The sequence below is a fragment of the Phaenicophaeus curvirostris genome, unplaced genomic scaffold (assembly GCF_032191515.1).
Source record: "Phaenicophaeus curvirostris isolate KB17595 unplaced genomic scaffold, BPBGC_Pcur_1.0 scaffold_83, whole genome shotgun sequence".
In the NCBI taxonomy this organism is placed as follows: domain Eukaryota; kingdom Metazoa; phylum Chordata; class Aves; order Cuculiformes; family Cuculidae; genus Phaenicophaeus; species Phaenicophaeus curvirostris.
The window spans coordinates 607,136-679,224 of NW_027206705.1; positions in this window are offsets into that span (position 1 = coordinate 607,136).

The following is a 72,089-nucleotide window of genomic DNA, read 5'->3' on the forward strand; positions in this document are numbered from 1 at the left end:
AATAATGCGATTTTGTCAAAGAGAGTATCTCCCGCAGGGAAGCTGCTACCATCAAATGTTTGCCCTCATTAGACTCCCTTCTGGAAGCGCTTTCACTGCAAGCTGCAGATTCCCTCCTAACAGCAAGCTTTAGGATAGGGTACTGAATTGTAACTTACTTTCGCCTATAAATGAGATTTTGGCAAAGAGACTATCTCCCGCAGGGAAGCTGCTACCATCAAATCTTTGCCCTCATTAGACTCCCCTCTGGAAGCGCTTTCACTGCAAGCTGCAGATTCCCTCCTAACAGCAAGCTTTAGGATAGGGTACTGAATTGTAACTTACTTTCGCCTAATAATGATATTTTGGCAAAGAGAGTATCTCCCGCAGGGAAGCTGCTACCATCAAATGTTTGCCCTCATTAGACTCCCCTCTGGAAGCGCTTTCACTGCAAGCTGCAGATTCCCTCCTAACAGCAAGCTTTAGGATAGGGTACTGAATTGTAACTTAACTGCGGCTAATAAGGCGATTTGGCAAAGAGAATATCTCCCGCAGGGAAGCTGCTACCATCAAATGTTTGCCCTCCTTAGACTCCCCTCTGGAAGCGCTTTCACTGCAAGCTGCAGATTCCCTCCTAACAGCAAGCTTTAGGATAGGGTACTGAATTGTAACTTACTTTCGCCTAATAATGCGATTTTGGCAAAGAGAGTATCTCCCGCAGGGAAGCTGCTACCATCAAATGTTTGCCCTCATTAGACTCCCCTCTGGAAGCGCTTTCACTGCAAGCTGCAGATTCCCTCCTAACAGCAAGCTTTAGGATAGGGTACTGAATTGTAACTTAACTGCGGCTAATAAGGCGAATATGGCAAAGAGAATATCTCCCGCAGGGAAGCTGCTACCATCAAATGTTTGCCCTCCTTAGACTCCCCTCTGGAAGCGCTTTCACTGCAAGCTGCAGATTCCCTCCTAACAGCAAGCTTTAGGATAGGGTACTGAATTGTAACTTACTTTCGCCTAATAATGCGATTTTGGCAAAGAGATTATCTCCCGCAGGGAAGCTGCTACCATCAAATGTTTGCCCTCATTAGACTCCCCTCTGGAAGCGCTTTCACTGCAAGCTGCAGATTCCCTCCTAACAGCAAGCTTTAGGATAGTGTACTGAATTGTAACTTACTTTCGCCTAATAATGCGATTTTGGCAAAGAGACTATCTCCCGCAGGGAAGATGTTACCATCAAACGTTTGCCCTCATTAGACTCCCCTCTGGAAGCGCTTTCACTGCAAGCTGCAGATTCCCTCCTAACAGCAAGCTTTAGGATAGGGTACTGAATTGTAACTTAACTGCGGCTAATAAGGCGATTTTGGCAAAGAGACTATCTCCCGCAGGGAAGCTGCTACCATCAAATATTTGCCATCATTAGACTCCCCTCTGGAAGCGCTTTCACTGCAAGCTGCAGATTCCTTCCTAACAGCAAGCTTTAGGATAGGGTACTGAATTGTAACTTACTTTCGCCTAATAAGGCGATTTTGGCAAAGAGAGTATCTCCCGCAGGGAAGCTGCTACCATCAAATGTTTGCCCTCATTAGACTCCCCTCTGGAAACGATTTCACTGCAAGCTGCAGATTCCCTCCTAACAGCAAGCTTTAGGATAGGGTACTGAATTGTATCTTACTTTCGCCTAATAATGCGATTTTGGAAAAGAGACTATAACTCGCAGGGAAGCTGCTGCCACCAAATGTTTGCCCTCATTAGACTCCCCTCTGGAAGCGCTTTCACTGCAAGCTGCAGATTCCCTCCTAACAGCAAGCTTTAGGATAGGGTACTGAATTGTAACTTACTTTCGCCTAATAATGCGATTTTGGCAAAGAGAGTATCTCCCGCAGGGAAGCTGCTACCATCAAATGTTTGCCCTCATTAGACTCCCCTCTGGAAGCGCTTTCACTGCAAGCTGCAGATTCCCTCCTAACAGCAAGCTTTAGGATAGGGTACTGAATTGTAACTTACTTTCGCCTAATAATGCGATTTTGGCAAAGAGAATATCTTCCGCAGGGAAGCTGCTACCATCAAATGTTTGCCCTCCTTAGACTCCCCTCTGGAAGCGCTTTCACTGCAAGCTGCAGATTCCCTCCTAACAGCAAGCTTTAGGATAGGGTACTGAATTGTAACTTACTTTCGCCTAAAAATGCGATTTTGGCAAAGAGAGTATCTCCCGCAGGGAAGCTGCTACCATCAAATCTTTGCCCTCATTAGACTCCCCTCTGGAAGCGCTTTCACTGCAAGCTGCAGATTCCCTCCTAACAGCAAGCTTTAGGATAGGGTACTGAATTGTAACTTAACTGCGGCTAATAAGGCGAATTTGGCAAAGAGAATATCTCCCGCAGGGAAGCTGCTACCATCAAATGTTTGCCCTCATTAGACTCCCCTCTGGAAGCGCTTTCACTGCAAGCTGCAGATTCCCTCCTAACAGCAAGCTTTAGGATAGGGTACTGAATTGTAACTTACTTTCGCCTAATAATGCGATTTTGGCAAAGAGAGTATCTCCCGCAGGGAAGCTGCTACCATCAAATGTTTGCCCTCATTAGACTCCCCTCTGGAAGCGCTTTCACTGCAAGCTGCAGATTCCCTCCTAACAGCAAGCTTTAGGATAGGGTACTGAATTGTAACTTACTTTCGCCTAATAATGCGATTTTGGCAAAGAGAGTATCTCCCGCAGGGAAGCTGCTACCATCAAATGTTTGCCCTCATTAGACTCCCCTCTGGAAGCGCTTTCACTGCAAGCTGCAGATTCCCTCCTAACAGCAAGCTTTAGGATAGGGTACTGAATTGTAACTTACTTTCGCCTAATAATGCGATTTTGGCAAAGAGACTATCTCCCGCAGGGAAGATGTTACCATCAAACGTTTGCCCTCATTAGACTCCCCTCTGGAAGCGCTTTCACTGCAAGCTGCAGATTCCCTCCTAACAGCAAGCTTTAGGATAGGGTACTGAATTGTAACTTAACTGCGGCTAATAAGGCGATTTTGGCAAAGAGACTATCTCCCGCAGGGAAGCTGCTACCATCAAATATTTGCCCTCATTAGACTCCCCTCTGGAAGCGCTTTCACTGCAAGCTGCAGATTCCTTCCTAACAGCAAGCTTTAGGATAGGGTACTGAATTGTAACTTACTTTCGCCTAATAATGCGATTTTGGCAAAGAGAGTATCTCCCGCAGGGAAGCTGCTACCATCAAATGTTTGCCCTCATTAGACTCCCTTCTGGAAGCGCTTTCACTGCAAGCTGCAGATTCCCTCCTAACAGCAAGCTTTAGGATAGGGTACTGAATTGTAACTTACTTTCGCCTATAAATGCGATTTTGGCAAAGAGAGTATCTCCCGCAGGGAAGCTGCTACCATCAAATCTTTGCCCTCATTAGACTCCCCTCTGGAAGCGCTTTCACTGCAAGCTGCAGATTCCCTCCTAACAGCAAGCTTTAGGATAGGGTACTGAATTGTAACTTAACTGCGGCTAATAAGGCGAATTTGGCAAAGAGAATATCTCCCGCAGGGAAGCTGCTACCATCAAATGTTTGCCCTCCTTAGACTCCCCTCTGGAAGCGCTTTCACTGCAAGCTGCAGATTCCCTCCTAACAGCAAGCTTTAGGATAGGGTCCTGAATTGTAACTTACTTTCGCCTAATAATGATATTTTGGCAAAGAGAGTATCTCCCGCAGGGAAGCTGCTACCATCAAATGTTTGCCCTCATTAGACTCCCCTCTGGAAGCGCTTTCACTGCAAGCTGCAGATTCCCTCCTAACAGCAAGCTTTAGGATAGGGTACTGAATTGTAACTTAACTGCGGCTAATAAGGCGATTTGGCAAAGAGAATATCTCCCGCAGGGAAGCTGCTACCATCAAATGTTTGCCCTCATTAGACTCCCCTCTGGAAGCGCTTTCACTGCAAGCTGCAGATTCCCTCCTAACAGCAAGCTTTAGGATAGTGTACTGAATTGTAACTTACTTTCGCCTAATAATGCGATTTTGGCAAAGAGAGTATCTCCCGCAGGGAAGCTGCTACCATCAAATGTTTGCCCTCATTAGACTCCCCTCTGGAAGCGCTTTCACTGCAAGCTGCAGATTCCCTCCTAACAGCAAGCTTTAGGATAGTGTACTGAATTGTAACTTACTTTCGCCTAATAATGCGATTTTGGCAAAGAGACTATCTCCCGCAGGGAAGATGTTACCATCAAATGTTTGCCCTCATTAGACTCCCCTCTGGAAGCGCTTTCACTGCAAGCTGCAGATTCCCTCCTAACAGCAAGCTTTAGGATAGGGTACTGAATTGTAACTTAACTGCGGCTAATAAGGCGATTTTAGCAAAGAGACTATCTCCCGCAGGGAAGCTGCTACCATCAAATATTTGCCCTCATTAGACTCCCCTCTGGAAGCGCTTTCACTGCAAGCTGCAGATTCCCTCCTAACAGCAAGCTTTAGGATAGGGTACTGAATTGTAACTTAACTGCGGCTAATAAGGCGAATTTGGCAAAGAGAATATCTCCCGCAGGGAAGCTGCTACCATCAAATGTTGCCCTCATTAGACTCCCCTCTGGAAGCGCTTTCACTGCAAGCTGCAGATTCCTTCCTAACAGCAAGCTTTAGGATAGGGTACTGAATTGTAACTTACTTTCGCCTAATAATGCGATTTTGGCAAAGAGAGTATCTCCCGCAGGGAAGCTGCTACCATCAAATGTTTGCCCTCATTAGACTCCCCTCTGGAAACGATTTCACTGCAAGCTGCAGATTCCCTCCTAACAGCAAGCTTTAGGATAGGGTACTGAATTGTATCTTACTTTCGCCTAATAATGCGATTTTGGAAAAGAGATTATAACTCGCAGGGAAGCTGCTGCCACCAAATGTTTGCCCTCCTTAGACTCCCCTCTGGAAGCGCTTTCACTGCAAGCTGCAGATTCCCTCCTAACAGCAAGCTTTAGGATAGGGTACTGAATTGTAACTTACTTTCGCCTAATAATGCGATTTTGGCAAAGAGAGTATCTCCCGCAGGGAAGCTGCTACCATCAAATGTTTGCCCTCATTAAACTCCCCTCTGGAAGCGCTTTCACTGCAAGCTGCAGATTCCCTCCTAACAGCAAGCTTTAGGATAGGGTACTGAATTGTATCTTAACTGCTGCTAATAAGGCGATTATGGCAAAGAGAATATCTCCCGCAGGGAAGCTGCTACCATCAAGTGTTTGCCCTCCTTAGACTCCCCTCTGGAAGCGCTTTCACTGCAAGCTGCAGATTCCCTCCTAACAGCAAGCTTTAGGATAGCGTACTGAATTGTAACTTACTTTCGCCTAATAATGCGATTTTGGCAAAGAGAGTATCTCCCGCAGGGAAGCTGCTACCATCAAATGTTTGCCCTCATTAGACTCCCCTCTGGAAGCGCTTTCACTGCAAGCTGCAGATTCCCTCCTAACAGCAAGCTTTAGGATAGGGTACTGAATTGTAACTTAACTGCGGCTAATAAGGCGAATTTGGCAAAGAGAATATCTCCCGCAGGGAAGCTGCTACCATCAAATGTTTGCCCTCCTTAGACTCCCCTCTGGAAGCGCTTTCACTGCAAGCTGCAGATTCCCTCCTAACAGCAAGCTTTAGGATAGGGTACTGAATTGTAACTTACTTTCGCCTAATAATGCGATTTTGGCAAAGAGAGTATCTCCCGCAGGGAAGCTGCTACCATCAAATCTTTGCCCTCATTAGACTCCCTTCTGGAAGCGCTTTCACTGCAAGCTGCAGATTCCCTCCTAACATCAAGCTTTAGGATAGTGTACTGAATTGTAACTTACTTTCGCCTAAAAATGCGATTTTGGCAAAGAGAGTATCTCCCGCAGGGAAGCTGCTACCATCAAATCTTTGCCCTCATTAGACTCCCCTCTGGAAGCGCTTTCACTGCAAGCTGCAGATTCCCTCCTAACAGCAAGCTTTAGGATAGGGTACTGAATTGTAACTTAACTGCGGCTAATAAGGCGAATTTGGCAAAGAGAATATCTCCCGCAGGGAAGCTGCTACCATCAAATGTTTGCCCTCATTAGACTCCCCTCTGGAAGCGCTTTCACTGCAAGCTGCAGATTCCCTCCTAACAGCAAGCTTTAGGATAGGGTACTGAATTGTAACTTACTTTCGCCTAATAATGCGATTTTGGCAAAGAGAGTATCTCCCGCAGGGAAGCTGCTACCATCAAATGTTTGCCCTCATTAGACTCCCCTCTGGAAGCGCTTTCACTGCAAGCTGCAGATTCCCTCCTAACAGCAAGCTTTAGGATACTGTACTGAATTGTAACTTACTTTCGCCTATAAATGCGATTTTGGCAAAGAGACTATCTCCCGCAGGGAAGCTGCTACCATCAAATCTTTGCCCTCATTAGACTCCCCTCTGGAAGCGCTTTCACTGCAAGCTGCAGATTCCCTCCTAACAGCAAGCTTTAGGATAGGGTACTGAATTGTAACTTAACTGCGGCTCATAAGGCGAATTTGGCAAAGAGAATATCTCCCGCAGGGAAGCTGCTACCATCAAATGTTTGCCCTCCTTAGACTCCCCTCTGGAAGCGCTTTCACTGCAAGCTGCAGATTCCCTCCTAACAGCAAGCTTTAGGATAGGGTACTGAATTGTAACTTACTTTCGCCTAATAATGCGATTTTGGCAAAGAGAGTATCTCCCGCAGGGAAGCTGCTACCATCAAATGTTTGCCCTCATTAGACTCCCCTCTGGAAGCGCTTTCACTGCAAGCTGCAGATTCCCTCCTAACAGCAAGCTTTAGGATAGGGTACTGAATTGTAACTTACTTTCGCCTAATAATGCGATTTTGGCAAAGAGACTATCTCCCGCAGGGAAGATGTTACCATCAAACGTTTGCCCTCATAAGACTCCCCTCTGGAAGCGCTTTCACTGCAAGCTGCAGATTCCCTCCTAACAGCAAGCTTTAGGATAGGGTACTGAATTGTAACTTAACTGCGGCTAATAAGGCGATTTTGGCAAAGAGACTATCTCCCGCAGGGAAGCTGCTACCATCAAATATTTGCCCTCATTAGACTCCCCTCTGGAAGCGCTTTCACTGCAAGCTGCAGATTCCCTCCTAACAGCAAGCTTTAGGATAGGGTACTGAATTGTAACTTAACTGCGGCTAATAAGGCGAATTTGGCAAAGAGAATATCTCCCGCAGGGAAGCTGCTACCATCAAATGTTTGCCCTCCTTAGACTCCCCTCTGGAAGCGCTTTCACTGCAAGCTGCAGATTCCCTCCTAACAGCAAGCTTTAGGATAGGGTACTGAATTGTAACTTACTTTCGCCTAATAATGCGATTTTGGCAAAGAGAGTATCTCCCGCAGGGAAGCTGCTACCATCAAATGTTTGCCCTCATTAGACTCCCCTCTGGAAGCGCTTTCACTGCAAGCTGCAGATTCCCTCCTAACAGCAAGCTTTAGGATAGGGTACTGAATTGTAACTTAACTGCGGCTAATAAGGCGAATTTGGCAAAGAGAATATCTCCCGCAGGGAAGCTGCTACCATCAAATATTTGCCCTCATTAGACTCCCCTCTGGAAGCGCTTTCACTGCAAGCTGCAGATTCCTTCCTAACAGCAAGCTTTAGGATAGGGTACTGAATTGTAACTTACTTTCGCCTAATAATGCGATTTTGGCAAAGAGAGTATCTCCCGCAGGGAAGCTGCTACCATCAAATGTTTGCCCTCATTAGACTCCCCTCTGGAAGCGCTTTCACTGCAAGCTGCAGATTCCCTCCTAACAGCAAGCTTTAGGATAGGGTACTGAATTGTAACTTACTTTCGCCTAATAATGCGATTTTGGCAAAGAGAGTATCTCCCGCAGGGAAGCTGCTACCATCAAATGTTTGCCCTCATTAGACTCCCCTCTGGAAGCGCTTTCACTGCAAGCTGCAGATTCCCTCCTAACAGCAAGCTTTAGGATAGTGTACTGAATTCTATCTTACTTTCGCCTAATAATGCGATTTTGGCAAAGAGACTACCTCCCGCAGGGAAGCTGCTACCATCAAATGTTTGCCCTCATTAGACTCCCTTCTGGAAGCGCTTTCACTGCAAGCTGCAGATTCCCTCCTAACAGCAAGCTTTAGGATAGGGTACTGAATTGTAACTTACTTTCGCCTAAAAATGCGATTTTGGCAAAGAGAGTATCTCCCGCAGGGAAGCTGCTACCATCAAATCTTTGCCCTCATTAGACTCCCCTCTGGAAGCGCTTTCACTGCAAGCTGCAGATTCCCTCCTAACAGCAAGCTTTAGGATAGGGTACTGAATTGTAACTTAACTGCGGCTAAAAAGGCGAATTTGGCAAAGAGAATATCTCCCGCAGGGAAGCTGCTACCATCAAATGTTTGCCCTCATTAGACTCCCCTCTGGAAGCGCTTTCACTGCAAGCTGCAGATTCCCTCCTAACAGCAAGCTTTAGGATAGGGTACTGAATTGTAACTTACTTTCGCCTAATAATGCGATTTTGGCAAAGAGAGTATCTCCCGCAGGGAAGCTGCTACCATCAAATGTTTGCCCTCATTAGACTCCCCTCTGGAAGCGCTTTCACTGCAAGCTGCAGATTCCCTCCTAACAGCAAGCTTTAGGATAGTGTACTGAATTGTAACTTACTTTCGCCTAATAATGCGATTTTGGCAAAGAGAGTATCTCCCGCAGGGAAGATGTTACCATCAAACGTTTGCCCTCATTAGACTCCCCTCTGGAAGCGCTTTCACTGCAAGCTGCAGATTCCCTCCTAACAGCAAGCTTTAGGATAGGGTACTGAATTGTAACTTAACTGCGGCTAATAAGGCGATTTTGGCAAAGAGACTATCTCCCGCAGGGAAGCTGCTACCATCAAATATTTGCCCTCATTAGACTCCCCTCTGGAAGCGCTTTCACTGCAAGCTGCAGATTCCTTCCTAACAGCACGCTTTAGGATAGGGTACTGAATTGTAAATTACTTTCGCCTAATAATGCGATTTTGGCAAAGAGAGTATCTCCCGCAGGGAAGCTGCTACCATCAAATGTTTGCCCTCATTAGACTCCCCTCTGGAAGCGCTTTCACTGCAAGCTGCAGATTCCCTCCTAACAGCAAGCTTTAGGATAGGGTACTGAATTCTATCTTACTTTCGCCTAATAATGCGATTTTGGAAAAGAGACTATCTCCCGCAGGGAAGCTGCTACCATCAAATGTTTGCCCTCATTAGACTCCCTTCTGGAAGCGCTTTCACTGCAAGCTGCAGATTCCCTCCTAACAGCAAGCTTTAGGATAGGGTACTGAATTATAACTTACTTTCGCCTAAAAATGCGATTTTGGCAAAGAGAGTATCTCCCGCAGGGAAGTTGCTACCATCAAATCTTTGCCCTCATTAGACTCCCCTCTGGAAGCGCTTTCACTGCAAGCTGCAGATTCCCTCCTAACAGCAAGCTTTAGGATAGGGTACTGAATTGTAACTTAACTGCGGCTAATAAGGCGAATTTGGCAAAGAGAATATCTCCCGCAGGGAAGCTGCTACCATCAAATGTTTGCCCTCATTAGACTCCCCTCTGGAAGCGCTTTCACTGCAAGCTGCAGATTCCCTCCTAAGAGCAAGCTTTAGGATAGGGTACTGAATTGTAACTTACTTTCGCCTAATAATGCGATTTTGGCAAAGAGAGTATCTCCCGCAGGGAAGCTGCTACCATCAAATGTTTGCCCTCATTAGACTCCCCTCTGGAAGCGCTTTCACTGCAATCTGCAGATTCCCTCCTAACAGCAACCTTTAGGATAGGGTACTGAATTGTAACTTAAATGCGGCTAATAAGGCGAATTTGGCAAAGAGAATATCTCCCGCAGGGAAGCTGCTACCATCAAATGTTTGCCCTCCTTAGACTCCCCTCTGGAAGCGCTTTCACTGCAAGCTGCAGATTCCCTCCTAACAGCAAGCTTTAGGATAGGGTACTGAATTGTAACTTACTTTCGCCTAATAATGCGATTTTGGCAAAGAGAGTATCTCCCGCAGGGAAGCTGCTACCATCAAATGTTTGCCCTCATTAGACTCCCCTCTGGAAGCGCTTTCACTGCAAGCTGCAGATTCCCTCCTAACAGCAAGCTTTAGGATAAGGTACTGAATTGTAACTTACTTTCGCCTAATAATGCGATTTTGGCAAAGAGACTATCTCCCGCAGGGAAGATGTTACCATCAAACGTTTGCCCTCATTAGACTCCCTTCTGGAAGCGCTTTCACTGCAAGCTGCAGATTCCCTCCTAACAGCAAGCTTTAGGATAGGGTACTGAATTGTAACTTACTTTCGCCTAATAATGCGATTTTGGCAAAGAGAGTATCTCCCGCAGGGAAGCTGCTACCATCAAATGTTTGCCCTCATTAGACTCCCCTCTGGAAACGATTTCACTGCAAGCTGCAGATTCCCTCCTAACAGCAAGCTTTAGGATAGGGTACTGAATTGTATCTTACTTTCGCCTAATAATGCGATTTTGGCAAAGAGACTATAACTCGCAGGGAAGCTGCTGCCACCAAATGTTTGCCCTCATTAGACTCCCCTCTGGAAGCGCTTTCACTGCAAGCTGCAGATTCCCTCCTAACAGCAAGCTTTAGGATAGGGTACTGAATTGTATCTTAACTGCTGCTAATAAGGCGATTATGGCAAAGAGACTATCTCCCGCAGGGAAGCTGCTAACATCAAATGTTTGCCCTCATTAGACTCCCCTCTGGAAGCGCTTTCACTGCAAGCTGCAGATTTCTTCCTAACAGCAAGCTTTAGGATAGGGTACTGAATTGTAACTTACTTTCGCCTAATAATGCGATTTTGGCAAAGAGAGTATCTCCCGCAGGGAAGCTGCTACCATCAAATGTTTGCCCTCGTTAGACTCCCCTCTGGAAGCGCTTTCACTGCAAGCTGCAGATTCCCTCCTAACAGCAAGCTTTAGGATAGGGTACTGAATTGTAACTTACTTTCGCCTAATAATGCGATTTTGGCAAAGAGAGTATCTCCCGCAGGGAAGCTTCTACCATGAAATGTTTGCCCTCATTAGACTCCCCTCTGGAAGCGCTTTCACTGCAAGCTGCAGATTCCCTCCTAACAGCAAGCTTTAGGATAGGGTACTGAATTGTAACTTACTTTCGCCTAATAATGCGATTTTGGCAAAGAGACTATCTCCCGCAGGGAAGCTGCTACCATCAAATGTTTGCCCTCATTAGACTCCCCTCTGGAAGCGCTTTCACTGCAAGCTGCAGATTCCCTCCTAACAGCAAGCTTTAGGATGGGGTACTGAATTGTAACTTACTTTCGCGTAATAATGCGATTTTGGCAAAGAGAGTATCTCCCGCAGGGAAGCTGCTACCATCAAATGTTTGCCCTGATTTGACTACCCTGTGGAAGGGCTTTCACTGCAAGCTGCAGATTCCCTCCTAACAGCAAGCTTTAGGATAGGGTCCTGAATTGTAACTTACTTTCGCCTAATAAAGCGATTTTGGCAAAGAGAATATCTCCCGCAGGAAAGCTGCTACCATCAAATGTTTGCCCTCATTAGACTCCCCTCTGGAAGCGCTTTCACTGCAAGCTGCAGATTCCCTCCTAACAGCAAGCTTTAGGATAGGGTACTGAATTGTAACTTACTTTTGCCTAATAATGCAATTTTGGCAAAGAGAGTATCACCCGCAGTGAAGCTGCTAACATCAAATGTTTGCCCTCATTAGACTCCCCTCTGGAAGCGCTTTCACTGCAAGCTGCAGATTCCCTCCTAACAGCAAGCTTTAGGATAGGGTACTGAATTGTATCTTACTTTCGCCTAATAATGCGATTTTGGCAAAGAGAGTATCTCCCGCAGGGAAGCTGCTACCATCAAATGCTTGCCCTCATTAGACTCCCCTCTGGAAGCGCTTTCACTGAAAGCTGCAGATTCCCTCCTAACAGCAAGCTTTAGGATAGGGTACTGAATTGTAACTTACTTTCGCCTAATAATGCGATTTTGGCAAAGAGAATATCTCCCGCAGGAAAGCTGCTACCATCAAATGTTTGCCCTCATTAGACTCCCCTCTGGAAGCGCTTTCACTGCAAGCTGCAGATTCCCTCCTAACAGCAAGCTTTAGGATAGGGTACTGAATTGTATCTTACTTTCGCCTAATAATGCGATTTTGGAAAAGAGACTATCTCCCGCAGGGAAGCTGCTACCATCAAATCTTTGCCCTCATTAGACTCCCTTCTGGAAGCGCTTTCACTGCAAGCTGCAGATTCCCTCCTAACAGCAAGCTTTAGGATAGGGTACTGAATTGTAACTTAACTGCGGCTAATAAGGCGATTTTGGCAAAGAGAATATCTCCCGCAGGGAAGCTGCTACCATCAAATCTTTGCCCTCATTAGACTCCCCTCTGGAAGCGCTTTCACTGCAAGCTGCAGATTCCCTCCTAACAGCAAGCTTTAGGATAGGGTACTGAATTGTAACTTAACTGCGGCTAATAAGGCGAATTTGGCAAAGAGAAAATCTCCCGCAGGGAAGCTGCTACCATCAAATGTTTGCCCTCATTAGACTCCCCTCTGGAAGCGCTTTCACTGCAAGCTGCAGATTCCCTCCTAACAGCAAGCTTTAGGATAGGGTACTGAACTGTAACTTACTTTTGCATAATAATGCAATTTTGGCAAAGAGAGTATCACCCGCAGTGAAGCTGCTAACATCAAATGTTTGCCCTCATTAGACTCCCCTCTGGAAGCGCTTTCACTGCAAGCTGCAGATTCCCTCCTAACAGCAAGCTTTAGGATAGGGTACTGAATTGTAACTTACTTTCGCCTAATAATGCGATTTTGGCAAAGAGAGTATCTCCCGCAGGGAAGCTGCTACCATCAAATGCTTGCCCTCATTAGACTCCCCTCTGGAAGCGCTTTCACTGCAAGCTGCAGATTCCCTCCTAACAGCAAGCTTTAGGATAGGGTACTGAATTGTAACTTACTTTTGCCTAATAATGCAATTTTGGCAAAGAGAGTATCACCCGCAGTGAAGCTGCTAACATCAAATGTTTGCCCTCATTAGACTCCCCTCTGGAAGCGCTTTCACTGCAAGCTGCAGATTCCCTCCTAACAGCAAGCTTTAGGATAGGGTACTGAATTGTATCTTACTTTCGCCTAATAATGCGATTTTGGCAAAGAGAGTATCTCCCGCAGGGAAGCTGCTACCATCAAATGCTTGCCCTCATTAGACTCCCCTCTGGAAGCGCTTTCACTGCAAGCTGCAGATTCCCTCCTAACAGCAAGCTTTAGGATAGGGTACTGAATTGTATCTTACTTTCGCCTAATAATGCGATTTTGGAAAAGAGACTATCTCCCGCAGGGAAGCTGCTACCATCAAATCTTTGCCCTCATTAGACTCCCCTCTGGAAGCGCTTTCACTGCAAGCTGCAGATTCCCTCCTAACAGCAAGCTTTAGGATAGGGTACTGAATTGTAACTTAACTGCGACTAATAAGGCGATTTTGGCAAAGAGAATATCTCCCGCAGGGAAGCTGCTACCATCAAATCTTTGCCCTCATTAGACTCCCCTCTGGAAGCGCTTTCACTGCAAGCTGCAGATTCCCTCCTAACAGCAAGCTTTAGGATAGGGTACTGAATTGTAACTTAACTGCGGCTAATAAGGCGAATTTGGCAAAGAGAATATCTCCCGCAGGGAAGCTGCTACCATCAAATGTTTGCCCTCATTAGACTCCCCTCTGGAAGCGCTTTCACTGCAAGCTGCAGATTCCCTCCTAACAGCAAGCTTTAGGATAGGGTACTGAATTGTAACTTACTTTCGCCTAATAATGCGATTTTGGCAAAGAGACTGTCTCCCGCAGGGAAGCTGCTACCATCAAATGTTTGCCCTCATTAGACTCCCCTCTGGAAGCGCTTTCACTGCAAGCTGCAGATTCCCTCCTAACAGCAAGCTTTAGGATAGGGTACTGAATTGTAACTTACTTTCGCCTAATAATGCGATTTTGGCAAAAAGAGTATCTCCCGCAGGGAAGCTGCTACCATCAAATGTTTGCCCTCATTAGACTCCCCTCTGGAAGCGCTTTCACGGCAAGCTGCAGATCCCCTCCTAACAGCAAGCTTTAGGATAGGGTACTGAATTGTAACTTACTTTTGCCTAATAATGCAATTTTGGCAAAGAGAGTATCACCCGCAGTGAAGCTGCTAACATCAAATGTTTGCAATCATTAGACTCCCCTCTGGAAGCGCTTTCACTGCAAGCTGCAGATTCCCTCCTAACAGCAAGCTTTAGGATAGGGTACTGAATTGTAACTTACTTTCGCCTAATAATGCGATTATGGCAAAGAGAGTATCTCCCGCAGGGAAGCTGCTACCATCAAATGCTTGCCCTCATTAGACTCCCCTCTGGAAGCGCTTTCACTGCAAGCTGCAGATTCCCTCCTAACAGCAAGCTTTAGGATAGGGTACTGAATTGTAACTTACTTTCGCCTAATAATGCGATTTTGGCAAAGAGACTATCTCCCGCAGGGAAGCTGCTACCATCAAATCTTTGCCCTCATTAGACTCCCCTCTGGAAGCGCTTTCACTGCAAGCTGCAGATTCCCTCCTAACAGCAAGCTTTAGGATAGGGTACTGAATTGTAACTTACTTTCGCCTAATAATGCGATTTTGGAAAAGAGAGTATCTCCCGCAGGGAAGCTGCTACCATCAAATGTTTGCCCTCATTAGACTCCCCTCTGGAAGCGCTTTCACTGCAAGCTGCAGATTCCCTCCTAACAGCAAGCTTTAGGATAGGGTACTGAATTGTAACTTACTTTCGCCTAATAATGCGATTTTGGCAAAAAGAGTATCTCCCGCAGGGAAGCTGCTACCATCAAATGTTTGCCCTCATTAGACTCCCCTCTGGAAGCGCTTTCACTGCAAGCTGCAGATTCCCTCCTAACAGCAAGCTTTAGGATAGGGTACTGAATTGTAACTTACTTTCGCCTAATAATGCGATTTTGGCAAAGAGAGTATCTCCCGCAGGGAAGCTGCTACCATCAAATGTTTGCCCTGATTAGACTACCCTGTGGAAGGGCTTTCACTGCAAGCTGCAGATTCCCTCCTAACAGCAAGCTTTAGGATAGGGTCCTGAATTGTAACTTACTTTCGCCTAATAAAGCGATTATGGCAAAGAGAATATCTCCCGCAGGAAAGCTGCTACCATCAAATGTTTGCCCTCATTAGACTCCCCTCTGGAAGCGCTTTCACTGCAAGCTGCAGATTCCCTCCTAACAGCAAGCTTTAGGATAGGGTCCTGAATTGTAACTTACTTTCGCCTAATAAAGCGATTATGGCAAAGAGAATATCTCCCGCAGGAAAGCTGCTACCATCAAATGTTTGCCCTCATTAGACTCCCCTCTGGAAGTGCTTTCACTGCAAGCTGCAGATTCCCTCCTAAAAGCAAGCTTTAGGATAGGGTACTGAATTGTAACTTACTTTCGCCTAATAATGCAATTTTGGCAAAGAGAGTATCACCCGCAGTGAAGCTGCTAACATCAAATGTTTGCCCTCATTACACTCCCCTCTGGAAGCGCTTTCACTGCAAGCTGCAGATTCCCTCCTAACAGCAAGCTTTAGGATAGGGTACTGAATTGTAACTTACTTTCGCCTAATAATGCGATTTTGGCAAAGAGAGTATCTCCCGCAGGGAAGCTGCTACCATCAAATGCTTGCCCTCATTAGACTCCCCTCTGGAAGCGCTTTCACTGCAAGCTGCAGATTCCCTCCTAACAGCAAGCTTTAGGATAGGGTACTGAATTGTAACTTACTTTCGCCTAATAATGCGATTTTGGCAAAGAGAGTATCTCCCGCAGGGAAGCTGCTACCATCAAATGTTTGCCCTCATTAGACTCCCCTCTGGAAGCGCTTTCACTGCAAGCTGCAGATTCCCTCCTAACAGCAAGCTTTAGGATAGGGTACTGAATTGTATCTTACTTTCGCCTAATAATGCGATTATGGAAAAGAGACTATCTCCCGCAGGGAAGCTGCTACCATCAAATCTTTGCCCTCATTAGACTCCCTTCTGGAAGCGCTTTCACTGCAAGCTGCAGATTCCCTCCTAACAGCAAGCTTTAGGATAGGGTACTGAATTGTAACTTAACTGCGGCTAATAAGGCGATTTTGGCAAAGAGAATATCTCCCGCAGGGAAGCTGCTACCATCAAATCTTTGCCCTCATTAGACTCCCCTCTGGAAGCGCTTTCACTGCAAGCTGCAGATTCCCTCCTAACAGCAAGATTTAGGATAGGGTACTGAATTGTAACTTAACTGCGGCTAATAAGGCGAATTTGGCAAAGAGAATATCTCCCGCAGGGAAGCTGCTACCATCAAATGTTTGCCCTCATTAGACTCCCCTCTGGAAGCGCTTTCACTGCAAGCTGCAGATTCCCTCCTAACAGCAAGCTTTAGGATAGGGTACTGAATTGTAACTTACTTTCGCCTAATAATGCGATTTTGGCAAAGAGACTATCTCCCGCAGGGAAGCTGCTACCATCAAATGTTTGCCCTCATTAGACTCCCCTCTGGAAGCGCTTTCACTGCAAGCTGCAGATTCCCTCCTAACAGCAAGCTTTAGGATAGGGTACTGAATTGTAACTTACTTTCGCCTAATAATGCGATTTTGGCAAAAAGAGTATCTCCCGCAGGGAAGCTGCTACCATCAAATGTTTGCCCTCATTAGACTCCCCTCTGGAAGCGCTTTCACTGCAAGCTGCAGATTCCCTCCTAACAGCAAGCTTTAGGATAGGGTACTGAATTGTAACTTACTTTCGCCTAATAATGCGATTTTGGCAAAGAGACTATCTCCCGCAGGGAAGCTGCTACCATCAAATGTTTGCCCTGATTAGACTACCCTGTGGAAGGGCTTTCACTGCAAGCTGCAGATTCCCTCCTAACAGCAAGCTTTAGGATAGGGTACTGAATTGTATCTTACTTTCGCCTAATAATGCGATTTTGGAAAAGAGACTATCTCCCGCAGGGAAGCTGCTACCATCAAATCTTTGCCCTCATTAGACTCCCCTCTGGAAGCGCTTTCACTGCAAGCTGCAGATTCCCTCCTAACAGCAAGCTTTAGGATAGGGTACTAAATTGTAACTTAACTGCGGCTAATAAGGCGATTTTGGCAAAGAGAATATCTCCCGCAGGGAAGCTGCTACCATCAAATCTTTGCCCTCATTAGACTCCCCTCTGGAAGCGCTTTCACTGCAAGCTGCAGATTCCCTCCTAACAGCAAGCTTTAGGATAGGGTACTGAATTGTAACTTAACTGCGGCTAATAAGGCGAATTTGGCAAAGAGAATATCTCCCGCAGGGAAGCTGCTACCATCAAATGTTTGCCCTCATTAGACTCCCCTCTGGAAGCGCTTTCACTGCAAGCTGCAGATTCCCTCCTAACAGCAAGCTTTAGGATAGGGTACTGAATTGTAACTTACTTTCGCCTAATAATGCGATTTTGGCAAAGAGACTATCTCCCGCAGGGAAGCTGCTACCATCAAATGTTTGCCCTCATTAGACTCCCCTCTGGAAGCGCTTTCACTGCAAGCTGCAGATTCCCTCCTAACAGCAAGCTTTAGGATAGGGTCCTGAATTGTAACTTACTTTCGCCTAATAAAGCGATTATGGCAAAGAGAATATCTCCCGCAGGAAAGCTGCTACCATCAAATGTTTGCCCTCATTAGACTCCCCTCTGGAAGCGCTTTCACTGCAAGCTGCAGATTCCCTCCTAACAGCAAGCTTTAGGATAGGGTACTGAATTGTAACTTACTTTTGCCTAATAATGCAATTTTGGCAAAGAGAGTATCACCCGCAGTGAAGCTGCTAACATCAAATGTTTGCCCTCATTAGACTCCCCTCTGGAAGCGCTTTCACTGCAAGCTGCAGATTCCCTCCTAACAGCAAGCTTTAGGATAGGGTACTGAATGTAACTTACTTTCGACTATTAAGGCGATTTTGGCAAAGAGAGTATCTCCCGCAGGGAAGCTGCTACCATCAAATCTTTGCCCTCATTAGACTCCTTTCTGGAAACGATTTCACTGCAAGCTGCAGATTCCCTCCTAACAGCAAGCTTTAGGATAGGGTACTGAATTGTAACTTAACTGCGGCTAATAAGGCGAATTTGGCAAAGAGAATATCTCCCGCAGGGAAGCTTCTACCATCAAATGTTTGCCCTCATTAGACTCCCCTCTGGAAGCGCTTTCACTGCAAGCTGCAGATTCCCTCCTAACAGCAAGCTTTAGGATAGGGTCCTGAATTGTAACTTACTTTCGCCTAATAATGCGATTATGGCAAAGAGAATATCTCCCGCAGGAAAGCTGCTACCATCAAATGTTTGCCCTCATTAGACTCCCCTCTGGAAGCGCTTTCACTGCAAGCTGCAGATTCCCTCCTAACAGCAAGCTTTAGGATAGGGTACTGAATTGTATCTTACTTTCGCCTAATAATGCGATTTTGGCAAAGAGAGTATCTCCCGCAGGGAAGCTGCTACCATCAAATGCTTGCCCTCATTAGACTCCCCTCTGGAAGCGCTTTCACTGCAAGCTGCAGATTCCCTCCTAACAGCAAGCTTTAGGATAGGGTACTGAATTGTAACTTACTTTCGCCTAATAATGCGATTTTGGCAAAGAGAATATCTCCCGCAGGAAAGCTGCTACCATCAAATGTTTGCCCTCATTAGACTCCCCTCTGGAAGCGCTTTCACTGCAAGCTGCAGATTCCCTCCTAACAGCAAGCTTTAGGATAGGGTACTGAATTGTATCTTACTTTCGCCTAATAATGCGATTTTGGAAAAGAGACTATCTCCCGCAGGGAAGCTGCTACCATCAAATCTTTGCCCTCATTAGACTCCCTTCTGGAAGCGCTTTCACTGCAAGCTGCAGATTCCCTCCTAACAGCAAGCTTTAGGATAGGGTACTGAATTGTAACTTAACTGCGGCTAATAAGGCGATTTTGGCAAAGAGAATATCTCCCGCAGGGAAGCTGCTACCATCAAATCTTTGCCCTCATTAGACTCCCCTCTGGAAGCGCTTTCACTGCAAGCTGCAGATTCCCTCCTAACAGCAAGCTTTAGGATAGGGTACTGAATTGTAACTTAACTGCGGCTAATAAGGCGAATTTGGCAAAGAGAAAATCTCCCGCAGGGAAGCTGCTACCATCAAATGTTTGCCCTCATTAGACTCCCCTCTGGAAGCGCTTTCACTGCAAGCTGCAGATTCCCTCCTAACAGCAAGCTTTAGGATAGGGTACTGAATTGTAACTTACTTTCGCCTAATAATGCGATTTTGGCAAAGAGACTATCTCCCGCATGGAAGCTGCTACCATCAAATGTTTGCCCTCATTAGACTCCCCTCTGGAAGCGCTTTCACTGCAAGCTGCAGATTCCCTCCTAACAGCAAGCTTTAGGATAGGGTACTGAATTGTATCTTACTTTCGCCTAATAATGCGATTTTGGCAAAGAGAGTATCTCCCGCAGGGAAGCTGCTACCATCAAATGTTTGCCCTGATTAGACTACCCTGTGGAAGGGCTTTCACTGCAAGCTGCAGATTCCCTCCTAACAGCAAGCTTTAGGATAGGGTCCTGAATTGTAACTTACTTTCGCCTAATAAAGCGATTATGGCAAAGAGAATATCTCCCGCAGGAAAGCTGCTACCATCAAATGTTTGCCCTCATTAGACTCCCCTCTGGAAGCGCTTTCACTGCAAGCTGCAGATTCCCTCCTAACAGCAAGCTTTAGGATAGGGTACTGAATTGTAACTTACTTTTGCCTAATAATGCAATTTTGGCAAAGAGAGTATCACCCGCAGTGAAGCTGCTAACATCAAATGTTTGCCCTCAATAGACTCCCCTCTGGAAGCGCTTTCACTGCAAGCTGCAGATTCCCTCCTAACAGCAAGCTTTAGGATAGGGTACTGAATTGTATCTTACTTTCGCCTAATAATGCGATTTTGGCAAAGAGAGTATCTCCCGCAGGGAAGCTGCTACCATCAAATGCTTGCCCTCATTAGACTCCCCTCTGGAAGCGCTTTCACTGCAAGCTGCAGATTCCCTCCTAACAGCAAGCTTTAGGATAGGGTACTGAATTGTATCTTACTTTCGCCTAATAATGCGATTTTGGAAAAGAGACTATCTCCCGCAGGGAAGCTGCTACCATCAAATCTTTGCCCTCATTAGACTCCCCTCTGGAAGCGCTTTCACTGCAAGCTGCAGATTCCCTCCTAACAGCAAGCTTTAGGATAGGGTACTGAATTGTAACTTAACTGCGACTAATAAGGCGATTTTGGCAAAGAGAATATCTCCCGCAGGGAAGCTGCTACCATCAAATCTTTGCCCTCATTAGACTCCCCTCTGGAAGCGCTTTCACTGCAAGCTGCAGATTCCCTCCTAACAGCAAGCTTTAGGATAGGGTACTGAATTGTAACTTAACTGCGGCTAATAAGGCGAATTTGGCAAAGAGAATATCTCCCGCAGGGAAGCTGCTACCATCAAATGTTTGCCCTCATTAGACTCCCCTCTGGAAGCGCTTTCACTGCAAGCTGCAGATTCCCTCCTAACAGCAAGCTTTAGGATAGGGTACTGAATTGTAACTTACTTTCGCCTAATAATGCGATTTTGGCAAAGAGACTATCTCCCGCAGGGAAGCTGCTACCATCAAATGTTTGCCCTCATTAGACTCCCCTCTGGAAGCGCTTTCACTGCAAGCTGCAGATTCCCTCCTAACAGCAAGCTTTAGGATAGGGTCCTGAATTGTAACTTACTTTCGCCTAATAAAGCGATTATGGCAAAGAGAATATCTCCCGCAGGAAAGCTGCTACCATCAAATGTTTGCCCTCATTAGACTCCCCTCTGGAAGCGCTTTCACTGCAAGCTGCAGATTCCCTCCTAACAGCAAGCTTTAGGATAGGGTACTGAATTGTATCTTACTTTCGCCTAATAATGCGATTTTGGCAAAGAGAGTATCTCCCGCAGGGAAGCTGCTACCATCAAATGTTTGCCCTGATTAGACTACCCTGTGGAAGGGCTTTCACTGCAAGCTGCAGATTCCCTCCTAACAGCAAGCTTTAGGATAGGGTCCTGAATTGTAACTTACTTTCGCCTAATAAAGCGATTATGGCAAAGAGAATATCTCCCGCAGGAAAGCTGCTACCATCAAATGTTTGCCCTCATTAGACTCCCCTCTGGAAGCGCTTTCACTGCAAGCTGCAGATTCCCTCCTAACAGCAAGCTTTAGGATAGGGTACTGAATTGTAACTTACTTTTGCCTAATAATGCAATTTTGGCAAAGAGAGTATCACCCGCAGTGAAGCTGCTAACATCAAATGTTTGCCCTCAATAGACTCCCCTCTGGAAGCGCTTTCACTGCAAGCTGCAGATTCCCTCCTAACAGCAAGCTTTAGGATAGGGTACTGAATTGTATCTTACTTTCGCCTAATAATGCGATTTTGGCAAAGAGAGTATCTCCCGCAGGGAAGCTGCTACCATCAAATGCTTGCCCTCATTAGACTCCCCTCTGGAAGCGCTTTCACTGCAAGCTGCAGATTCCCTCCTAACAGCAAGCTTTAGGATAGGGTACTGAATTGTATCTTACTTTCGCCTAATAATGCGATTTTGGAAAAGAGACTATCTCCCGCAGGGAAGCTGCTACCATCAAATCTTTGCCCTCATTAGACTCCCCTCTGGAAGCGCTTTCACTGCAAGCTGCAGATTCCCTCCTAACAGCAAGCTTTAGGATAGGGTACTGAATTGTAACTTAACTGCGACTAATAAGGCGATTTTGGCAAAGAGAATATCTCCCGCAGGGAAGCTGCTACCATCAAATCTTTGCCCTCATTAGACTCCCCTCTGGAAGCGCTTTCACTGCAAGCTGCAGATTCCCTCCTAACAGCAAGCTTTAGGATAGGGTACTGAATTGTAACTTAACTGCGGCTAATAAGGCGAATTTGGCAAAGAGAATATCTCCCGCAGGGAAGCTGCTACCATCAAATGTTTGCCCTCATTAGACTCCCCTCTGGAAGCGCTTTCACTGCAAGCTGCAGATTCCCTCCTAACAGCAAGCTTTAGGATAGGGTACTGAATTGTAACTTACTTTCGCCTAATAATGCGATTTTGGCAAAGAGACTATCTCCCGCAGGGAAGCTGCTACCATCAAATGTTTGCCCTCATTAGACTCCCCTCTGGAAGCGCTTTCACTGCAAGCTGCAGATTCCCTCCTAACAGCAAGCTTTAGGATAGGGTCCTGAATTGTAACTTACTTTCGCCTAATAAAGCGATTATGGCAAAGAGAATATCTCCCGCAGGAAAGCTGCTACCATCAAATGTTTGCCCTCATTAGACTCCCCTCTGGAAGCGCTTTCACTGCAAGCTGCAGATTCCCTCCTAACAGCAAGCTTTAGGATAGGGTACTGAATTGTAACTTACTTTTGCCTAATAATGCAATTTTGGCAAAGAGAGTTTCACCCGCAGTGAAGCTGCTAACATCAAATGTTTGCCCTCAATAGACTCCCCTCTGGAAGCGCTTTCACTGCAAGCTGCAGATTCCCTCCTAACAGCAAGCTTTAGGATAGGGTACTGAATTGTATCTTACTTTCGCCTAATAATGCGATTTTGGCAAAGAGAGTATCTCCCGCAGGGAAGCTGCTACCATCAAATGCTTGCCCTCATTAGACTCCCCTCTGGAAGCGCTTTCACTGCAAGCTGCAGATTCCCTCCTAACAGCAAGCTTTAGGATAGGGTACTGAATTGTATCTTACTTTCGCCTAATAATGCGATTTTGGAAAAGAGACTATCTCCCGCAGGGAAGCTGCTACCATCAAATCTTTGCCCTCATTAGACTCCCCTCTGGAAGCGCTTTCACTGCAAGCTGCAGATTCCCTCCTAACAGCAAGCTTTAGGATAGGGTACTGAATTGTAACTTACTTTCGCCTAATAATGCGATTTTGGCAAAGAGACTATCTCCCGCAGGGAAGCTGCTACCATCAAATGTTTGCCCTCATTAGACTCCCCTCTGGAAGCGCTTTCACTGCAAGCTGCAGATTCCCTCCTAACAGCAAGCTTTAGGATAGGGTCCTGAATTGTAACTTACTTTCGCCTAATAAAGCGATTATGGCAAAGAGAATATCTCCCGCAGGAAAGCTGCTACCATCAAATGTTTGCCCTCATTAGACTCCCCTCTGGAAGCGCTTTCACGGCAAGCTGCAGATCCCCTCCTAACAGCAAGCTTTAGGATAGGGTACTGAATTGTATCTTACTTTTGCCTAATAATGCAATTTTGGCAAAGAGAGTATCACCCGCAGTGAAGCTGCTAACATCAAATGTTTGCCCTCATTAGACTCCCCTCTGGAAGCGCTTTCACTGCAAGCTGCAGATTCCCTCCTAACAGCAAGCTTTAGGATAGGGTACTGAATTGTAACTTACTTTCGCCTAATAATGCGATTATGGCAAAGAGAGTATCTCCCGCAGGGAAGCTGCTACCATCAAATGCTTGCCCTCATTAGACTCCCCTCTGGAAGCGCTTTCACTGCAAGCTGCAGATTCCCTCCTAACAGCAAGCTTTAGGATAGGGTACTGAATTGTAACTTACTTTCGCCTAATAATGCGATTTTGGCAAAGAGAGTATCTCCCGCAGGGAAGCTGCTACCATCAAATACTTGCCCCCATTAGACTCCCCTCTGGAAGCGCTTTCACTGCAAGCTGCAGATTCCCTCCTAACAGCAAGCTTTAGGATAGGGTACTGAATTGTATCTTACTTTCGCCTAATAATGCGATTTTGGAAAAGAGACTATCTCCCGCAGGGAAGCTGCTACCATCAAATCTTTGCCCTCATTAGACTCCCTTCTGGAAGCGCTTTCACTGCAAGCTGCAGATTCCCTCCTAACAGCAAGCTTTAGGATATGGTACTGAATTGTAACTTAAGTGCGGCTAATAAGGCGATTTTGGCAAAGAGAATATCTCCCGCAGGGAAGCTGCTACCATCAAATCTTTGCCCTCATTAGACTCCCCTCTGGAAGCGCTTTCACTGCAAGCTGCAAATTCCCTCCTAACAGCAAGCTTTAGGATAGGGTACTGAATTGTAACTTAACTGCGGCTAATAAGGCGAATATGGCAAAGAGAATATCTCCCGCAGGGAAGCTGCTACCATCAAATGTTTGCCCTCATTAGACTCCCCTCTGGAAGCGCTTTCACTGCAAGCTGCAGATTCCCTCCTAACAGCAAGCTTTAGGATAGGGTACTGAATTGTAACTTACTTTCGCCTAATAATGCGATTTTGGAAAAGAGAGTATCTCCCGCAGGGAAGCTGCTACCATCAAATGTTTGCCCTCATTAGACTCCCCTCTGGAAGCGCTTTCACTGCAAGCTGCAGATTCCCTCCTAACAGCAAGCTTTAGGATAGGGTACTGAATTGTAACTTACTTTCGCCTAATAATGCGATTTTGGCAAAGAGAGTATCTCCCGCAGGGAAGCTGCTACCATCAAATGTTTGCCCTGATTAGACTACCCTGTGGAAGGGCTTTCACTGCAAGCTGCAGATTCCCTCCTAACAGCAAGCTTTAGGATAGGGTCCTGAATTGTAACTTACTTTCGCCTAATAAAGCGATTATGGCAAAGAGAATATCTCCCGCAGGAAAGCTGCTACCATCAAATGTTTGCCCTCATTAGACTCCCCTCTGGAAGCGCTTTCACTGCAAGCTGCAGATTCCCTCCTAACAGCAAGCTTTAGGATAGGGTACTGAATTGTAACTTACTTTTGCCTAATAATGCAATTTTGGCAAAGAGAGTATCACCCGCAGTGAAGCTGCTACCATCAAATGTTTGCCCTCATTAGACTCCCCTCTGGAAGCGCTTTCACTGCAAGCTGCAGATTCCCTCCTAACAGCAAGCATTAGGATAGGGTACTGAATTGTAACTTACTTTCGCCTAATAATGCGATTTTGGCAAAAAGAGTATCTCCCGCAGGGAAGCTGCTACCATCAAATGTTTGCCCTCATTAGACTCCCCTCTGGAAGCGCTTTCACTGCAAGCTGCAGATTCCCTCCTAACAGCAAGCTTTAGGATAGGGTCCTGAATTGTAACTTACTTTCGCCTAATAAAGCGATTATGGCAAAGAGAATATCTCCCGCAGGAAAGCTGCTACCATCAAATGTTTGCCCTCATTAGACTCCCCTCTGGAAGCGCTTTCACTGCAAGCTGCAGATTCCTTCCTAACAGCAAGCTTTAGGATAGGGTACTGAATTGTAACTTACTTTCGCCTAATAATGCGATTTTGGCAAAGAGAGTATCTCCCGCAGGGAAGCTGCTACCATCAAATGTTTGCCCTCATTAGACTCCCCTCTGGAAGCGCTTTCACTGCAAGCTGCAGATTCCCTCCTAACAGCAAGCTTTAGGATAGGGTACTGAATTGTATCTTACTTTCGCCTAATAATGCGATTTTGGAAAAGAGAGTATCTCCCGCAGGGAAGCTGCTACCATCAAATCTTTGCCCTCATTAGACTCCCCTCTGGAAGCGCTTTCACTGCAAGCTGCAGATTCCCTCCTAACAGCAAGATTTAGGATAGGGTACTGAATTGTAACTTAACTGCGGCTAATAAGGCGAATTTGGCAAAGAGAATATCTCCCGCAGGGAAGCTGCTACCATCAAATGTTTGCCCTCATTAGACTCCCCTCTGGAAGCGCTTTCACTGCAAGCTGCAGATTCCCTCCTAACAGCAAGCTTTAGGATAGGGTACTGAATTGTAACTTACTTTCGCCTAATAATGCGATTTTGGCAAAGAGACTATCTCCCGCAGGGAAGCTGCTACCATCAAATGTTTGCCCTCATTAGACTCCCCTCTGGAAGCGCTTTCACTGCAAGCTGCAGATTCCCTCCTAACAGCAAGCTTTAGGATAGGGTACTGAATTGTAACTTACTTTCGCCTAATAATGCGATTTTGGCAAAAAGAGTATCTCCCGCAGGGAAGCTGCTACCATCAAATGTTTGCCCTCATTAGACTCCCCTCTGGAAGCGCTTTCACTGCAAGCTGCAGATTCCCTCCTAACAGCAAGCTTTAGGATAGGGTACTGAATTGTAACTTACTTTCGCCTAATAATGCGATTTTGGCAAAGAGAGTATCTCCCGCAGGGAAGCTGCTACCATCAAATGTTTGCCCTGATTAGATTACCCTGTGGAAGGGCTTTCACTGCAAGCTGCAGATTCCCTCCTAACAGCAAGCTTTAGGATAGGGTCCTGAATTGTAACTTACTTTCGCCTAATAAAGCGATTATGGAAAAGAGAATATCTCCCGCAGGAAATCTGCTACCATCAAATGTTTGCCCTCATTAGACTCCCCTCTGGAAGCGCTTTCACTGCAAGCTGCAGATTCCCTCCTAACAGCAAGCTTTAGGATAGGGTACTGAATTGTAACTTACTTTTGCCTAATATTGCAATTTTGGCAAAGAGAGTATCACCCGCAGTGAAGCTGCTACCATCAAATGTTTGCCCTCATTAGACTCCCCTCTGGAAGCGCTTTCACTGCAAGCTGCAGATTCCCTCCTAACAGCAAGCTTTAGGATAGGGTACTGAATTGTAACTTACTTTCGCCTAATAATGCGATTTTGGCAAAGAGACTATCTCCCGCAGGGAAGCTGCTACCATCAAATGCTTGCCCTCATTAGACTCCCCTCTGGAAGCGCTTTCACTGCAAGCTGCAGATTCCCTCCTAACAGCAAGCTTTAGGATAGGGTACTGAATTGTAACTTACTTTTGCCTAATAATGCAATTTTGTCAAAGAGAATATCACCCGCAGTGAAGCTGCTAACATCAAATGTTTGCCCTCATTAGACTCCCCTCTGGAAGCGCTTTCACTGCAAGCTGCAGATTCCCTCCTAACAGCAAGCTTTAGGATAGGGTACTGAATTGTATCTTACTTTCGCCTAATAATGCGATTTTGGCAAAGAGAGTATCTCCCGCAGGGAATCTGCTACCATCAAATGCTTGCCCTCATTAGACTACCCTCTGGAAGCGCTTTCACTGCAAGCTGCAGATTCCCTCCTAACAGCAAGCTTTAGGATAGGGTACTGAATTGTAACTTACTTTCGCCTAATAATGCGATTTTGGCAAAGAGAGTATCTCCCGCAGGGAAGCTGCTACCATCAAATGTTTGCCCTCATTAGACTCCCCTCTGGAAGCGCTTTCACTGCAAGCTGCAGATTCCCTCCTAACAGCAAGCTTTAGGATAGGGTACTGAATTGTATCTTACTTTCGCCTAATAATGCGATTTTGGAAAAGAGACTATCTCCCGCAGGGAAGCTGCTACCATCAAATCTTTGCCCTCATTAGACTCCTTTCTGGAAGCGCTTTCACTGCAAGCTGCAGATTCCCTCCTAACAGCAAGCTTTAGGATAGGGTACTAAATTGTAACTTAACTGCGGCTAATAAGGCGATTTTGGCAAAGAGAATATCTCCCGCAGGGAAGCTGCTACCATCAAATCTTTGCCCTCATTAGACTCCCCTCTGGAAGCGCTTTCACTGCAAGCTGCAGATTCCCTCCTAACAGCAAGCTTTAGGATAGGGTACTGAATTGTAACTTAACTGCGGCTAATAAGGCGAATTTGGCAAAGAGAATATCTCCCGCAGGGAAGCTGCTACCATCAAATGTTTGCCCTCATTAGACTCCCCTCTGGAAGCGCTTTCACTGCAAGCTGCAGATTCCCTCCTAACAGCAAGCTTTAGGATAGGGTACTGAATTGTAACTTACTTTCGCCTAATAATGCGATTTTGGCAAAGAGACTATCTCCCGCAGGGAAGCTGCTACCATCAAATGTTTGCCCTCATTACACTCCCCTCTGGAAGCGCTTTCACTGCAAGCTGCAGATTCCCTCCTAACAGCAAGCTTTAGGATAGGGTCCTGAATTGTAACTTACTTTCGCCTAATAAAGCGATTATGGCAAAGAGAATATCTCCCGCAGGAAAGCTGCTACCATCAAATGTTTGCCCTCATTAGACTCCCCTCTGGAAGCGCTTTCACTGCAAGCTGCAGATTCCCTCCTAACAGCAAGCTTTAGGATAGGGTACTGAATTGTAACTTACTTTTGCCTAATAATGCAATTTTGGCAAAGAGAGTATCACCCGCAGTGAAGCTGCTAACATCAAATGTTTGCCCTCATTAGACTCCCCTCTGGAAGCGCTTTCACTGCAAGCTGCAGATTCCCTCCTAACAGCAAGCTTTAGGATAGGGTACTGAATTGTAACTTAACTGCGGCTAATAAGGCGAATTTGGCAAAGAGAATATCTCCCGCAGGGAAGCTGCTACCATCAAATGTTTGCCCTCATTAGACTCCCCTCTGGAAGCGCTTTCACTGCAAGCTGCAGATTCCCTCCTAACAGCAAGCTTTAGGATAGGGTACTGAATTGTAACTTACTTTCGCCTAATAATGCGATTTTGGCAAAGAGAGTATCTCCCGCAGGGAAGCTGCTACCATCAAATCTTTGCCCTCATTAGACTCCTTTCTGGAAGCGCTTTCACTGCAAGCTGCAGATTCCCTCCTAACAGCAAGCTTTAGGATAGGGTACTGAATTGTAACTTAACTGCGGCTAATAAGGCGAATTTGGCAAAGAGAATATCTCCCGCAGGGAAGCTGCTACCATCAAATGTTTGCCCTCATTAGACTCCCCTCTGGAAGCGCTTTCACTGCAAGCTGCAGATTCCCTCCTAACAGCAAGCTTTAGGATAGGGTCCTGAATTGTAACTTACTTTCGCCTAATAAAGCGATTATGGCAAAGAGAATATCTCCCGCAGGAAAGCTGCTACCATCAAATGTTTGCCCTCATTAGACTACCCTCTGGAAGCGCTTTCACTGCAAGCTGCAGATTCCCTCCTAACAGCAAGCTTTAGGATAGGGTACTGAATTGTATCTTACTTTTGCCTAATAATGCAATTTTGGCAAAGAGAGTATCACCCGCAGTGAAGCTGCTAACATCAAATGTTTGCCCTCATTAGACTCCCCTCTGGAAGCGCTTTCACTGCAAGCTGCAGATTCCCTCCTAACAGCAAGCTTTAGGATAGGGTACTGAATTGTAACTTACTTTCGCCTAATAATGCGATTTTGGCAAAGAGAGTATCTCCCGCAGGGAAGCTGCTACCATCAAATGCTTGCCCTCATTAGACTCCCCTCTGGAAGCGCTTTCACTGCAAGCTGCAGATTCCCTCCTAACAGCAAGCTTTAGGATAGGGTACTGAATTCTATCTTACTTTCGCCTAATACTGCGATTTTGGAAAAGAGACTATCTCCCGCAGGGAAGCTGCTACCCTCAAATCTTTGCCCTCATTAGACTCCCTTCTGGAAGCGCTTTCACTGCAAGCTGCAGATTCCCTCCTAACAGCAAGCTTTAGGATAGGGTACTGAATTGTAACTTACTTTCGCCTAATAATGCGATTTTGGCAAAGAGAGTATCTCCCGCAGGGAAGCTGCTACCATCAAATGTTTGCCCTCATTAGACTCCCCTCTGGAAGCGCTTTCACTGCAAGCTGCAGATTCCCTCCTAACAGCAAGCTTTAGGATAGGGTACTGAATTGTAACTTACTTTCGCCTAATAATGCGATTTTGGCAAAGAGAGTATCTCCCGCAGGGAAGCTGCTACCATCAAATGTTTGCCCTCATTAGACTCCCCTCTGGAAGCGCTTTCACTGCAAGCTGCAGATTCCCTCCTAACAGCAAGCTTTAGGATAGGGTGCTGAATTGTAACTTACTTTCGCCTAATAATGCGATTTTGGCAAAGAGAGTATCTCCCGCAGGGAAGCTGCTACCATCAAACGTTTGCCCTCATTAGACTCTCCTCTGGAAGCGCTTTCACTGCAAGCTGCAGATTCCCTCCTAACAGCAAGCTTTAGGATAGGGTACTGAATTGTATCTTACTTTCGCCTAATAATGCGATTTTGGCAAAGAGACTATAACTCGCAGGGAAGCTGCTGCCACCAAATGTTTGCCCTCATTAGACTCCCCTCTGGAAGCGCTTTCACTGCAAGCTGCAGATTCCCTCCTAACAGCAAGCTTTAGGATAGGGTACTGAATTGTAACTTACTTTCGCCTAATAATGCGATTTTGGCAAAGAGAGTATCTCCCGCAGGGAAGCTGGTACCATCAAATGTTTGCCCACATTAGACTCCCCTCTGGAAGCGCTTTCACTGCAAGCTGCAGATTTCTTCCTAACAGCAAGCTTTAGGATAGGGTACTGAATTGTATCTTAACTGCTGCTAATAAGGCGATTATGGCAAAGAGACTATCTCCCGCAGGGAAGCTGCTACCATCAAATGTTTGCCCTCGTTAGACTCCCCTCTGGAAGCGCTTTCACTGCAAGCTGCAGATTCCCTCCTAACAGCAAGCTTTAGGATAGGGTACTGAATTGTAACTTACTTTCGCCTAATAATGCGATTTTGGCAAAGAGAGTATCTCCCGCAGGGAAGCTGCTACCATCAAATGTTTGCCCTCCTTAGACTCCCCTCTGGAAGCGCTTTCACTGCAAGCTGCAGATTCCCTCCTAACAGCAAGCTTTAGGATAGGGTACTGAATTGTAACTTACTTTCGCCTAATAATGCGATTTTGGCAAAGAGAGTATCTCCCGCAGGGAAGCTGCTACCATCAAATGTTTGCCCTCATTAGACTCCCCTCTGGAAGCGCTTTCACTGCAAGCTGCAGATTCCCTCCTAACAGCAAGCTTTAGGATAGGGTACTGAATTGTAACTTACTTTCGCCTAATAATGCGATTTTGGCAAAGAGAGTATCACCCGCAGTGAAGCTGCTAACATCAAATGTTTGCCCTCATTAGACTCCCCTCTGGAAGCGCTTTCACTGCAAGCTGCAGATTCCCTCCTAACAGCAAGCTTTAGGATAGGGTACTGAATTGTATCTTACTTTCGCCTAATAATGAGATTTTGGCAAAGAGAGTATCTCCCGCAGGGAAGCTGCTACCATCAAATGCTTGCCCTCATTAGACTCCCCTCTGGAAGCGCTTTCACTGCAAGCTGCAGATTCCCTCCTAACAGCAAGCTTTAGGATAGGGTACTGAATTGTAACTTACTTTCACCTAATAATGCGATTTTGGCAAAGAGAGTATCTCCCGCAGGGAAGCTGCTACCATCAAATGTTTGCCCTCATTAGACTCCCCTCTGGAAGCGCTTTCACTGCAAGCTGCAGATTCCCTCCTAACAGCAAGCTTTAGGATAGGGTACTGAATTGTATCTTACTTTCGCCTAATAATGCGATTTTGGCAAAGAGACTATCTCCCGCAGGGAAGCTGCTACCATCAAATCTTTGCCCTCATTAGACTCCCTTCTGGAAGCGCTTTCACTGCAAGCTGCAGATTCCCTCCTAACAGCAAGCTTTAGGATAGGGTACTGAATTGTAACTTAACTGCGGCTAATAAGGCGATTTTGGCAAAGAGAATATCTCCCGCAGGGAAGCTGCTACCATCAAATCTTTGCCCTCATTAGACTCCCCTCTGGAAGCGCTTTCACTGCAAGCTGCAGATTCCCTCCTAACAGCAAGCTTTAGGATAGGGTACTGAATTGTAACTTACTTTCGCCTAATAATGCGATTTTGGCAAAGAGAGTATCTCCCGCAGGGAAGCTGCTACCATCAAATGTTTGCCCTCATTAGACTCCCCTCTGGAAGTGCTTTCACTGCAAGCTGCAGATTCCCTCCTAACAGCAAGCTTTAGGATAGGGTACTGAATTGTAACTTACTTTCGCCTAATAATGCGATTTTGGCAAAGAGAGTATCTCCCGCAGGGAAGCTGCTACCATCAAATGTTTGCCCTCATTAGACTCCCCTCTGGAAGCGCTTTCACTGCAAGCTGCAGATTCCCTCCTAACAGCAAGCTTTAGGATAGGGTACTGAATTGTAACTTAACTGCGGCTAATAAGATGATTATGACAAAGAGAATATCTCCCGCAGGGAAGCTGCTACCATCAAATATTTGCCCTCATTAGACTCCCCTCTGGAAGCGCTTTCACTGCAAGCTGCAGATTCCCTCCTAACAGCAAGCTTTAGGATAGGGTACTGAATTGTAACTTACTTTCGCCTAATAATGCGATTTTGGCGAAGAGAGTATCTCCCGCAGGGAAGCTGCTACCATCAAATGTTTGCCCTCATTAGACTCCCCTCTGGAAGCGCTTTCACTGCAAGCTGCAGATTCCCTCCTAACAGCAAGCTTTAGGATAGGGTACTGAATTGTAACTTACTTTCGCCTAATAATGCGATTTTGGCAAAGAGAGTATCTCCCGCAGGGAAGCTGCTACCATCAAATGTTTGCCCTGATTAGACTACCCTGTGGAAGGGCTTTCACTGCAAGCTGCAGATTCCCTCCTAACAGCAAGCTTTAGGATAGGGTCCTGAATTGTAACTTACTTTCGCCTAATAAAGCGATTTTGGCAAAGAGAATATCTCCCGCAGGAAAGCTGCTACCATCAAATGTTTGCCCTCATTAGACTCCCCTCTGGAAGCGCTTTCACTGCAAGCTGCAGATTCCCTCCTAACAGCAAGCTTTAGGATAGGGTACTGAATTGTATCTTACTTTCCCCTAATAATGAGATTTCGGCAAAGAGAGTATCTCCCGCAGGGAAGCTGCTACCATCAAATGCTTGCCCTCATTAGACTCCCCTCTGGAAGCGCTTTCACTGCAAGCTGCAGATTCCCTCCTAACAGCAAGCTTTAGGATAGGGTACTGAATTGTAACTTACTTTCGCCTAATAATGCGATTTTAACAAAGAGAATATCTCCCGCAGGGAAGCTGCTACCATCAAATGTTTGCCCTCATTAGACTCCCCTCTGGAAGCGCTTTCACTGCAAGCTGCAGATTCCCTCCTAACAGCAAGCTTTAGGATAGGGTACTGAATTGTATCTTACTTTCGCCTAATAATGCGATTTTGGAAAAGAGACTATCTCCCGCAGGGAAGCTGCTACCATCAAATCTTTGCCCTCATTAGACTCCCTTCTGGAAGCGCTTTCACTGCAAGCTGCAGATTCCCTCCTAACAGCAAGCTTTAGGATAGGGTACTGAATTGTAACTTAACTGCGGCTAATAAGGCGATTTTGGCAAAGAGATTATCTCCCGCAGGGAAGCTGCTACCATCAAATCTTTGCCCTCATTAGACTCCCCTCTGGAAGCGCTTTCACTGCAAGCTGCAGATTCCCTCCTAACAGCAAGCTTTAGGATAGGGTACTGAATTGTAACTTAACTGCGGCTAATAAGGCGAATTTGGCAAAGAGAATATCTCCCGCAGGGAAGCTGTTACCATCAAATGTTTGCCCTCATTAGACTCCCCTCTGGAAGTGCTTTCACTGCAAGCTGCAGATTCCCTCCTAACAGCAAGCTTTAGGATAGGGTACTGAATTGTAACTTACTTTCGCCTAATAATGCGATTTTGGCAAAGAGAGTATCTCCCGCAGGGAAGCTGCTACCATCAAATGTTTGCCCTCATTAGACTCCCCTCTGGAAGCGCTTTCACTGCAAGCTGCAGATTCCCTCCTAACAGCAAGCTTTAGGATAGGGTACTGAATTGTAACTTAACTGCGGCTAATAAGATGATTATGACAAAGAGAATATCTCCCGCAGGGAAGCTGCTACCATCAAATATTTGCCCTCATTAGACTCCCCTCTGGAAGCGCTTTCACTGCAAGCTGCAGATTCCCTCCTAACAGCAAGCTTTAGGATAGGGTACTGAATTGTAACTTACTTTCGCCTAATAATGCGATTTTGGCAAAGAGAGTATCTCCCGCAGGGAAGCTGCTACCATCAAATGTTTGCCCTCATTAGACTCCCCTCTGGAAGCGCTTTCACTGCAAGCTGCAGATTCCCTCCTAACAGCAAGCTTTAGGATAGGGTACTGAATTGTAACTTACTTTCACCTAATAATGCGATTTTGGCAAAGAGAGTATCTCCCGCAGGGAAGCTGCTACCATCAAATGTTTGCCCTGATTAGACTACCCTGTGGAAGGGCTTTCACTGCAAGCTGCAGATTCCCTCCTAACAGCAAGCTTTAGGATAGGGTCCTGAATTGTAACTTACTTTCGCCTAATAAAGCGATTTTGGCAAAGAGAATATCTCCCGCAGGAAAGCTGCTACCATCAAATGTTTGCCCTCATTAGACTCCCCTCTGGAAGCGCTTTCACTGCAAGCTGCAGATTCCCTCCTAACAGCAAGCTTTAGGATAGGGTACTGAATTGTAACTTACTTTTGCCTAATAATGCAATTTTGGCAAAGAGAGTATCACCCGCAGTGAAGCTGCTAACATCAAATGTTTGCCCTCATTAGACTCCCCTCTGGAAGCGCTTTCACTGCAAGCTGCAGATTCCCTCCTAACAGCAAGCTTTAGGATAGGGTACTGAATTGTATCTTACTTTGGCCTAATAATGAGATTTTGGCAAAGAGAGTATCTCCCGCAGGGAAGCTGCGACCATCAAATGCTTGCCCTCATTAGACTCCCCTCTGGAAGCGCTTTCACTGCAAGCTGCAGATTCCCTCCTAACAGCAAGCTTTAGGATAGGGTACTGAATAGTATCTTACTTTCGCCTAATAATGCGATTTTGGAAAAGAGACTATCTCCCGCAGGGAAGCTGCTACCATCAAATCTTTGACCTCATTAGACTCCCTTCTGGAAGCGCTTTCACTGCAAGCTGCAGATTCCCTCCTAACAGCAAGCTTTAGGATAGGGTACTGAATTGTAACTTAACTGCGGCTAATAAGGCGATTTTGGCAAAGAGAATATCTCCCGCAGGGAAGCTGCTACCATCAAATCTTTGCCCTCATTAGACTCCCCTCTGGAAGCGCTTTCACTGCAAGCTGCAGATTCCCTCCTAACAGCAAGCTTTAGGATAGGGTACTGAATTGTAACTTACTTTCGCCTAATAATGCGATTTTGGCAAAGAGAATATCTCCCGCAGGGAAGCTGCTACCATCAAATGTTTGCCCTCATTAGACTCCCCTCTGGAAGCGCTTTCACTGCAAGCTGCAGATTCCCTCCTAACAGCAAGCTTTAGGATAGGGTACTGAATTGTATCTTACTTTCCTAATAATGCGATTTTGGCAAAGAGAGTATCTCCCGCAGGGAAGCTGCTACCATCAAATGTTTGCCCTCATTAGACTCCCCTCTGGAAGCGCTTTCACTGCAAGCTGCAGATTCCCTCCTAACAGCAAGCTTTAGGATAGGGTACTGAATTGTAACTTACTTTCGCTTAATAATGCGATTTTGGCAAAGAGAGTATCTCCCGCAGGGAAGCTGCTACCATCAAATGTTTGCCCTCATTAGACTCCCCTCTGGAAGTGCTTTCACTGCAAGCTGCAGATTCCCTCCTAACAGCAAGCTTTAGGATAGGGTACTGAATTGTAACTTACTTTCGCCTAATAATGCGATTTTGGCAAAGAGAGTATCTCCCGCAGGGAAGCTGCTACCATCAAATGTTTGCCCTCATTAGACTCCCCTCTGGAAGCGCTTTCACTGCAAGCTGCAGATTCCCTCCTAACAGCAAGCTTTAGGATAGGGTACTGAATTGTAACTTAACTGCGTCTAATAAGGCGATTTTGGCAAAGAGAATATCTCCCGCAGGGAAGCTGCTACCATCAAATATTTGCCCTCATTAGACTCCCCTCTGGAAGCGCTTTCACTGCAAGCTGCAGATTCCCTCCTAACAGCAAGCTTTAGGATAGGGTACTGAATTGTAACTTACTTTCGCCTAATAATGCGATTTTGGCAAAGAGAGTATCTCCCGCAGGGAAGCTGCTACCATCAAATGTTTGCCCTCATTAGACTCCCCTCTGGAAGCGCTTTCACTGCAAGCTGCAGATTCCCTCCTAACAGCAAGCTTTAGGATAGGGTACTGAATTGTATCTTACTTTCGCCTAATAATGCGATTTTGGAAAAGAGACTATCTCCCGCAGGGAAGCTGCTACCATCAAATCTTTGCCCTCATTAGACTCCCTTCTGGAAGCGCTTTCACTGCAAGCTGCAGATTCCCTCCTAACAGCAAGCTTTAGGATAGGGTACTGAATTGTAACTTAACTGCGGCTAATAAGGCGATTTTGGCAAAGAGAATATCTCCCGCAGGGAAGCTGCTACCATCAAATCTTTGCCCTCATTAGACTCCCCTCTGGAAGCGCTTTCACTGCAAGCTGCAGATTCCCTCCTAACAGCAAGCTTTAGGATAGGGTACTGAATTGTAACTTAACTGCGGCTAATAAGGCGAATTTGGCAAAGAGAAAATCTCCCGCAGGGAAGCTGCTACCATCAAATGTTTGCCCTCATTAGACTCCCCTCTGGAAGCGCTTTCACTGCAAGCTGCAGATTCCCTCCTAACAGCAAGCTTTAGGATAGGGTACTGAATTGTAACTTACTTTCGCCTAATAATGCGATTTTGGCAAAGAGACTATCTCCCGCATGGAAGCTGCTACCATCAAATGTTTGCCCTCATTAGACTCCCCTCTGGAAGCGCATTCACTGCAAGCTGCAGATTCCCTCCTAACAGCAAGCTTTAGGATAGTGTCCTGAATTGTAACTTACTTTCGCCTAATAATGCGATTTTGGCAAAGAGAGTATCTCCCGCAGGGAAGCTGCTACCATCAAATGTTTGCCCTCATTAGACTACCCTGTGGAAGGGCTTTCACTGCAAGCTGCAGATTCCCTCCTAACAGCAAGCTTTAGGATAGGGTCCTGAATTGTAACTTACTTTCGCCTAATAAAGCGATTATGGCAAAGAGAATATCTCCCGCAGGAAAGCTGCTACCATCAAATGTTTGCCCTCATTAGACTACCCTCTGGAAGCGCTTTCACTGCAAGCTGCAGATTCCCTCCTAACAGCAAGCTTTAGGATAGGGTACTGAATTGTAACTTACTTCCGCCTAATAATGCGATTTTGGCAAAGAGAGTATCTCCCGCAGGGAAGCTGCTACCATCAAATGCTTGCCCTCATTAGACTCCCCTCTGGAAGCGCTTTCACTGCAAGCTGCAGATTCCCTCCTAACAGCAAGCTTTAGGATAGGGTACTGAATTGTAACTTACTTTTGCCTAATAATGCAATTTTGGCAAAGAGAGTATCACCCGCAGTGAAGCTGCTAACATCAAATGTTTGCCCTCAATAGACTCCCCTCTGGAAGCGCTTTCACTGCAAGCTGCAGATTCCCTCCTAACAGCAAGCTTTAGGATAGGGTACTGAATTGTATCTTACTTTCGCCTAATAATGCGATTTTGGCAAAGAGAGTATCTCCCGCAGGGAAGCTGCTACCATCAAATGCTTGCCCTCATTAGACTCCCCTCTGGAAGCGCTTTCACTGCAAGCTGCAGATTCCCTCCTAACAGCAAGCTTTAGGATAGGGTACTGAATTGTATCTTACTTTCGCCTAATAATGCGATTTTGGAAAAGAGACTATCTCCCGCAGGGAAGCTGCTACCATCAAATCTTTGCCCTCATTAGACTCCCCTCTGGAAGCGCTTTCACTGCAAGCTGCAGATTCCCTCCTAACAGCAAGCTTTAGGATAGGGTACTGAATTGTAACTTAACTGCGACTAATAAGGCGATTTTGGCAAAGAGAATATCTCCCGCAGGGAAGCTGCTACCATCAAATCTTTGCCCTCATTAGACTCCCCTCTGGAAGCGCTTTCACTGCAAGCTGCAGATTCCCTCCTAACAGCAAGCTTTAGGATAGGGTACTGAATTGTAACTTAACTGCGGCTAATAAGGCGAATTTGGCAAAGAGAATATCTCCCGCAGGGAAGCTGCTACCATCAAATGTTTGCCCTCATTAGACTCCCCTCTGGAAGCGCTTTCACGGCAAGCTGCAGATCCCCTCCTAACAGCAAGCTTTAGGATAGGGTACTGAATTGTAACTTACTTTTGCCTAATAATTCAATTTTGGCAAAGAGAGTATCACCCGCAGTGAAGCTGCTAACATCAAATGTTTGCCCTCATTAGACTCCCCTCTGGAAGCGCTTTCACTGCAAGCTGCAGATTCCCTCCTAACAGCAAGCTTTAGGATAGGGTACTGAATTGTAACTTACTTTCGCCTAATAATGCGATTATGGCAAAGAGAGTATCTCCCGCAGGGAAGCTGCTACCATCAAATGCTTGCCCTCATTAGACTCCCCTCTGGAAGCGCTTTCACTGCAAGCTGCAGATTCCCTCCTAACAGCAAGCTTTAGGATAGGGTACTGAATTGTAACTTACTTTCGCCTAATAATGCGATTTTGGCAAAGAGAGTATCTCCCGCAGGGAAGCTCCTACCATCAAATATTTGCCCTCATTAGACTCCCCTCTGGAAGCGCTTTCACTGCAAGCTGCAGATTCCCTCCTAACAGCAAGCTTTAGGATAGGGTACTGAATTGTATCTTACTTTCGCCTAATAATGCGATTTTGGAAAAGAGACTATCTCCCGCAGGGAAGCTGCTACCATCAAATCTTTGCCCTCATTAGACTCCCTTCTGGAAGCGCTTTCACTGCAAGCTGCAGATTCCCTCCTAACAGCAAGCTTTAGGATAGGGTACTGAATTGTAACTTAAGTGCGGCTAATAAGGCGATTTTGGCAAAGAGAATATCTCCCGCAGGGAAGCTGCTACCATCAAATCTTTGCCCTCATTAGACTCCCCTCTGGAAGCGCTTTCACTGCAAGCTGCAAATTCCCTCCTAACAGCAAGCTTTAGGATAGGGTACTGAATTGTAACTTAACTGCTGCTAATAAGGCGAATATGGCAAAGAGAATATCTCCCGCAGGGAAGCTGCTACCATCAAATGTTTGCCCTCATTAGACTCCCCTCTGGAAGCGCTTTCACTTCAAGCTGCAGATTCCCTCCTAACAGCAAGCTTTAGGATAGGGTACTGAATTGTAACTTACTTTCGCCTTATAATGCGATTTTGGAAAAGAGAGTATCTCCCGCAGGGAAGCTGCTACCATCAAATGTTTGCCCTCATTAGACTCCCCTCTGGAAGCGCTTTCACTGCAAGCTGCAGATTCCCTCCTAACAGCAAGCTTTAGGATAGGGTACTGAATTGTAACTTACTTTCGCCTAATAATGCGATTTTGGCAAAAAGAGTATCTCCCGCAGGGAAGCTGCTACCATCAAATGTTTGCCCTCATTAGACTCCCCTCTGGAAGCGCTTTCACTGCAAGCTGCAGATTCCCTCCTAACAGCAAGCTTTAGGATAGGGTACTGAATTGTAACTTACTTTCGCCTAATAATGCGATTTTGGCAAAGAGAGTATCTCCCGCAGGGAAGCTGCTACCATCAAATGTTTGCCCTGATTAGACTACCCTGTGGAAGGGCTTTCACTGCAAGCTGCAGATTCCCTCCTAACAGCAAGCTTTAGGATAGGGTCCTGAATTGTAACTTACTTTCGCCTAATAAAGCGATTATGGCAAAGAGAATATCTCCCGCAGGAAAGCTGCTACCATCAAATGTTTGCCCTCATTAGACTCCCCTCTGGAAGCGCTTTCACTGCAAGCTGCAGATTCCCTCCTAACAGCAAGCTTTAGGATAGGGTACTGAATTGTAACTTACTTTTGCTTAATAATGCAATTTTGGCAAAGAGAGTATCACCCGCAGTGAAGCTGCTAACATCAAATGTTTGCCCTCATTAGACTCCCCTCTGGAAGCGCTTTCACTGCAAGCTGCAGATTCCCTCCTAACAGCAAGCTTTAGGATAGGGTACTGAATTGTAACTTACTTTCGCCTAATAATGCGATTTTGGCAAAAAGAGTATCTCCCGCAGGGAAGCTGCTACCATCAAATGTTTGCCCTCATTAGACTCCCCTCTGGAAGCGCTTTCACTGCAAGCTGCAGATTCCCTCCTAACAGCAAGCTTTAGGATAGGGTCCTGAATTGTAACTTACTTTCGCCTAATAAAGCGATTATGGCAAAGAGAATATCTCCCGCAGGAAAGCTGCTACCATCAAATGTTTGCCCTCATTAGACTCCCCTCTGGAAGCGCTTTCACTGCAAGCTGCAGATTCCCTCCTAAAAGCAAGCTTTAGGATAGGGTACTGAATTGTAACTTACTTTCGCCTAATAATGCAATTTTGGCAAAGAGAGTATCACCCGCAGTGAAGCTGCTAACATCAAATGTTTGCCCTCATTACACTCCCCTCTGGAAGCGCTTTCACTGCAAGCTGCAGATTCCCTCCTAACAGCAAGCTTTAGGATAGGGTACTGAATTGTAACTTACTTTCGCCTAATAATGCGATTTTGGCAAAGAGAGTATCTCCCGCAGGGAAGCTGCTACCATCAAATGCTTGCCCTCATTAGACTCCCCTCTGGAAGCGCTTTCACTGCAAGCTGCAGATTCCCTCCTAACAGCAAGCTTTAGGATAGGGTACTGAATTGTAACTTACTTTCGCCTAATAATGCGATTTTGGCAAAGAGAGTATCTCCCGCAGGGAAGCTGCTACCATCAAATGTTTGCCCTCATTAGACTCCCCTCTGGAAGCGCTTTCACTGCAAGCTGCAGATTCCCTCCTAACAGCAAGCTTTAGGATAGGGTACTGAATTGTATCTTACTTTCGCCTAATAATGCGATTTTGGAAAAGAGACTATCTCCCGCAGGGAAGCTGCTACCATCAAATGTTTGCCCTCATTAGACTCCCTTCTGGAAGCGCTTTCACTGCAAGCTGCAGATTCCCTCCTAACAGCAAGCTTTAGGATAGGGTACTGAATTGTAACTTAACTGCGGCTAATAAGGCGATTTTGGCAAAGAGAATATCTCCCGCAGGGAAGCTGCTACCATCAAATCTTTGCCCTCATTAGACTCCCCTCTGGAAGCGCTTTCACTGCAAGCTGCAGATTCCCTCCTAACAGCAAGATTTAGGATAGGGTACTGAATTGTAACTTAACTGCGGCTAATAAGGCGAATTTGGCAAAGAGAATATCTCCCGCAGGGAAGCTGCTACCATCAAATGTTTGCCCTCATTAGACTCCCCTCTGGAAGCGCTTTCACTGCAAGCTGCAGATTCCCTCCTAACAGCAAGCTTTAGGATAGGGTACTGAATTGTAACTTACTTTCGCCTAATAATGCGATTATGGCAAAGAGAGTATCTCCCGCAGGGAAGCTGCTACCATCAAATGCTTACCCTCATTAGACTCCCCTCTGGAAGCGCTTTCACTGCAAGCTGCAGATTCCCTCCTAACAGCAAGCTTTAGGATAGGGTACTGAATTGTAACTTACTTTCGCCTAATAATGCGATTTTGGCAAAGAGAGTATCTCCCGCAGGGAAGCTGCTACCATCAAATATTTGCCCTCATTAGACTCCCCTCTGGAAGCGCTTTCACTGCAAGCTGCAGATTCCCTCCTAACAGCAAGCTTTAGGATAGGGTACTGAATTGTATCTTACTTTCGCCTAATAATGCGATTTTGGAAAAGAGACTATCTCCCGCAGGGAAGCTGCTACCATCAAATCTTTGCCCTCATTAGACTCCCTTCTGGAAGCGCTTTCACTGCAAGCTGCAGATTCCCTCCTAACAGCAAGCTTTAGGATAGGGTACTGAATTGTAACTTAAGTGCGGCTAATAAGGCGATTTTGGCAAAGAGAATATCTCCCGCAGGGAAGCTGCTACCATCAAATCTTTGCCCTCATTAGACTCCCCTCTGGAAGCGCTTTCACTGCAAGCTGCAAATTCCCTCCTAACAGCAAGCTTTAGGATAGGGTACTGAATTGTAACTTAACTGCTGCTAATAAGGCGAATATGGCAAAGAGAATATCTCCCGCAGGGAAGCTGCTACCATCAAATGTTTGCCCTCATTAGACTCCCCTCTGGAAGCGCTTTCACTGCAAGCTGCAGATTCCCTCCTAACAGCAAGCTTTAGGATAGGGTACTGAATTGTAACTTACTTTCGCCTAATAATGCGATTTTGGAAAAGAGAGTATCTCCCGCAGGGAAGCTGCTACCATCAAATGTTTGCCCTCATTAGACTCCCCTCTGGAAGCGCTTTCACTGCAAGCTGCAGATTCCCTCCTAACAGCAAGCTTTAGGATAGGGTACTGAATTGTAACTTACTTTCGCCTAATAATGCGATTTTGGCAAAAAGAGTATCTCCCGCAGGGAAGCTGCTACCATCAAATGTTTGCCCTCATTAGACTCCCCTCTGGAAGCGCTTTCACTGCAAGCTGCAGATTCCCTCCTAACAGCAAGCTTTAGGATAGGGTACTGAATTGTAACTTACTTTCGCCTAATAATGCGATTTTGGCAAAGAGAGTATCTCCCGCAGGGAAGCTGCTACCATCAAATGTTTGCCCTGATTAGACTACCCTGTGGAAGGGCTTTCACTGCAAGCTGCAGATTCCCTCCTAACAGCAAGCTTTAGGATAGGGTCCTGAATTGTAACTTACTTTCGCCTAATAAAGCGATTATGGCAAAGAGAATATCTCCCGCAGGAAAGCTGCTACCATCAAATGTTTGCCCTCATTAGACTCCCCTCTGGAAGCGCTTTCACTGCAAGCTGCAGATTCCCTCCTAACAGCAAGCTTTAGGATAGGGTACTGAATTGTAACTTACTTTTGCTTAATAATGCAATTTTGGCAAAGAGAGTATCACCCGCAGTGAAGCTGCTAACATCAAATGTTTGCCCTCATTAGACTCCCCTCTGGAAGCGCTTTCACTGCAAGCTGCAGATTCCCTCCTAACAGCAAGCTTTAGGATAGGGTACTGAATTGTAACTTACTTTCGCCTAATAATGCGATTTTGGCAAAAAGAGTATCTCCCGCAGGGAAGCTGCTACCATCAAATGTTTGCCCTCATTAGACTCCCCTCTGGAAGCGCTTTCACTGCAAGCTGCAGATTCCCTCCTAACAGCAAGCTTTAGGATAGGGTCCTGAATTGTAACTTACTTTCGCCTAATAAAGCGATTATGGCAAAGAGAATATCTCCCGCAGGAAAGCTGCTACCATCAAATGTTTGCCCTCATTAGACTCCCCTCTGGAAGCGCTTTCACTGCAAGCTGCAGATTCCCTCCTAAAAGCAAGCTTTAGGATAGGGTACTGAATTGTAACTTACTTTCGCCTAATAATGCAATTTTGGCAAAGAGAGTATCACCCGCAGTGAAGCTGCTAACATCAAATGTTTGCCCTCATTACACTCCCCTCTGGAAGCGCTTTCACTGCAAGCTGCAGATTCCCTCCTAACAGCAAGCTTTAGGATAGGGTACTGAATTGTAACTTACTTTCGCCTAATAATGCGATTTTGGCAAAGAGAGTATCTCCCGCAGGGAAGCTGCTACCATCAAATGCTTGCCCTCATTAGACTCCCCTCTGGAAGCGCTTTCACTGCAAGCTGCAGATTCCCTCCTAACAGCAAGCTTTAGGATAGGGTACTGAATTGTAACTTACTTTCGCCTAATAATGCGATTTTGGCAAAGAGAGTATCTCCCGCAGGGAAGCTGCTACCATCAAATGTTTGCCCTCATTAGACTCCCCTCTGGAAGCGCTTTCACTGCAAGCTGCAGATTCCCTCCTAACAGCAAGCTTTAGGATAGGGTACTGAATTGTATCTTACTTTCGCCTAATAATGCGATTTTGGAAAAGAGACTATCTCCCGCAGGGAAGCTGCTACCATCAAATGTTTGCCCTCATTAGACTCCCTTCTGGAAGCGCTTTCACTGCAAGCTGCAGATTCCCTCCTAACAGCAAGCTTTAGGATAGGGTACTGAATTGTAACTTAACTGCGGCTAATAAGGCGATTTTGGCAAAGAGAATATCTCCCGCAGGGAAGCTGCTACCATCAAATCTTTGCCCTCATTAGACTCCCCTCTGGAAGCGCTTTCACTGCAAGCTGCAGATTCCCTCCTAACAGCAAGATTTAGGATAGGGTACTGAATTGTAACTTAACTGCGGCTAATAAGGCGAATTTGGCAAAGAGACTATCTCCCGCAGGGAAGCTGCTACCATCAAATGTTTGCCCTCATTAGACTCCCCTCTGGAAGCGCTTTCACTGCAAGCTGCAGATTCCCTCCTAACAGCAAGCTTTAGGATAGGGTACTGAATTGTAACTTACTTTCGCCTAATAATGCGATTTTGGCAAAGAGAGTATCTCCCGCAGGGAAGCTGCTACCATCAAATGTTTGCCCTCATTAGACTCCCCTCTGGAAGCGCTTTCACTGCAAGCTGCAGATTCCCTCCTAACAGCAAGCTTTAGGATAGGGTACTGAATTGTAACTTACTTTCGCCTAATAATGCGATTTTGGCAAAAAGAGTATCTCCCGCAGGGAAGCTGCTACCATCAAATGTTTGCCCTCATTAGACTCCCCTCTGGAAGCGCTTTCACTGCAAGCTGCAGATTCCCTCCTAACAGCAAGCTTTAGGATAGTGTACTGAATTGTAACTTACTTTCGCCTAATAATGCGATTTTGGCAAAGAGAGTATCTCCCGCAGGGAAGCTGCTACCATCAAATGTTTGCCCTGATTAGACTACCCTGTGGAAGGGCTTTCACTGCAAGCTGCAGATTCCCTCCTAACAGCAAGCTTTAGGATAGGGTCCTGAATTGTAACTTACTTTCGCCTAATAAAGCGATTATGGCAAAGAGAATATCTCCCGCAGGAAAGCTGCTACCATCAAATGTTTGCCCTCATTAGACTCCCCTCTGGAAGCGCTTTCACTGCAAGCTGCAGATTCCCTCCTAACAGCAAGCTTTAGGATAGGGTACTGAATTGTAACTTACTTTTGCCTAATAATGCAATTTTGGCAAAGAGTGTATCACCCGCAGTGAAGCTGCTAACATCAAATGTTTGCCCTCATTAGACTCCCCTCTGGAAGCGCTTTCACTGCAAGCTGCAGATTCCCTCCTAACAGCAAGCTTTAGGATAGGGTACTGAATTGTAACTTACTTTCGCCTAATAATGCGATTTTGGCAAAGAGACTATCTCCCGCAGGGAAGCTGCTACCCTCAAATCTTTGCCCTCATTAGACTCCCTTCTGGAAGCGCTTTCACTGCAAGCTGCAGATTCCCTCCTAACAGCAAGCTTTAGGATAGGGTACTGAATTGTAACTTACTTTCGCCTAATAATGCGATTTTGGCAAAGAGAGTATCTCCCGCAGGGAAGCTGCTACCATCAAATCTTTGCCCTCATTAGACTCCCCTCTGGAAGCGCTTTCACTGCAAGCTGCAGATTCCCTCCTAACAGCAAGCTTTAGGATAGGGTACTGAATTGTAACTTACTTTCGCCTAATAATGCGATTTTGGCAAAGAGAGTATCTCCCGCAGGGAAGCTGCTACCATCAAATGTTTGCCCTCATTAGACTCCCCTCTGGAAGCGCTTTCACTGCAAGCTGCAGATTCCCTCCTAACAGCAAGCTTTAGGATAGGGTACTGAATTGTAACTTACTTTCCTAATAATGTGATTTTGGCAAAGAGAGTATCTCCCGCAGGGAAGCTGCTACCATCAAATGTTTGCCCTCATTAGACTCCCCTCTGGAAGCGCTTTCACTGCAAGCTGCAGATTCCCTCCTAACAGCAAGCTTTAGGATAGTGTACTGAATTGTAACTTACTTTCGCCTAATAATGCGATTTTGGCAAAGAGACTATCTCCCGCAGGGAAGATGTAACCATCAAACGTTTGCCCTCATTATGCTCCCCTCTGGAAGCGCTTTCACTGCAAGCTGCAGATTCCTTCCTAACAGCAAGCTTTAGGATAGGGTACTGAATTGTAACTTAACTGCGGCTAATAAGGCGATTTTAACAAAGAGAATATCTCCCGCAGGGAAGCTGTTACCATCAAATGTTTGCCCTCATTAGACTCCCCTCTGGAAGCGCTTTCACTGCAAGCTGCAGATTCCCTCCTAACAGCAAGCTTTAGGATAGGGTGCTGAATTGTAACTTACTTTCGCCTAATAATGCGATTTTGGCAAAGAGAGTATCTCCCGCAGGGAAGCTGCTACCATCAAACGTTTGCCCTCATTAGACTCTCCTCTGGAAGCGCTTTCACTGCAAGCTGCAGATTCCCTCCTAACAGCAAGCTTTAGGATAGGGTACTGAATTGTATCTTACTTTCGCCTAATAATGCGATTTTGGCAAAGAGATTATAACTCGCAGGGAAGCTGCTGCCACCAAATGTTTGCCCTCATTAGACTCCCCTCTGGAAGCGCTTTCACTGCAAGCTGCAGATTCCCTCCTAACAGCAAGCTTTAGGATAGGGTACTGAATTGTAACTTACTTTCGCCTAATAATGCGATTTTGGCAAAGAGAGTATCTCCCGCTGGGAAGCTGGTACCATCAAATGTTTGCCCACATTAGACTCCCCTCTGGAAGCGCTTTCACTGCAAGCTGCAGATTCCCTCCTAACAGCAAGCTTTAGGATAGGGTACTGAATTGTAACTTACTTTCGCCTAATAATGCGATTTTGGCAAAGAGAGTATCTCCCGCAGGGAAGCTGCTACCATCAAATGTTTGCCCTCATTAGACTCCCCTCTGGAAGTGCTTTCACTGCAAGCTGCAGATTCCCTCCTAACAGCAAGCTTTAGGATAGGGTACTGAATTGTAACTTACTTTCGCCTAATAATGCGATTTTGGCAAAGAGAGTATCTCCCGCAGGGAAGCTGCTACCATCAAATGTTTGCCCTCATTAGACTCCCCTCTGGAAGCGCTTTCACTGCAAGCTGCAGATTCCCTCCTAACAGCAAGCTTTAGGATAGGGTACTGAATTGTAACTTAACTGCGGCTAATAAGATGATTATGACAAAGAGAATATCTCCCGCAGGGAAGCTGCTACCATCAAATATTTGCCCTCATTAGACTCCCCTCTGGAAGCGCTTTCACTGCAAGCTGCAGATTCCCTCCTAACAGCAAGCTTTAGGATAGGGTACTGAATTGTAACTTAACTGCGGCTAATAAGGCGATTTTGGCAATGAGAATATCTCCCGCAGGGCAGCTGCTACCATCAAATGCTTGCCCTCATTAGACTCCCCTCTGGAAGCGCTTTCACTGCAAGCTGCAGATTCCCTCCTAACAGCAAGCTTTAGGATAGGGTACTGAATTGTAACTTACTTTTGCCTAATAATGCGATTATGGCAAGGAGAGTATCTCCCTCAGGGAAGCTGCTACCATCAAATGTTTGCCCTCATTAGACTCCCCTCTGGAAGCGGTTTCACTGCAAGCTGCAGATTCCCTCCTAACAGCAAGCTTTAGGATAGAGTACTGAATTGTATCTTACTTTCGCCTAATAATGCGATTTTGGCAAAGAGAGTATCTCCCGCAGGGAAGCTGCTACCATCAAATGTTTGCCCTCATTACACTCCCCTCTGGAAGCACTTTCACTGCAAGCTGCAGATTCCCTCCTAACAGCAAGCTTTAGGATAGGGTACTGAATTGTAACTTAACTGCGGCTAAAAAGGCGATTTTGGCAATGAGAATATCTCCCACAGGGAAGCTGCTACCATCAAATGTTTGCCCTCATTAGACTCCCCTCTGGAAGCGCTTTCACTGCAAGCTGCAGATTCCCTCCTAACAGCAAGCTTTAGGATAGGGTACTGAATTGTAACTTACTTTCGCCTAATAATGCGGTTTTGGCAAAGAGAGTATCTCCCGCAGGGAAGCTGCTACCATCAAATGTTTGCCCTCATTAGACTCCCCTCTGGAAGTGCTTTCACTGCAAGCTGCAGATTCCCTCCTAACAGCAAGCTTTAGGATAGGGTACTGAATTGTAACTTACTTTCGCCTAATAATGCGATTATGGCAAAGAGACTATCTCCCGCAGGGAAGCTGCTACCATCAAATGTTTGCCCTCATTAGACTCCCCTCTGGAAGCGCTTTCACTGCAAGCTGCAGATTCCCTCCTAACAGCAAGCTTTAGGATAGGGTACTGAATTGTAACTTAACTGCGGCTAAAAAGGCGATTTTGGCAATGAGAATATCTCCCGCAGAGAAGCTGCTACCATCAAATGTTTGCCCTCATTAGACTCCCCTCTGGAAGCGCTTTCACTGCAAGCTGCAGATTCCCTCCTAACAGCAAGCTTTAGGATAGGGTACTGAATTGTAACTTAACTGCGGCTAATAATGCGATTTTGGAAAAGAGAGTATGTCCCGAAGGGAAGCTGCTACCATCAAATGTTTGCCCTCATTAGACTCCCCTCTGGAAGCGCTTTCACTGCAAGCTGCAGATTCCCTCCTAACAGCAAGCTTTAGGATAGGGTACTGAATTGTATCTTACTTGCGCCTAATAATGCGATTTTGGCAAAGAGAGTATCTCCCGCAGGGAAGATTGAACCATCAAATGTTTGTCCTCATTAGACTCCCCTCTGGAAGCGCTTTCACTGCAAGCTGCAGATTCCCTCCTAACAGCAAGCTTTAGGATAGGGTACTGAATTGTATCTTAACTGCGGCTAATAAGGCGATTTTGGCAAAGAGATTATCTCCCGCAGGGAAGATGCTACCATCAAATATTTGTCCTCATTAGATTCCCCTCTGGAAGCGCTTTCACTGCAAGCTGCAGATTCCCTCCTAACAGCAAGCATTAGGATAGGGTACTGAATTGTAACTTACTTTCGCCTAATAATGCTATTTTGGCAAAGAGAGTATCTCCCGCAGGGAAGCTGCTACCATCAAATGTTTGCCCTCATTAGACTCCCCTCTGGAAGCGCTTTCACTGCAAGCTGCAGATTCCCTCCTAACAGGAAGCTTTAGGATAGGGTACTGAACTGTAACTTAACTGCGGATATTAAGGCGATTTTGGCAAAGAGAATATCTCCCGGAGGGAAGATGCTACCATCAAATGTTTGCCCTCATTAGACTCCCCTCTGGAAGCGCTTTCACTGCAAGCTGCAGATTCCCTACTAACAGCAAGCTTTAGGATAGGGTACTGAATTGTAACTTACTTTCGCCTAATAATGCGATTTTGGCAAAGAGAGTATCTCCCGCAGGGAAGCTGCTACCATCAAATGTTTGCCCTCATTAGACTCCCCTCTGGAAGCGCTTTCACTGCAAGCTGGAGATTCCCTCCTAACAGCAAGCTTTAGGATAGGGTACTGAATTGTATCTTAACTGCGGCTAATAAGGCGATTTTGGCAAAGAGAGTATTTCCCGCAGGGAAGCTGCTACCATCAAATGTTTGCCCTCATTAGACTTCCCTCTGGAAGCGCTTTCACTGCAAGCTGCAGATTCCCTCCTAACAGCAAGCTTTAGGATAGGGTACTGAATTGTAACTTAACTGCGGCTAATAAGGCGATTTCGGAAAAGAAAGTATATCCTGCAGGGAAGCTGCTACCATCAAATGTTTGGCCTCGTTAGACTTCCCTCTGGAAGCGCTTTCACTGCAAGCTGCAGATTCCCTCCTAACAGCAAGCTTTAGGATAGGGTACTGAATTGTATCTTACTTTCGCCTAATACTGCGATTTTGGCAAAGAGAGTATCTACCGCAGGGAAGGCTCTACCATCAAATATTTGCCCTCATTAGACTCCCCTCTGGAAGCGCTTTCACTGCAATCTGCAGATTCCCTCCTAACAGCAAGCTTTAGGAAAGGGTACTGAATTGTAACTTACTTTCGCCTAATAAGGCGATTTTGGCAATGAGAATATCTCCCGCAGGGAAGCTGCTACCATCAAATGTTTGCCCTCATTAGACTCCCCTCTGGAAGCGCTTTCACTGCAAGCTGCAGATTCCCTCCTAACAGCAAGCTTTAGGATAGGGTACTGAATTGTAACTTACTTTCGCCTAATAACGCGGTTTTGGCAAAGAGAGTATCTCCCGCAGGGAAGCTGCTACCATCAAATGTTTGCCCTCATTAGACTCCCCTCTGGAAGTGCTTTCACTGCAAGCTGCAGATTCCCTCCTAACAGCAAGCTTTAGGATAGGGTACTGAATTTTAACTTACTTTCGTCTAATAATGCGATTTTGGCAAAGAGACTATCTCCCGCAGGGAAGCTGCTACCATCAAATGTTTGCCCTCATTAGACTCCCCTCTGGAAGCACTTTCACTGCAAGCTGCAGATTCCCTCCTAACAGCAAGCTTTAGGAAAGGGTACTTAATTGTAATTTACTTTCGCCTAATAAGGCGATTTTAGCAAAGAGAGTATCTCCCGCAGGGAAGCTGCTACCATCAAATGTTTGCCCTCATTAGACTCCCCTCTGGAAGCGCTTTCACTGTAAGCTGCAAATTCCCTCCTAACAGCAAGCTTTAGGATAGGGTACTGAATTGTAACTTAACGGCGGCTAATAATGCGATTTTGGAAAAGAGAGTATCTCCCGCAGGGAAGCTGCTACCATCAAATGTTTGCCCTCATTAGACTCCCCTCTAGATGCGCTTTCACTGCAAGCTGCAGATTCCCTCCTAACAGCAAGCTTTAGGATAGGGTACTGAATTGTATCTTACTTTCGCCTAATAATGCGATTTTGGCAAAGAGAGTATCTCCCGCAGGGAAGATTGAACCATCAAATGTTTGTCCTCATTAGACTCCCCTCTGGAAGCGCTTTCACTGCAAGCTGCAGATTCCCTCCTAACAGCAAGCTTTAGGATAGGGTACTGAATTGTAACTTAACTGCGGCTAATAAGGCGATTTCGGAAAAGAGAGTATCTCTCGCAGGGAAGCTGCTACCATCAAATGTTTGCCCTCATTAGACTCCCCTCTGGAAGCGCTTTCACTGCAAGCTGCAGATTCCCTCCTAACAGCAAGCTGTAGGATACTGTACTGAATTGTAACTTACATTCGCCTAATAATGCGATTTTGTCAAAGAGACTATCTCCCGCAGGGATGCTGTTACCATCAAATGTTTGCCCTCCTTAGACTCCCCTCTGGAAGCGCTTTCACTGCAAGCTGCAGATTCCCTCCTAACAGCAAGCTTTAGGATAGTGTACTGAATTGTAACTTCACTGCGGCTAATAAGGCGATTTTGGCAAAGAGAATACCTCCCGCAGGGAAGCTGTTACCATCAAATGTTTGCCCTCATTAGACTCCCCTCTGGAAGCGCTTTCACTGCAAGCTGCAGATTCCCTCCTAACAGCAAGCTTTAGGATAGGGTACTGAATTGTAACTTAACTGCGGCTAATAAGGCGATTTTGGCAATGAGAATATCTCCCGCAGGGAAGCTGCTACCATCAAATGTTTGCCCTCATTAGACTCCCCTCTGGAAGCGCTTTCACTGCAAGCTGCAGATTCCCTCCTAACAGCAAGCTTTAGGATAGTGTACTGAATTGTATCTTACTTTCGCCTAATAATGCGGTTTTGGCAAAGAGAGTATCTCCCGCAGGGAAGCTGCTACCATCAAATGTTTGCCCTCATTAGACTCCCCTCTGGAAGCGCTTTCACTGCAAGCTGCAGATTCCCTCCTAACAGCAAGCTTTAGGATAGGGTACTGAATTGTAACTTACTTTCGCCTAATAATGCGGTTTTGGCAAAGAGAGTATCTCCCGCAGGGAAGCTGCTACCATCAAATGTTTGCCCTCATTAGACTCCCCTCTGGAAGCGCTTTCACTGCAAGCTGCAAATTCCCTCCTAACAGCAAGCTTTAGGATAGGGTACTGAATTGTAACTTAACTGCGGCTAAAAAGGCTATTTTGGCAATGAGAATATCTCCCGCAGAGAAGCTGCTACCATCAAATGTTTGCCCTCATTAGACTCCCCTCTGGAAGCGCTTTCACTGCAAGCTGCAGATTCCCTCCTAACAGCAAGCTTTAGGATAGGGTACTGAATTGTAACTTAACTGAGGATAATAATGCGATTTTGGAAAAGAGAGTATGTCCCGCAGGGAAGCTGTTACCATCAAATGTTTGCCCTCATTAGACTCCCCTCTAGAAGCGCTTTCACTGCAAGCTGCAGATTCCCTCCTAACAGCAAGCTTTAGGATAGGGTACTGAATTGTATCTTACTTTCGCCTAATAATGCGATTTTGGCAAAGAGAGTATCTCCCGCAGGGAAGATTGAACCATCAAATGTTTGTCCTCATTAGACTTCCCTCTGGAAGCGCTTTCACTGCAAGCTGCAGATTCCCTCCTAACAGCAAGCTTTAGGATAGGGTACTGAATTGTATCTTAACTGCGGCTAATAAGGCGATTTTGGCAAAGAGAGTATCTCCCGCAGGGAAGATGCTACCATCAAATATTTGCCCTCATTAGATTCCCCTCTGGAAGCGCTTTCACTGCAAGCTGCAGATTCCCTCCTAACAGCAAGCTGTAGGACAGTGTACTGAATTGTAATTTACTTTCGCCTAATAATGCTATTTTGGCAAAGAGAGTATCTACCGCAGGGAAGCTGCTACCATCAAATGTTTGCCCTCATTAGACTCCCCTCTGGAAGCGCTTTCACTGCAAGCTGCAGATTCCCTCCTAACAGCAAGCTTTAGGATAGGGTACTGAACTGTAACTTAACTGCGGATAATAAGGCGATTTTGGCAAAGAGAATATCTCCCGGAGGGAAGATGCTACCATCAAATGTTTGCCCTCATTAGACTCCCCTCTGGAAGCGCTTTCACTGCAAGCTGCAGATTCCCTCCTAACAGCAAGCTTTAGGATAGGGTACTGAATTGTAACTTACTTTCGCCTAATAATGCGATTTTGGCAAAGGGAGTATCTCCCGCAGGGAAGCTGCTACCATCAAATGTTTGCCCTCATTAGACTCCCCTCTGGAAGCGCTTTCACTGCAAGCTGCAGATTCCCTCCTAACAGCAAGCTTTAGGATAGGGTACTGAATTGTATCTTAACTGCGGCTAATAAGGCGATTTTGGCAAAGAGAGTATTTCCCGCAGGGAAGCTGCTACCATCAAATGTTTGCCCTCATTAGACTTCCCTCTGGAAGCGCTTTCACTGCAAGCTGCAGATTCCCTCCTAACAGCAAGCTTTAGGATAGGGTACTGAATTGTAACTTAACTGCGGCTAAAAAGGCAATTTTGTCAATGAGAATATCTCCCGCAGAGAAGCTGCTACCATCAAATGTTTGCCCTCATTAGACTCCCCTCTGGAAGCGCTTTCACTGCAAGCTGCAGATTCCCTCCTAACAGCAAGCTTTAGGATAGGGTACTGAATTGTAACTTAACTGCGGCTAATAATGCGATTTTGGAAAAGAGAGAATGTCCCGCAGGGAAGCTGTTACCATCAAATGTTTGCCCTCATTAGACTCCCCTCTAGAAGCGCTTTCACTGCAAGCTGCAGATTCCCTCCTAACAGCAAGCTTTAGGATAGGGTACTGAATTGTATCTTAACTGCGGCTAATAAGGCGATTTTGGCAAAGAGATTATCTCCCGCAGGGAAGATGCTACCATCAAATATTTGCCCTCATTAGATTCCCCTCTGGAAGCGCTTTCACTGCAAGCTGCAGATTCCCTCCTAACAGCAAGCATTAGGATAGGGTACTGAATTGTAACTTAATTTCGCCTAATAATGCTATTTTGGCAAAGAGAGTATCTCCCGCAGGGAAGCTGCTACCATCAAATGCTTGCCCTCATTAGACTCCCCTCTGGAAGCGCTTTCACTGTAAGCTGCAGATTCCCTCCTAACAGCAAGCTTTAGGATAGGGTACTGAACTGCAACTTATCTCCGGATAATAAGGCGATTTTGGCAAAGAGAATATCTCCCGGAGGGAAGATGCTACCATCAAATGTTTGCCCTCATTAGACTCCCCTCTGGAAGCGCTTTCACTGCAAGCTGCAGATTCCCTCCTAACAGCAAGCTTTAGGATAGGGTACTGAATTGTAACTTACTTTCGCCTAATAATGCGATTTTGGCAAAGGGAGTATCTCCCGCAGGGAGCTGCTACCATCAAATGCTTGCCCTCATTAGACTCTCCTCTGGAAGCGCTTTCACTGCAAGCTGCAGATTCCCTCCTAACAGCAAGCTTTAGGATAGGGTACTGTATTGTATCTTAACTGCGGCTAATAATGCGATTTTGGCAAAGAGAGTATTTCCCGCAGGGAAGCTGCTACCATCAAATGTTTGCCCTCATTAGACTTCCCTCTGGAAGCGCTTTCACTGCAAGCTGCAGATTCCCTCCTAACAGCAAGCTTTAGGATAGGGTACTGAATTGTAACTTAACTGCGGCTAATAAGGCGATTTCGGAAAAGAAAGTATATCCTGCAGGGAAGCTGCTACCATCAAATGTTTGCCCTCGTTAGACTTCCCTCTGGAAGCGCTTTCACTGCAAGCTGCAGATTCCCTCCTAACAGCAAGCTTTAGGATAGGGTACTGAATTGTAACTTACATTCGCCTAATAATGCGATTATTGCAAAGAGAGTATCTCCCGCAGGGAAGCTGCTACCATCAAATGTTTGCCCTCCTTAGACTCCCCTCTGGAAGTGCTTTCACTGCAGGCTGCAGATTCCCTCCTAACAGCAAGCTTTAGGATAGGGTACTAAATTGTAACTTCACTGCGGCTAATAAGGCGATTTTGGCAAAGAGAATACCTCCCGCAGGGAAGCTGTTACCATCAAATGTTTGCCCTCATTAGACTCCCCTCTGGAAGCGCTTTCACTGCAAGCTGCAGATTCCCTCCTAACAGCAAGCTTTAGGATAGTGTACTGAATTGTATCTTACTTTCGCCTAATAATGCGGTTTTGGCAAAGAGAGTATCTCCCGCAGGGAAGCTGCTACCATCAAATGTTTGCCCTCATTAGACTCCCCTCTGGAAGCGCTTTCACTGCAAGCTGCAGATTCCCTCCTAACAGCAAGCTTTAGGATAGGGTACTGAATTGTAACTTACTTTCGCCTAATAATGCGGTTTTGGCAAAGAGAGTATCTCCCGCAGGGAAGCTGCTACCATCAAATGTTTGCCCTCATTAGACTCCCCTCTGGAAGCGCTTTCACTGCAAGCTGCAGATTCCCTCCTAACAGCAAGCTTTAGGATAGGGTACTGAATTGTAACTTAACTGCGGCTAATAATGCGATTTTGGAAAAGAGAGAATGTCCCGCAGGGAAGCTGTTACCATCAAATGTTTGCCCTCATTAGACTCCCCTCTAGAAGCGCTTTCACTGCAAGCTGCAGATTCCCTCCTAACAGCAAGCTTTAGGATAGGGTACTGAATTGTATCTTAACTGCGGCTAATAAGGCGATTTTGGCAAAGAGATTATCTCCCGCAGGGAAGATGCTACCATCAAATATTTGCCCTCATTAGATTCCCCTCTGGAAGCGCTTTCACTGCAAGCTGCAGATTCCCTCCTAACAGCAAGCATTAGGATAGGGTACTGAATCGTAACTTAATTTCGCCTAATAATGCTATTTTGGCAAAGAGAGTATCTCCCGCAGGGAAGCTGCTACCATCAAATGCTTGCCCTCATTAGACTCCCCTCTGGAAGCGCTTTCACTGTAAGCTGCAGATTCCCTCCTAACAGCAAGCTTTAGGATAGGGTACTGAACTGCAACTTAACTGCGGATAATAAGGCGATTTTGGCAAAGAGAGTATTTCCCGCAGGGAAGCTGCTACCATCAAATGTTTGCCCTCATTAGACTTCCCTCTGGAAGCGCTTTCACTGCAAGCTGCAGATTCCCTCCTAACAGCAAGCTTTAGGATAGGGTACTGAATTGTAACTTAACTGCGGCTAATAAGGCGATTTCGGAAAAGAAAGTATATCCTGCAGGGAAGCTGCTACCATCAAATGTTTGCCCTCGTTAGACTTCCCTCTGGAAGCGCTTTCACTGCAAGCTGCAGATTCCCTCCTAACAGCAAGCTTTAGGATAGGGTACTGAATTGTAACTTACATTCGCCTAATAATGCGATTATTGCAAAGAGAGTATCTCCCGCAGGGAAGCTGCTACCATCAAATGTTTGCCCTCCTTAGACTCCCCTCTGGAAGTGCTTTCACTGCAGGCTGCAGATTCCCTCCTAACAGCAAGCTTTAGGATAGGGTACTAAATTGTAACTTCACTGCGGCTAATAAGGCGATTTTGGCAAAGAGAATACCTCCCGCAGGGAAGCTGTTACCATCAAATGTTTGCCCTCATTAGACTCCCCTCTGGAAGCGCTTTCACTGCAAGCTGCAGATTCCCTCCTAACAGCAAGCTTTAGGATAGTGTACTGAATTGTATCTTACTTTCGCCTAATAATGCGATTTTGGCAAAGAGAGTATCTCCCGCAGGGAAGCTGCTACCATCAAATGTTTGCCCTCATTAGACTCCCCTCTGGAAGCGCTTTCACTGCAAGCTGCAGATTCCCTCCTAACAGCAAGCTTTAGGATAGGGTACTGAATTGTAACTTACTTTCGCCTAATAATGCGGTTTTGGCAAAGAGAGTATCTCCCGCAGGGAAGCTGCTACCATCAAATGTTTGCCCTCATTAGACTCCCCTCTGGAAGTGCTTTCACTGCAAGCTGCAGATTCCCTCCTAACAGCAAGCTTTAGGATAGGGTACTGAATTGTAACTTACTTTCGCCTAATAATGTGATTTTGGCAAAGAGACTATCTCCCGCAGGGAAGCTGCTACCATCAAATGTTTGCCCTCATTAGACTCCCCTCTGGAAGTGCTTTCACTGCAAGCTGCAGATTCCCTCCTAACAGCAAGCTTTAGGAAAGGGTACTTAATTGTAACTTACTTTCTCCTAATAAGGCGATTTTGGCAAAGAGAGTATCTCCCGCAGGGAAGCTGCTACCATCAAATGTTTGCCCTCATTAGACTCCCCTCTGGAAGCGCTTTCACTGCAAGCTGCAAATTCCCTCCTAACAGCAAGCTTTAGGATAGGGTACTGAATTGTAACTTAACTGCGGCTAAAAAGGCGATTTTGGCAATGAGAATATCTCCCGCAGAGAAACTGCTACCATCAAATGTTTGCCCTCATTAGACTCCCCTCTGGAAGCGCTTTCACTGCAAGCTGCAGATTCCCTCCTAACAGCAAGCTTTAGGATAGGGTACTGAATTGTAACTTAACTGCGGCTAATAATGCGATTGTGGAAAAGAGAGTATGTCCCGCAGGGAAGCTGTTACCATCAAATGTTTGCCCTCATTAGACTCCCCTCTAGAAGCGCTTTCACTGCAATCTGCAGATTCCCTCCTAACAGCAAGCTTTAGGATAGGGTACTGAATTGTATCTTAACTGCGGCTAATAAGGCGATTTTGGCAAAGAGATTATCTCCCGCAGGGAAGATGCTACCATCAAATATTTGCCCTCATTAGATTGCCCTCTGGAAGCGCTTTCACTGCAAGCTGCAGATTCCCTCCTAACAGCAAGCATTAGGATAGGGTACTGAATTGTAACTTACTTTCGCCTAATAATGCTATTTTGGCAAAGAGAGTATCTCCCGCAGGGAAGCTGCTACCATCAAATGTTTGCCCTCATTAGACTCCCCTCTGGAAGCGCTTTCACTGCAAGCTGCAGATTCCCTCCTAACAGCAAGCTTTAGGATAGGGTACTGAACTGTAACTTAACTGCGGATAATAAGGCGATTTTGGCAAAGAGAATATCTCCCGGAGGGAAGATGCTACCATCAAATGTTTGCCCTCATTAGACTCCCCTCTGGAAGCGCTTTCACTGCAAGCTGCAGATTCCCTACTAACAGCAAGCTTTAGGATAGGGTATTGAATTGTAACTTACTTTCGCCTAATAATGCGATTTTGGCAAAGAGAGTATCTCCCGCAGGGAAGCTGTTACCATCAAATGTTTGCCCTCATTAGACTCCCCTCTGGAAGCGCTTTCACTGCAAGCTGCAGATTCCCTCCTAACAGCAAGCTTTAGGATAGGGTACTGAACTGTAACTTAACTGCGGATAATAAGGCGATTTTGGCAAAGAGAATATCTCCCGGAGGGAAGATGCTACCATCAAATGTTTGCCCTCATTAGACTCCCCTCTGGAAGCGCTTTCACTGCAAGCTGCAGATTCCCTACTAACAGCAAGCTTTAGGATAGGGTATTGAATTGTAACTTACTTTCGCCTAATAATGCGATTTTGGCAAAGAGAGTATCTCCCGCAGGGAAGCTGTTACCATCAAATGTTTGCCCTCATTAGACTCCCCTCTGGAAGCGCTTTCACTGCAAGCTGCAGATTCCCTCCTAACAGCAAGCTTTAGGATAGGGTACTGAATTGTAACTTAACTGTCGGCTAATAAGGCGATTTCGGAAAAGAGAGTATCTCCCGCAGGGAAGCTGCTACCATCAAATGTTTGCCCTCATTAGACTCCCCTCTGGAAGCGCTTTCACTGCAAGCTGCAGATTCCCTCCTAACAGCAAGCTGTAGGACACTGTACTTAATTGTAACTTAAGTGCGTCTAATAAGGCGATTATGGCAAAGAGACTATCTCCCGCAGGGAAGCTGTTACCATCAAATGTTTGCCCTCATTAGATTCCCCTCTGGAAGCGCTTTCACTGCAAGCTGCAGATTCCCTCCTAACAGCAAGCTTTAGGATAGGGTACTGAATTGTAACTTACTTTCGCCTAATAATGCGATTTTGGCAAAGAGAGTATCTACCGCAGGGAAGCTGCTACCATCAAATGTTTGCCCTCATTAGACTCCCCTCTGGAAGCGCGTTCACTGCAAGGTGCAGATTCCATCCTAACAGCAAGCTTTAGGATAGGGTACTGAATTGTAACTTAACTGCGGCTAATAAGGCGATTTTGGCAAAGAGACTATCGCCCACAGGGAAGCTGCTACCATCAAATGTTTGCCCTCATTAGACTCCCCTCTGGAAGCGCTTTCACTGCAAGCTGCAGATTCCCTCCTAACAGCAAGCTTTAGGATAGGGTACTGAATTGTAACTTAACTGCGGCTAATAAGGCGATTTTGGCAAAGAGACTATCTCCCGCAGGGAAGCTGTTACCATCAAATGTTTGCCCTCATTAGACTCCACTCTGGAAGCGCTTTCAGTGCAAGCTGCAGATTCCCTCCTAACAGCAAGCTTTAGGATAGGGTACTGAATTGTAACTTAACTGCTGCTAATAATTCGATTTTGGCAAAGAGAGTATCTCCCGCAGGGAAGCTGCTACCATCAAATCTTTGCCCTCATTAGACTCCCCTCTGGAAGCGCTTTCACTGCAAGCTGCAGATTCCCTCCTAACAGCATCTTTAGGATAGGGTACTGAATTGTAACTTCATTGCAGATAATAAGGCGATTTTGGCAAAGAGAATATCTCCCGCAGGGAAGCTGTTACCATCAAATGTTTGCCCTCATTAGACTCCCCTCTGGAAGCGCTTTCACTGCAAGCTGCAGATTCCCTCCTAACAGCAAGCTTTAGGAAAGTGTTCTGAATTGTAACTTAACTGCGGCTAAAAAGGCGATTTTGGCAAAGAGAATATCTCCCGCAGGGAAGATGCTACCATCAAATATTTGCCCTCATAAGACTCCCCTCTGGAAGCGCTTTCACTGCAAGCTGCAGATTCCCTCCTAACAGCAAGCTTTATGATAGGGTACTGAATTGTAACTTACTTTCGCCTAATAATGCGATTATGGCAAAGAGAGTATCTCCCGCAGGGAAGCTGCTACCGTCAAATGTTTGCCCTCATTAGACTCCCCTCTGGAAGCGCTTTCACTGCAAGCTGCAGATTCCCTCCTAACAGCAAGCTTTAGGAAAGTGTTCTGAATTGTAACTTAACTGCGGCTAAAAAGGCGATTTTTGCAAAGAGAATATCTCCCGCAGGGAAGCTGTTACCATCAAATGTTTGCCCTCATTAGACTCCCCTCTGGAAGCGCTTTCACTGCAAGCTGCAGATTCCCTCCTAACAGCAAGCTTTAGGATAGGGTACTGAATTGTATCTTACTTTCGCCTAATAATGCGATTATGGCAAAGAGAGTATCTCCCGCAGGGAAGCTGCTACCATCAAATGTTTGCCCTCATTAGACTCCCCTCTGGAAGCGCTTTCACTGCAAGCTGCAGATTCCCTCCTAACAGCAAGCTTTAGGATAGGGTACTGAATTGTAGCTTACTTTCGCCTAATAATGCGGTTTTGGCAAAGAGAGTATCTCCCGCAGGGAAGCTGCTACCATCAAATGTTTGCCCTCATTAGACTCCCCTCTGGAAGTGCTTTCACTGCAAGCTGCAGATTCCCTCCTAACAGCAAGCTTTAGGATAGGGTACTGAATTGTAACTTACTTTCGCCTAATAATGCGATTTTGGCAAAGAGACTATCTCCCGCAGGGAAGCTGCTACCATCAAATGTTTGCCCTCATTAGACTCCCCTCTGGAAGCGCTTTCACTGCAAGCTGCAGATTCCCTCCTAACAGCAAGCTTTAGGAAAGGGTACTTAATTGTAACTTACTTTCGACTAGTAAGGCGATTTTGGCAAAGAGAGTATCTCCGCAGGGAAGCTGCTACCATCAAATGTTTGCCCTCATTAGACTCCCCTCTGGAAGCGCTTTCACTGCAAGCTGCAAATTCCCTCCTAACAGCAAGCTTTAGGATAGGGTACTGAATTGTAACTTAACTGCGGCTAAAAAGGCGATTTTGGCAATGAGAATATCTCCCGCAGAGAAGCTGCTACCATCAAATGTTTGCCCTCATTAGACTCCCCTCTGGAAGCGCTTTCACTGCAAGCTGCAGATTCCCTCCTAACAGCAAGCTTTAGGATAGGGTACTGAATTGTATCTTACTTTCGCCTAATAATGCGATTTTGGCAAAGAGAGTATCTCCCGCAGGGAAGATTGAACCATCAAATGTTTGTCCTCATTAGACTCCCCTCTGGAAGCGCTTTCACTGCAAGCTGCAGATTCCCTCCTAACAGCAAGCTTTAGGATAGGGTACTGAATTGTATCTTAACTGCGGCTAATAAGGCGATTTTTGCAAAGAGATTATCTCCCGCAGGGAAGATGCTACCATCAAATATTTGCCCTCATTAGATTCCCCTCTGGAAGCGCTTTCACTGCAAGCTGCAGATTCCCTCCTAACAGCAAGCATTAGGATAGGGTACTGAATTGTAACTTACTTTCGCCTAATAATGCTATTTTGGCAAAGAGAGTATCTCCCGCAGGGAAGCTGCTACCATCAAATGTTTGCCCTCATTAGACTCCCCTCTGGAAGCGCTTTCACTGCAAGCTGCAGATTCCCTCCTAACAGCAAGCTTTAGGATAGGGTACTGAACTGTAACTTAACTGCGGATAATAAGGCGATTTTGGCAAAGAGAATATCTCCCGGAGGGAAGATGCTACCATCAAATGTTTGCCCTCATTAGACTCCCCTCTGGAAGCGCTTTCACTGCAAGCTGCAGATTCCCTCCTAAAAGCAAGCTTTAGGATAGGGTACTGAATTGTATCTTAACTGCGGCTAATAAGGCGATTTTGGCAAAGAGAGTATTTCCCGCAGGGAAGCTGCTACCATCAAATGTTTGCCCTCATTAGACTTCCCTCTGGAAGCGCTTTCACTGCAAGCTGCAGATTCCCTCCTAACAGCAAGCTTTAGGATAGGGTACTGAATTGTATCTTACATTCGCCTAATACTGCGATTTTGGCAAAGAGTGTATCTACCGCAGGGAAGGCTCTACCATCAAATATTTGCCCTCATTAGACTCCCCTCTGGAAGCGCTTTCACTGCAAGCTGCAGATTCCCTCCTAACAGCAAGCTTTAGGAAAGGGTACTGAATTGTAACTTACTTTCGACTAATAATGCGATTTTGGCAAAGAGACTATCTCCCGCAGGGAAGCTGCTACCATCAAATATTTACCCTCATTAGACTCCCCTCTGGAAGCGCTTTCACTGCAAGCTGCAGATTCCCTCCCAACAGCAAGCTTTAGGATAGGGTACTGAATTGTAACTTACTTTCGCCTAATAATGCGATTTTGGGAAAGAGAGTATCTCCCGCAGGGAAGCTGTTACCATCAAATGTTTGCCCTCATTAGACTCCCCTCTGGAAGCGCTTTCACTGCAAGCTGCAGATTCCCTCCTAACAGCAAGCTTTAGGATAGTGTACTGAATTGTAACTTAACTGCGGCTAATAAGGCGATTTCGGAAAAGAGAGTATCTCCCGCAGGGAAGCTGCTACCATCAAATGTTTGCCCTCATTAGACTCCCCTCTGGAAGCGCTTTCACTGCAAGCTGCATATTCCCTCCTAACATCAAGCTGTAGGACACTGTACTGAATTGTAACTTAAGAGCGTCTAATAAGGCGATTATGGCAAAGAGACTATCTCCCGCAGGGAAGCTGTTACCATCAAATGTTTGCCCTCATTAGACTCCACTCTGGAAGCGCTTTCACTGCAAGCTGCAGATTCCCTCCTAACAGCAAGCTTTAGGATAGGGTACTGAATTGTAACTTAACTGCGGATAATAAGGCGATTATGGCAAAGAGAGTATCTCCAGCAGAGAAGCTGCTTCCATCAAATGTTTGCCCTCGATAGACTCCCCTCTGGAAGCGCTTTCACTGCAAGCTGCAGATTCCCTCCTAACAGCAAGCTTTAGGATAGGGTACTGAATTGTAACTTAACTGCGGCTAATAAGGCGATTTTGGCAAAGAGAATATCTCCCGCAGGGAAGTTGCTACCATCAAATGTTTGCCCTCATTAGACTCCACTCTGGAAGCGCTTTCAGTGCAAGCTGCAGATTCCCACCTAACAGCAAGCTTTAGGATAGGGTACTGAATTGTAACTTAACTGCTGCTAATAATTCTATTTTGGCAAAGAGAGTATCTACCGCAGGGAAGCTGCTACCATCAAATGTTTGCCCTCATTAGACTCCCCTCTGGAAGTGCTTTCACTGCAAGCTGCAGATTCCCTCCTAACAGCAAGCTTTAGGATAGGGTACTGAATTGTAACTTACTTTCGCCTAATAATGCGATTTTGGCAAAGAGAGTATCTCCCGCAGGGAAGCTGCTACCATCAAATGTTTGCCCTCATTAGACTCCCCTCTGGAAGCGCTTTCACTGCAAGCTGCAGATTCCCTCCTAACAGCAAGCTTTAGGATAGGTTACTGAATTGTATCTTAACTGCGGCTAAAAAGGCGATTTTGGCAAAGAGAATATCTCCCGCAGGGAAGATGCTACCATCAAATGTTTGCCCTCATTAGACTCCCCTCTGGAAGCGCTTTCACTGCAAGCTGCAGATTCCCTCCTAACAGCAAGCTTTAGGATAGGGTACTGAATTGTAACTTACTTTCGCCTAGTAATGCGATTTTGGAAAAGAGAGTATCTCCCGCAGGGAAGCTGCTACCATCAAATGTTTGCCCTCATTAGACTCCCCTCTGGAAGCGCTTTCACTGCAAGCTGCAGATTCCCTCCTAACAGCAAGCTTTAGGAAATGGTACTGAATTGTAACTTACTTTCGCCTAATACTGCGATTTTGGCAAAGAGAGTATCTCCCGCAGGGAAGCTGCTACCATCAAATCTTTGCCCTCATTAGACTCCCCTCTGGAAGCACTTTCACTGCAAGCTGCAGATTCCCTCCTAACAGCAAGCTTTAGGATAGGGTACTGAATTGTAACTTACTTTCGCCTAATAATGCGATTTTGGCAAAGAGAGTATCTCCCGCAGGGAAGCTGCTACCATCAAATGTTTGCCCTCCTTAGACTCCCCTCTGGAAGTGCTTTCACTGCAAGCTGCAGATTCCCTCCTAACAGCAAGCTTTAGGATAGGGTACTGAATTGTAACTTCACTGCGGCTAATAAGGCGATTTTGGGAAAGAGACTATCTCCCGCAGGGAAGCTGCTACCATCAAATGTTTGCCCTCATTAGACTCCCCTCTGGAAGCGCTTTCACTGCAAGCTGCAGATTCCCTCCTAACAGCAAGCTTTAGGAAAGGGTACTTAATTGTAACTTACTTTCGACTAGTAAGGCGATTTTGGCAAAGAGAGTATCTCCCGCAGGGAAGCTGCTACCATCAAATGTTTGCCCTCATTAGACTCCCCTCTGGAAGCGCTTTCACTGCAAGCTGCAAATTCCCTCCTAACAGCAAGCTTTAGGATAGGGTACTGAATTGTAACTTAACTGCGGCTAAAAAGGCGATTTTGGCAATGAGAATATCTCCCGCAGAGAAGCTGCTACCATCAAATGTTTGCCCTCATTAGACTCCCCTCTGGAAGCGCTTTCACTGCAAGCTGCAGATTCCCTCCTAACAGCAAGCTTTAGGATAGGGTACTGAATTGTATCTTACTTTCGCCTAATAATGCGATTTTGGCAAAGAGAGTATCTCCCGCAGGGAAGATTGAACCATCAAATGTTTGTCCTCATTAGACTCCCCTCTGGAAGCGCTTTCACTGCAAGCTGCAGATTCCCTCCTAACAGCAAGCTTTAGGATAGGGTACTGAATTGTATCTTAACTGCGGCTAATAAGGCGATTTTTGCAAAGAGATTATCTCCCGCAGGGAAGATGCTACCATCAAATATTTGCCCTCATTAGATTCCCCTCTGGAAGCGCTTTCACTGCAAGCTGCAGATTCCCTCCTAACAGCAAGCATTAGGATAGGGTACTGAATTGTAACTTACTTTCGCCTAATAATGCTATTTTGGCAAAGAGAGTATCTCCCGCAGGGAAGCTGCTACCATCAAATGTTTGCCCTCATTAGACTCCCCTCTGGAAGCGCTTTCACTGCAAGCTGCAGATTCCCTCCTAACAGCAAGCTTTAGGATAGGGTACTGAACTGTAACTTAACTGCGGATAATAAGGCGATTTTGGCAAAGAGAATATCTCCCGGAGGGAAGATGCTACCATCAAATGTTTGCCCTCATTAGACTCCCCTCTGGAAGCGCTTTCACTGCAAGCTGCAGATTCCCTCCTAAAAGCAAGCTTTAGGATAGGGTACTGAATTGTATCTTAACTGCGGCTAATAAGGCGATTTTGGCAAAGAGAGTATTTCCCGCAGGGAAGCTGCTACCATCAAATGTTTGCCCTCATTAGACTTCCCTCTGGAAGCGCTTTCACTGCAAGCTGCAGATTCCCTCCTAACAGCAAGCTTTAGGATAGGGTACTGAATTGTAACTTAACTGCGGCTAATAAGGCGATTTCGGAAAAGAAAGTATATCCTGCAGGGAAGCTGCTACCATCAAATGTTTGCCCTCGTTAGACTTCCCTCTGGAAGCGCTTTCACTGCAAGCTGCAGATTCCCTCCTAACAGCAAGCTTTAGGATAGGGTACTGAATTGTATCTTAAATGCGGCTAATAATGCGATTTTGGCAAAGAGAGTATCTCCCGCAGGGAAGCTGCTACCATCAAATGTTTGCCCTCATTAGACTCCCCTCTGGAAGCGCTTTCACTGCAAGCTGCAGATTCCCTCCTAACAGCAAGCTTTAGGATAGGGTACTGAATTGTATCTTACTTTCGCCTAATACTGCGATTTTGGCAAAGAGTGTATCTACCGCAGGAAAGGCTCTACCATCAAATATTTGCCCTCATTAGACTCCCCTCTGGAAGCGCTTTCACTGCAAGCTGCAGATTCCCTCCTAACAGCAAGCTTTAGGAAAGGGTACTGAATTGTAACTTACTTTCGACTAATAATGCGATTTTGGCAAAGAGACTATCTCCCGCAGGGAAGCTGCTACCATCAAATATTTACCCTCATTAGACTCCCCTCTGGAAGCGCTTTCACTGCAAGCTGCAGATTCCCTCCCAACAGCAAGCTTTAGGATAGGGTACTGAATTGTAACTTACTTTCGCCTAATAATGCGATTTTGGGAAAGAGAGTATCTCCCGCAGGGAAGCTGTTACCATCAAATGTTTGCCCTCATTAGACTCCCCTCTGGAAGCGCTTTCACTGCAAGCTGCAGATTCCCTCCTAACAGCAAGCTTTAGGATAGTGTACTGAATTGTAACTTAACTGCGGCTAATAAGGCGATTTCGGAAAAGAGAGTATCTCCCGCAGGGAAGCTGCTACCATCAAATGTTTGCCCTCATTAGACTCCCCTCTGGAAGCGCTTTCACTGCAAGCTGCATATTCCCTCCTAACATCAAGCTGTAGGACACTGTACTGAATTGTAACTTAAGAGCGTCTAATAAGGCGATTATGGCAAAGAGACTATCTCCCGCAGGGAAGCTGTTACCATCAAATGTTTGCCCTCATTAGACTCCACTCTGGAAGCGCTTTCACTGCAAGCTGCAGATTCCCTCCTAACAGCAAGCTTTAGGATAGGGTACTGAATTGTAACTTAACTGCGGATAATAAGGCGATTATGGCAAAGAGAGTATCTCCAGCAGAGAAGCTGCTTCCATCAAATGTTTGCCCTCGATAGACTCCCCTCTGGAAGCGCTTTCACTGCAAGCTGCAGATTCCCTCCTAACAGCAAGCTTTAGGATAGGGTACTGAATTGTAACTTAACTGCGGCTAATAAGGCGATTTTGGCAAAGAGAATATCTCCCGCAGGGAAGTTGCTACCATCAAATGTTTGCCCTCATTAGACTCCACTCTGGAAGCGCTTTCAGTGCAAGCTGCAGATTCCCTCCTAACAGCAAGCTTTAGGATAGGGTACTGAATTGTAACTTAACTGCTGCTAATAATTCTATTTTGGCAAAGAGAGTATCTACCGCAGGGAAGCTGCTACCATCAAATGTTTGCCCTCATTAGACTCCCCTCTGGAAGTGCTTTCACTGCAAGCTGCAGATTCCCTCCTAACAGCAAGCTTTAGGAAAGGGTACTGAATTGTAACTTACTTTCGCCTAATAATGCGATTTTGGCAAAGAGAGTATCTCCCGCAGGGAAGCTGCTACCATCAAATGTTTGCCCTCATTAGACTCCCCTCTGGAAGCGCTTTCACTGCAAGCTGCAGATTCCCTCCTAACAGCAAGCTTTAGGATAGGTTACTGAATTGTATCTTAACTGCGGCTAAAAAGGCGATTTTGGCAAAGAGAATATCTCCCGCAGGGAAGATGCTACCATCAAATGTTTGCCCTCATTAGACTCCCCTCTGGAAGCGCTTTCACTGCAAGCTGCAGATTCCCTCCTAACAGCAAGCTTTAGGATAGGGTACTGAATTGTAACTTACTTTCGCCTAGTAATGCGATTTTGGAAAAGAGAGTATCTCCCGCAGGGAAGCTGCTACCATCAAATGTTTGCCCTCATTAGACTCCCCTCTGGAAGCGCTTTCACTGCAAGCTGCAGATTCCCTCCTAACAGCAAGCTTTAGGAAATGGTACTGAATTGTAACTTACTTTCGCCTAATACTGCGATTTTGGCAAAGAGAGTATCTCCCGCAGGGAAGCTGCTACCATCAAATCTTTGCCCTCATTAGACTCCCCTCTGGAAGCACTTTCACTGCAAGCTGCAGATTCCCTCCTAACAGCAAGCTTTAGGATAGGGTACTGAATTGTAACTTACTTTCGCCTAATAATGCGATTTTGGCAAAGAGAGTATCTCCCGCAGGGAAGCTGCTACCATCAAATGTTTGCCCTCATTAGACTCCCCTCTGGAAGTGCTTTCACTGCAAGCTGCAGATTCCCTCCTAACAGCAAGCTTTAGGATAGGGTACTGAATTGTAACTTCACTGCGGCTAATAAGGCGATTTTGGGAAAGAGAATATCTCCCGCAGGGAAGCTGTTACCATCAAATGTTTGCCCTCATTAGACTCCCCTCTGGAAGCGCTTTCACTGCAAGCTGCAGATTCCCTCCTAACAGCAAGCTTTAGGAAAGTGTTCTGAATTGTAACTTAACTGCGGCTAAAAAGGCGATTTTGGCAAAGAGAATATCTCCCGCAGGGAAGCTGCTACCATCAAATGTTTGCCCTCATTAGACTCCCCTCGGGAAGCGCTTTCACTGCAAGCTGCAGATTCCCTCCTAACAGCAAGCTTTAGGATAGGGTACTGAATTGTAACTTACTTTCGCCTAATAATGCGGTTTTGGCAAAGAGAGTATCTCCCGCAGGGAAGCTGCTACCATCAAATGTTTGCCCTCATTAGACTCCCCTCTGGAAGCGCTTTCACTGCAAGCTGCAGATTCCCTCCTAACAGCAAGCTTTAGGATAGGGTACTGAATTGTATCTTACTTTCGCCTAATAATGCGATTATGGCAAAGAGAGTATCTCCCGCAGGGAAGCTGCTACCATCAAATGTTTGCCCTCATTAGACTCCCCTCTGGAAGCGCTTTCACTGCAAGCTGCAGATTCCCTCCTAACAGCAAGCTTTAGGATAGGGTACTGAATTGTAACTTACATTCGCATAATAATGCGATTTTGGCAAAGAGACTATCTCCCGCAGGGAAGCTGTTACCATCAAATGTTTGCCCTCATTAGACTCCCCTCTGGAAGCGCTTTCACTGCAAGCTGCAGATTCCCTCCTAACAGCAAGCTTTAGGATAGGGTACTGAATTGTAACTTACTTTCGCCTAATAATGCGATTTTGGCAAAGAGAGTATCTCCCGCAGGGAAGCTGCTACCATCAAATATTTGCCCTCCTTAGACTCCCCTCTGGAAGCGCTTTCACTGCAAGCTGCAGATTCCCTCCTAACAGCAAGCTTTAGGAAAGTGTTCTGAATTGTAACTTAACTGCGGCTAAAAAGGCGATTTTGGCAAAGAGAGTATCTCCCGCAGGGAAGATGCTACCATCAAATATTTGCCCTCATTAGACTCCCCTCTGGAAGCGCTTTCACTGCAAGCTGCCGATTCCCTCCTAACAGCAAGCTTTAGGATAGGGTACTGAATTGTAACTTACATTCGCCTAATAATGCGATTATGGCAAAGAGAGTATCTCCCGCAGGGAAGCTGCTACCATCAAATGTTTGCCCTCATTAGACTCCCCTCTGGAAGCGCTTTCACTGCAAGCTGCAGATTCCCTCCTAACAGCAAGCTTTAGGATAGGGTACTGAATTGTAACTTACTTTCGCCTAATACTGCGATTTTGGCAAAGAGAGTATCTCCCGCAGGGAAGCTGTTACCATCAAATGTTTGCCCTCATTAGACTCCCCTCTGGAAGCGCTTTCACTGCAAGCTGCAGATTCCCTCCTAACAGCAAGCTTTAGGATAGGGTACTGAATTGTAACTTAACTGCGGCTAATAAGGCGATTTTGGCAAAGAGAGTATCTCCCGCAGGGAAGCTGCTACCATCAAATGTTTGCCCTCATTAGACTCCCCTCTGGAAGCGCTTTCACTGCAAGCTGCAGATTCCCTCCTAACAGCAAGCTGTAGGACACTGTACTGAATTGTAACTTAAGTGCGTCTAATAAGGCGATTATGGCAAAGAGACTATCTCCCGCAGGGAAGCTGTTACCATCAAATGTTTGCCCTCATTAGATTCCCCTCTGGAAGCGCTTTCACTGCAAGCTGCAGATTCCCTCCTAACAGCAAGCTTTAGGATAGGGTACTGAATTGTAACTTCACTGCGGCTAAAAAGGCGATTTTGGCAAAGAGAATATCTCCCGCAGGGAAGCTGCTACCATCAAATGTTTGCCCTCATTAGACTCCCCTCTGGAAGCGCTTTCACTGCAAGCTGCAGATTCCCTCCTAACAGCAAGCTTTAGGATAGGGTACTGAATTGTAACTTAACTGCGGCTAATAAGGCGATTTTGGCAAAGAGAGTATCTCCCGCAGGGAAGCTGCTACCATCAAATGTTTGCCCTCATTAGACTCCCCTCTGGAAGCGCTTTCACTGCAAGCTGCAGATTCCCTCCTAACAGCAAGCTTTAGGATAGGGTACTGAATTGTAACTTACTTTCGCCTAATAATGCGATTATGGCAAAGAGAGTATCTCCCGCAGGGAAGCTGCTACCATCAAATGTTTGCCCTCCTTAGACTCCCCTCTGGAAGTGCTTTCACTGCAAGCTGCAGATTCCCTCCTAACAGCAAGCTTTAGGATAGGGTACTAAATTGTAACTTCACTGCGGCTAATAAGGCGATTTTGGCAAAGAGAATACCTCCCGCAGGGAAGCTGCTACCATCAAATGTTTGCCCTCATTAGACTCCCCTCTGGAAGCGCTTTCACTGCAAGCTGCAGATTCCCTCCTAACAGCAAGCTTTAGGAAAGTGTTCTGAATTGTAACTTAACTGCGGCTAAAAAGGAGATTTTGGCAAAGAGAATATCTCCCGCAGGGAAGATGCTACCATCAAATGTTTGCCCTCATTAGACTCCCCTCTGGAAGCGCTTTCACTGCAAGCTGCAGATTCCCTCCTAACAGCAAGCTTTAGGATAGGGTACTGAATTGTAACTTACTTTCGCCTAATAATGCGATTATGGCAAAGAGAGTATCTCCCGCAGGGAAGCTGCTACCATCAAATATTTACCCTCATTAGACTCCCCTCTGGAAGCGCTTTCACTGCAAGCTGCAGATTCCCTCCTAACAGCAAGCTTTAGGATAGGGTACTGAATTGTAACTTAACTGCGTATAATAAGGCGATAATGGCAAAGAGAGTATCTCCAGCAGAGAAGCTGCTACCATCAGATGTTTGCCCTCGATAGACTCCCCTCTGGAAGCGCTTTCACTGCAAGCTGCAGATTCCCTCCTAACAGCAAGCTTTAGGATAGGGTACTGAATTGTAACTTAACTACGGCTAATAAGGCGATTTTGGCAAAGAGACTATCTCCCACAGGGAAGCTGCTACCATCAAATGTTTGCCCTCATTAGACTCCCCTCTGGAAGCGCTTTCACTGCAAGCTGCAGATTCCCTCCTAACAGCAAGCTTTAGGATAGGGTACTGAATTGTAACTTACTTTCGCCTCATAATGCGATTTTGGAAAAGAGAGTATCTCCCGCAGGGAAGCTGCTACCATCAAATGTCTGCCCTCATTAGACTCCCCTCTGGAAGCGCTTTCACTGCAAGCTGCAGATTCCCTCCTAACAGCAAGCTTTAGGAAATGGTACTGAATTGTAACTTACTTTCGCCTAATACTGCGATTTTGGCAAAGAGAGTATCTCCCGCAGGGAAGCTGCTACCATCAAATCTTTGCCCTCATTAGACTCCCCTCTGGAAGCGCTTTCACTGCAAGCTGCAGATTCCCTCCTAACAGCAAGCTTTAGGATAGGGTACTTAATTGTAACTTACTTTCGCCTAATAATGCGATTTTGGCAAAGAGAGTATCTCCCACAGGGAAGCTGCTACCATCAAATGTTTGCCCTCCTTAGACTCCCCTCTGGAAGTGCTTTCACTGCAAGCTGCAGATTCCCTCCTAACAGCAAGCTTTAGGATAGGGTACTGAATTGTAACTTCACTGCGGCTAATATGGCGATTTTGGCAAAGAGAATATCTCCCGCAGGGAAGCTGTTACCATCAAATGTTTGCCCTCATTAGACTCCCCTCTGGAAGCGCTTTCACTGCAAGCTGCAGATTCCCTCCTAACAGCAAGCTTTAGGAAAGTGTTCTGAATTGTAACTTAACTGCGGCTAAAAAGGCGATTTTGGCAAAGAGAATATCTCCCGCAGGGAAGCTGTTACCATCAAATGTTTGCCCTCATTAGACTCCCCTCTGGAAGCGCTTTCACTGCAAGCTGCAGATTCCCTCCTAACAGCAAGCTTTAGGATAGGGTACTGAATTGTAACTTACTTTCGCCTAATAATGCGATTTTGGCAAAGAGAGTATCTCCCGCAGGGAAGCTGCTACCATCAAATATTTGCCCTCCTTAGACTCCCCTCTGGAAGCGCTTTCACTGCAAGCTGCAGATTCCCTCCTAACAGCAAGCTTTAGGAAAGTGTTCTGAATTGTAACTTAACTGCGGCTAAAAAGGCGATTTTGGCAAAGAGAGTATCTCCCGCAGGGAAGATGCTACCATCAAATATTTGCCCTCATTAGACTCCCCTCTGGAAGCGCTTTCACTGCAAGCTGCAGATTCCCTCCTAACAGCAAGCTGTAGGACACCGTACTGAATTGTAACTTAACTGTGGCTAATAAGGCGATTTTGGAAAAGAGACTATCTCCCGCAGGGAAGCTGTTACCATCAAATGTTTGCCCTCATTAGACTCCCCTCTGGAAGCGCTTTCACTGCAAGCTGCAGATTCCCACCTAACAGCAAGCTTTAGGATAGGGTACTGAATGGTAACTTACTTTCGCCTAATAATGCGATTATTGCAAAGAGAGTATCTCCCGCAGGGAAGCTGCTACCATCAAATGTTTGCCCTCATTAGACTCCCCTCTGGAAGCGCTTTCACTGCAAGCTGCAGATTCCCTCCTAAGAGCAAGCTTTAGGATAGGGTACTGAATTGTAACTTACTTTCGCCTAATAATGCGATTTTTGCAAAGAATGTATGGGAGAATATGGGACAATGGCAAAGAGGGGCGGACAAGGGCAAAGAGGGGAGGAAAATTGCAAAAGGGGCGGACAATTGTGGAGAATACGGGACAAGGGCAAAAGAGGGGCGGACAAGGGCAAAAGAGGGGCGGACAAGGGCAAAAGAGGGGCGGACAAGGGCAAAAGAGGGGCGGACAAGGGCAAAAGAGGG